The sequence below is a fragment of the Corticium candelabrum genome, chromosome 9, assembly GCF_963422355.1.
Source record: "Corticium candelabrum chromosome 9, ooCorCand1.1, whole genome shotgun sequence".
NCBI classification, from domain to species: Eukaryota; Metazoa; Porifera; class Homoscleromorpha; order Homosclerophorida; family Plakinidae; genus Corticium; species Corticium candelabrum.
In genome coordinates, this window is record NC_085093.1 from 7,793,901 (window position 1) to 7,854,848 (window position 60,948).

The 60,948-nt window shown below is 41.9% G+C and overlaps 1 protein-coding gene across 2 annotated transcripts; it reads left to right on the plus strand.

Annotated features, from left to right (window-relative positions):
- Positions 1 to 10,928: 10,928 nt before the first annotated feature.
- On the plus strand, positions 10,929 to 59,386 carry LOC134185099 (CAD protein-like). 2 transcript variants are annotated; one of them, XM_062652895.1, is made up of 42 exons: positions 10,929 to 11,041; positions 11,122 to 11,391; positions 15,499 to 15,557; positions 15,619 to 15,702; positions 15,765 to 15,906; positions 15,981 to 16,152; positions 16,215 to 16,511; positions 16,569 to 16,716; positions 16,776 to 16,907; positions 16,963 to 17,196; positions 17,259 to 17,480; positions 22,303 to 22,491; positions 22,551 to 22,784; positions 23,392 to 23,529; positions 23,594 to 23,764; positions 28,118 to 28,200; positions 28,281 to 28,527; positions 28,595 to 28,693; positions 28,743 to 28,844; positions 30,095 to 30,217; positions 30,281 to 30,463; positions 30,518 to 30,736; positions 31,884 to 32,051; positions 32,119 to 32,301; positions 40,015 to 40,119; positions 40,185 to 40,442; positions 40,496 to 40,747; positions 40,809 to 40,973; positions 41,036 to 41,167; positions 41,289 to 41,490; positions 41,564 to 41,679; positions 48,525 to 48,740; positions 48,799 to 48,997; positions 57,852 to 57,940; positions 58,000 to 58,074; positions 58,123 to 58,264; positions 58,327 to 58,397; positions 58,453 to 58,578; positions 58,639 to 58,797; positions 58,855 to 58,971; positions 59,046 to 59,112; positions 59,171 to 59,386. In XM_062652895.1, exons 2-41 carry the CDS (start codon positions 11,136 to 11,138, stop codon positions 59,073 to 59,075), a joined length of 6,339 nt encoding a protein of 2,112 aa, XP_062508879.1. In that variant the 5' UTR covers positions 10,929 to 11,041; positions 11,122 to 11,135; the 3' UTR covers positions 59,076 to 59,112; positions 59,171 to 59,386. The 2 variants fall into 2 exon arrangements, with proteins under 2 accessions (XP_062508879.1, XP_062508878.1); XM_062652894.1 differs by having other exon boundaries at positions 58,855 to 58,956; positions 59,018 to 59,112.
- Positions 59,387 to 60,948: the final 1,562 nt, after the last annotated feature.

Here is a 60,948-nt window from a genome sequence, read left to right on the forward strand (position 1 = left end):
CGATGGTGCTTTTCTACAAAAATGATACTGCCAACACGAGGCTATAAATGCGGAACAGGCGAGGTCTTTTCCAAGGTAATTTGCTATCCCTTCTCTTCTGTACATATGACTATATTTTCAGTGTGGAGTTACGTAGAACTGGTCATGGCTGTGGGGCGTGTTGAGACTGCCAAATGTCAACTTGTCAGTTTTCTCCTTTACATGGATGACCTGAAGCTGTATGGCAGAAATCCTGATCAGCTGAAAGCTAGGGTTGTTGCACCCGGTTGTACATTCTCTGATGACATTCAGATGAAGTTTAATTGGTCTAGACAAGTGTACTGTTGCACACTTTATCAACACTGCTAGCTCTCTGGACACAATTCTGGGTTAATGGTCGGAAAAACGGACATTATCAACTGTCTGGAACCAGGTCAAATGTACAAGTATTTGGATGTAGACGAGATCTAGAGTAATGGTATCCAGCACAGCACTATATATGGGTGGCGCTCCGTCGTGATCGAGTACTTTCGTAGAGTGAAGATGGTTCTCCGGACGAAGTTGTATGGTCAGAACAAGATTCTGGCCATCAATGGGTAATTTGCACTGCTGGTTTTTACTTATACTTTGATATCATTCATTGGAGGTCCACGGACATTGCAGCAGCTTGATCGGCAGACCAGGAAACTTCTCTCTATGCACAGTGTCCACCATCCTGCGGCAGATGTTGACCGGCTGTACACTCCATGCACCGAGGTTAGGATGTACGTCCTATCTCAAAGTGTGGTGCTAGGAGGTCTTCTCATTCGATATCCGACGCATGGCCCGTCAGTTTATTGCACAGTTGCAAGGGAGTCTGGCTAGGGACAACAAGTCGACGAGCCTGCATGAATAGAAGTGGGACCATCTTGTGTGACGGTGTATTCGAGCAAGCGCATCCGACAGATGCAAAACATTGCTGCATGTGCAGCAGTTCTCTTTGTGTACAGTCCTGGGGCAGAAAGCCTATGCACAGTCACGTATCGCTGTATCACTGAGAAACGACCTGTGGACATGTAAAGGACTTACATATACTGATGGCTGAAGTCATCGAATCTTCCTGCAGCAACCGAGGGACTAGATGCATGGTTGCTGCTCAAGACCAAGCTTTTTAAACTTGGTATTATGAGTGCAACATTCTGCATCAAGATGTCAGTCCTACTTGCCACTTGTGCAGTGCAGACCGGGAGATAGTCAAACACATTGTGGCAGGCTGTAGTGTCTTGGCACCGATTGACTACACTGATCGACATAATCACGTGGCCTCCATTATCCACTGGGACATATGTCGTCATTTTGGGGTTCCAGTGGAGAGCAGATGGTACTGGCACCGTGACAGGCTTGTGGAGACGGACGACATTACTATGATGTGGGATTCAGCCATCCCTACTGCTAAGAAGATCGGTGCCAATCGTTCTAGCATCTGCTTCAGAAGTAAGAACACAAATCAGCTGTCCTGCCAATGGCAACATTGCCTGGAAATAGGCTGAAGTTGGCGATCAAGTACAGCGACTTGCGGGTGAAGGTAATTAAGCCACATATGGCAGTGTCATATGTGTCACGCAGGTATTGCACGGTCAATGGTTGCATGGATGTTATTCCAGGTCATCAAAACCTGCATCAATTACAGAAAACAGTGCTTCTTGGATCCAGTTGGAATATTGAGTAAAGTCAATCCTTCTGTTGTAGTAGTTTGCGGGGCTGATCTGGGGACTTTGGTGTGAAGTAAGGCGGACTACACGGTGTACTATACATGTACTTAGTAGTTAGCAGAGTACTAGTGGTAAATATATTACATTTCCGGCAACAAGGACGGGACTATGGCTGAACATGAAACAAACCTAGCAGAGGAAAGGCAGCAGCAAGCGACTCTGCAAGAGGGATGGGATTTCTTGCGACTAGTATTGCAGGTCAGTTGCTTCGAAGAGTACGAGGCGTCGTCCGAAGAATGGGGAGTCTGCCAAGAGAGACTGGAACAGTTTTTCGTCGCAAACGGGATCGTACATGAAGATGTACACAGAATGTGCACCATATTGCTAAAATCATGTGGGAAGGCATACCATCTGATTCATAGCCTTGCAGCTCAAAACTAGCCGACATGTTGTACACGACACTTTGCGAGCAGCTGCAGAAGCACTATAGCCCAAAACCCACAGTGACGGTACAACCTATCCAACACCCGTTCCAGGTGAGGAAGTGGTTATGTTAGTGGCTATATATAAGTTACAACAGATAGCATAAAACTGTAAGTTTGGGGACAGGCTGGACAAACATCTGCCCGTCCAACTTGTTTGTGGAATAGCAGATGAACGTGTGAAGCAGAGGCTATTCACGGAGACGGCGCTCAAGTCTCAGAAAGCAATGGATATCGCAAGTGGCATGGAAACCGCAGGAGAGAACATGGAAGCAGCTCATGGCACTACCTCAAAACTAGGAGAGGCGGCAATACAGGTGGCCAAAAAATTAAGGGTGCATTTCTTTTGCCTCTTCTGCTCTTCTGGAATAGAGGTGTCAGAATAGAACAGAAGAGGTCGATCATGCGCAGTCTGATCAGAAGAGCCAAGCCAAAGAAATGACCAGAAGAGGACGTAGAAGAGCTGAGCATGCGCATTAATGGTTTACACGTCCAGACGTACTCTAGTTGTGAAATTAATTAGCAAAATAAGGTTTTCACTAAAGAAATTGGATCTCTACTCGAAGAGACGACTTCTACAACCGTTGTCTCCGTTTCTGTTGTCTTAAAGGGATCCTTGGAGAACACTCACTAGCAGCAGCTGTACTTGTGGGACTTGATATTGCTGGAAGACCACTTGGTTTCCAAAGCAATGGAAGCGAAGGACGCTCGTAGGGCTCCATCAATACGCGCGTTTTTAATGCGCATGTCTCACAAGTCACGAGACCTCTTCTCTTCTGCCTCTTCCGCCTTTCAGCCAGAAGAGCCAGAAGAGGTCTCGTGCCTCTTCAAACACTTTAGAAGAAGGGGGGAGAAGCAAAAGAAACAACCAGAAGAGGTCGCGTGACTCTACTGGCCTCTTCCAGAAGAGGCAAAAGAAATGCACCCTAAGTCACAGTGAGGAAGGGGGAGTCTGGAAAGTTGGGAAGGACACTCTATTACAGATGTAGCGGCACCAACCATTCGACAGGAAATTGTTGTATGAAGGACAGTGAATGCCACTCATGCCCGGGGCAGAGGATACATTGCAAGAATATGTCACTCTAAGAAGAAAGCAGACAGGCAGGCAGGATCGCCACAAGACAGAGAAGATAGAGGAAGATGGCAACCACAAAGAGGAAGCGTATTATGTGAATCACGACAAAGGGATCAAAGAATAGACCATCACAGTTCAGTTAGTGGTGGAAGGTCGACAACTAGATTGGAGTCGGATACTGGGCCTCAGTGACCCTCACTTCGGTACAGACCTACTAACAACAATGACCAAATGAAAAGAAACCAGCTCTGAAACCGACACGAAAGAGGGTACGTACCTATACAAACGAGGTGATTCCACTGTTGGGAGAGCTAGAAGTCAAAGTGAAATCAGGTAGAGAGAATGAAAAGGTTACATACCCTACCGCTCTTGGTGGTAAAAAGGGGAAGGTGTCAGTCTATTAGGACAAGACTGGCTAAAAAATCAACCTGGAATGAAAAGAGATTTCAAAATATCATCTACAGGAATAGATTAAGTAGTAAGGAGACACAAGAACCTTCTTGAACCGGGGTTGGCAACTTATGGTATAAGGGACCAGAAGCAAAAACCGTAGTAGATGCAGCAGTTAGCACCAAGTTTGTAAGGCCAGTAGCATAACTCACGCTTTGCAAGAATGGGTCAAAGATCAGCTAAAATTAAACAACAGGAAGCTGACGGCATAATCACCCCCGTTACTCAGTCTGAATGGACGACACCTATAGTGCTGATAGTGAAGCCAGACAAATCAATCAGGATCTGTGGAGATTTCAAATAGACCATCAACAGGGCAGCCTGGTGCGATACCTATCCAATTCCGAATGTGGAAGACTTATTGACCCAAGGTTTCAGAAGGGAAATACTTCTAAAACCTTGATCTAAGCCAGGCATATAATCAATTAAGTACCACTGGATACCGCTTCCAGGAAATATACCACCATCAACACCTTGAGAGGACTCTACGAGTACACCAGATTGCCATTTGGTATCGCATCAGCTCCGAGTATATTCCAGAGAGTACTGGAAGAAGTGCTGAAGGGAATACCACAAACAAACAACTACTTGGATGATATTCTAGAGGCGACACAGTCAGAGCAAGAGTATATGCAATTTCTGGATAACGTGCTGAGCAGAATTAAAAAGGAGTCTTTCCGATTGAAGACGAAAAGTGCACCTTTATGACCAGGTCAGTCATGTACTTGGGCTACACTATTAATGAACAAGGACTGCATCCAGATCCCATCAAGGTCAAATCAGTAAAGGAAGCACCGGAACCAAAAGATGTGACAGAACTCAGAAGCTTTCTGAGCTTAATCAACTACTATAACCGATTTCATGCCTAATCTTGCCAACATCTTAGCATCCTTATAAAACTTAGTTCGCAAGGGGGCGAAATGGGAATGGAATAAGAAGCAGAACAAGGCCTTGAAGAAGCAAAGCAATAGTTGATATCTATGAGAGTATTGGCTCACTATGACCTGATCAAGCACCTGGTGTTGGCTTGTGATGCCTCACCATATGGTTTGGGAAGGGTATTGTCACACAAGATGGAGGATGGGAGCAAGTGTCCAATTGCATTCGCCCCATGCTCACTGAATGACACGGAGAAGAAATATTTGCAGATTGACAAAGAAGGACTAAAGTCCGCTCCAGAATTAAAGTCATTTGCAGCTTTGGGGAATGGTTTAGGATACCTGACACCCTATAATGTACCAGATGCCCTATTGTTGTAGCTGTGTGTCATTACCGCTGTTGGAATACCTTGCCAGTAAACTACGCAGAACAAAGCCAATGGTGCTGTAGAAAGCGATAGAGAGCGTCAGTGGCTGTAACTAGCATGTCGATTACATTCTCAAGCTGTTCTAGTTACTATTTAGAACAGCGTACCAATCTAATTACAGTAGGTATGCATCGCATATCTCTGGAGTAATGCATCCTATCAATGAGAGGCATCCGGAATTGAATACGAAGACAGTGTTCTCCCCAGAATATCTCAAAGGCGTGGCGGTGTAGGCGTGGCTAAATGGAAACGTACTTGTGGGCGTGGTTGTTTCAAAACATGGGCGTGGTCATCTGAGTGGGGTTTCCCAGCTTTGCAGTGAGCAACATAGGGTGCTTGTGTTTGGTCTAAAATGTTAGCTGTACAACAATTCTAAGCGTGGAGAGAGTACAACACAAGCAAGCTGTCATTAACACTCTAGCGCCCTGCTTTTCATCCGGGCTACTTTCTAATCTGAATGTCGAAAACCTGCGCGTCGAGAACCTGCGCCTCCCAATATATTCCAAGCCAATACAAATCACAAAATTGATTTTAATAGCTTTCGTTAGTAACGTAGCACTAGTAGACAAGTTCGCTAAGCAGTCGGTGACAATTTTCCATGCCGATATCGACGCTAGTAGACGTGCGCAGTATAATGGCATGCTCGCCGAGATCTACAAGTCGAAACTGCGAACGTGTCTAAACTAACCTGAGCAATGCTTTCGCTAAGTTTGGCCTTGGGCCGATGCCGTTCAAGTGCGTTTTGGCGTCTTTAATCAGTGCATTGTCTTATATCCTGTGTAGGGTAACGCCTCCCAGATCGGCTTCCGTATGTGCCAAAAATGCCACTAGAAGAACGAGAAATTGAGCTATCACTTCAACAACACAATTTGACGTATTGATGTACTTTTTTTGTGCGACCATGTATTCTCTCAACGCATCAATAATGACTCCACGGCACAAACGGCTGCCGAGGGCGTGACTCACATACGAATTGGAATGTGGGCGAATACGCCACCAAATGATGTTGAATCGGATTCCAAACAACGTCATAAGTATATTTTGGACATAGTGGTCTCTATGACGTTGCTTTTGGACTTTCCACAACAACAACAGGTGTTCTATTCGTCTAGACGATCGAGAACCCGAACTACTGGTCTCATTTCTTGCCTAACACATAGATAGTAAGGCGTGACAGGCATAAGTCAAGGTGTGGCGGCATTAGCCAAGGGATGGCGGGATTGGGCGTGTCCTTGTAAAATTTAGCCAAGGTGTGGCGGGCCGCCACGTCTTGAGATGCCTGGGGAGGACACTGGAAGACATAGAGCTTTCCAATGGTACCTTTATGAGCTCAGTCTGTTCTAGGGTTACGCGTCACCAGCCCACTTTCGCAGAACTGACTTTAATTCTGGAACGGACTTTAGGCCTGATATTTAGTATCCAAAAGTTCCACAAGTATATTCTCGAGAGGAACATCACATTGCTTACAGATCACAAACCACTGCTGAGTTTACTCAAGACAGAGAAAGGTATTCCAGCCACAGCATCATCAAGGATGCAGCGTTTCGCATTGAAATCAGCCGCATACCGGTATGATCTGCAATACCGAGAAGGGTCTAAACGCAGCAATGCAGATACATTGAGCTGCTTACTGGTACTATACCGACTGCCAGACCACTGGCACATATACCTGGGGAAATCAATTTAACCATACAACAATTGGACACTTCGTCAGTTACAGCCAAACACATTGCAAACATGACATCTCAAGATCCCTGTTCTCAGGTACGATACTCGATACTAACAGGTTGGCCACGTACGCCAGTCGCCAAGGAGACACGAGGACTTCCAGTTTGCAGAACTATCGGCTCAGTGACAGAAACAAGGGAAACTAACGTTACAGCAAGGATGTAGATTGTAGGGACATCGCGTGGTGATACCCTCCAATGGCAGAACAAGGCTACTGGAGACACTACATGACGGGCATCCTGGGGTCTCTCAGACCAAAGCCCTGGCGAGGAGTTTCCTGTGATGGCCTGGAGTGGACACAGCTATAGAACCAAGACGTGCCTGACATGACAAAAAGCAAGGAAGTCACCAACATCCCCACTACAACCCTGGAATGGCCACAAAAGCCGTGGACACGGCTCCATATTGCATGATTATGCCAGGCCGTTCAAGGGAAAGGTGTTTTTAGTAATTACCGATGCCATGTCCAAATGGATGGATGTACACATAGCGCAGCCACCAGCCAAGACACTTTCAATACAGTTAGAGCCTTAATAGCCATACATGGAATTCCGGTGTAGAGTGTCTCGGATAAACGGCAGTCTTTTTACGAGTGCAGAGTTTGAATCGTTTGCATGGCTAATAGATCACTCATACCAAAACAGTCCCTCTGCACCCAGCCTCCAACGGACTGGCAGAGCAAGGAGTACAAACATTGAATTAAGGAGGGGATGAAGAAGATAAAGAGAGAAACGTTAGAAGAAAGGCTGCAAAAGTTCCTGATGGCCTACCGAAACACTCCACACACCACAACGGAAGTTCCACCTGCGGAATTGCTGTTAGGACGGAGATCAAAAACGTTGCTGGACCACATCCGCTCTGATATCTCAGCAGAGGTGAGATCAAAATAAGCCAAGCAGAAGTACCAGCATGGCCAAAACAGCAAGGACATGTCCACGAGCATTTTAGCAGGCCAAGCCATTTACATTCAAAATTTTTGACCAGGTCCGAGATGGTTAGCAGCTACAATTGAAAGCCAGCAAGGACTTCTGTCTTTATGCTGCCGACTACCTACAGGGCAACTAGTGAGACGACATCAAGACCATATTCGCAACCGACTACTAGGGAACAGTGATGAACAGACATGAAAGGCACATGTACAGGACCAACTCCAAGGGGAATCGGGAAGAAGAAAGAGAATCAGATTGGGAACACACCGGAAGAGTCCTACAACGAAGCAGAACAGGAAGTGATCAAGGAAGGAGCAGAACTGGACAACAAGGTAGACAAGGAGACAAAGACTGAAAGACAGCAAACTCCTCAATCAGCCTACAACTCCAAGAGCTAGAAATGACAGTGAAGTGGGGGTACGCTGTTCCAAACACTTGAGGAAGCTGCCTAAAAGACTGGACTTATAAGTTTTTGTTGTTGTTTTTGTTTAACTTAATTTAGTTACTATAAGGGGGACGTAGTAAAGTCCGTTTCAGAATTAAGTCACACCCTTGGGGAGTGGCTCAGGATACTTAACGCCATATAATGTACGGATACCCTATTGTTGTACCACTCTTTACTCTCTTTAGTCTCATTACCGCTGTTCCAATAACTTGCCAGTAACTAAGCAGAACAAAGCGGACGGTGCTGTAGAAAGCGATGGAGAGTCTTAGTGGCTGTGCCCAGCACGCAGATTACATTCTCAAGCTGTTTCTAGTTACTATTTAGGACAACATACCAATCTAATTACAGTAGGTATGCAATTAGAATGGTACATGATTGACAAGACTCCGCCGTCTATCTCATTATTTTACCAGAAGCACCACATAACTCAACCTACCTCTGGTGCAAAGCATCCAACAAATGAGAGGAGTGCGTAATTGAATAAAGCAAACCTAGAGCTTTCCAATGATTCCCGTATTAGCTCAGTCCGTTCTAGGGTTACTTGTCAGCAGCCCACTTTCAGTTGTGACTGCAAGGTGAATTTAATTCTGAAATGGGCTTTAGTAATAGCGGGGCTGATCCAAGAGCTTGGGTGTGACCTACGGCGGACTATACTGTGTAAGCAGAATGGTAAATATACACTACATCTGCCTAGACAACCATGATGGTCTTAAGCACCTATGAGGCCATAGCTAAGGTTTACTTCCGGTGCTTACAAGAGACCTAACGAATTAACCAGACTGCATGATCTGGTTGAGGACAACATAATAATACAAGATACAAAAACATTATAAATGTATTTTAGTAGGAATGGCTACACAAACCAGCAAAAGCAAACAAACAAGTGTGAATGGTTCAATACTGTACCAAATTGAGGGTGCCAAGACTAACTCACACTACGCTACAATTTTCTAACTCACACTGTGCTACAATTTTCTGCAATGGTGAGTTAGTCATATGGCACCCTCAATTTGGTACAGTATTGAACCATTCACACTTGCTTGTTCGCTTTTTGCTGGTTTGAGTAGCCATTTCTACTAAAATACATTTATAATGTTTTTGTATCTTGTTCATTCACATTTTTGTCAGCGACTTGTGCTTAAAGGAGCACTTCACCCATCGATGCACGCGCAGTAGACGTTACCGTACGTTAAGGCCTTGGGCTGCGGACCGAATGCTTGCTGTGTGGCGCGGCGCATTGTTTTGGTCTTGCTTTCCGAGGCCAACTACGAGAGCACACCAGAGACGGGTCTAGACGCTTCAGGTGACTCTAACAGTGAAAGAGAACAAGTTATAGTTCATAAGCAACTCAGTCGTTCGTACGCTGTACACATGATCGTCTTGAACGACTTGCAATCGCTCGGTCTTTTGCACTTTCCTCCATGTTTCTTTCTATGAATGGAGGCCATACTACAGTACAAAGGGCTTTCGTGATGCGAAAAACACACGGAAACGTGCAACACCACACATAATCACTTGACACAAAGTGCCTTCATTCTACAGCCAGACCATCGCCGTCGACTGAAGGTGAGTCAGTGATGCGAAAGCACATTTTACTTTCGCATACGCATATATCAAAGTTTACACGAAGCGGTAAAACGAAACCTACACATAATGGACGTTATTTGAAAAACGTCTGGCAGGATGCTATCATAATGCTCAGCTATCAAGTTTGCTCTGAGATAGCGCCAAACTTCCCAACTTGAAAAAAGACCAGAAACGATTAGCTAATGCGCGTGCGTCAATCGGTAAAGTGCTCCTAAAATAACCACCAGAGTCCTAAAGTCTGTTCACGAATTAGATGGACTCGTGCCTGAGGGTTGGACCTTAGCTAAACAGATTATCAAGAAGCCAGATGTTATGTTTGTAAAAGAAGCTGCATTCCTAGCATGTGTTGTCACAAGGACGCAAACCACTAGATATGGTGATTGAAGTAAACCCTAACGAAGAGTCAGATGCTGGTGAGTATGATTCCACAGAGAGCTATGACGAAGATCAAATGCAAGCCACAAGAAATCAATAAATGCTTGCTTGTACCCTATACGAGTTTCTAATTGTTTGTGTCATTAGTATTTTGTTACACCCCTTCTTAGTTTGATAAAGAGTTATCTCACTGGGGGTTGTCTCTAGATTGATCTGATTAAGCTTGTCTCCACCCGCTAACTCATTACAATTCCGGAAGTTGCTTATGCTGGTCTTCTGTTCATAGCAAGAAATATATGATTATTATAATTGAATTAAGCTCTTCAAGAGCTGTCCATCGATATTAATTAGACCTCGGAAACCCATACTATACTCCTGCTACGCGCTGAATTCCTCAGTCCATCTAATGCGTGAACAGACTTTTAGATGTACAATGCATCATGTCGAGGTATCATGAAGAAATAACACAGAGGACGTTGTCCGTGTATCTCACCAGTGCCTCGCTAACTGTGTGGTCACGACGTAAGCTCCCCGTCTGTTGTGGCTTCTGTAAGACTGCAACTTCCTTTGCGAATTCGCAAATGGTCTGGCCCATTCGCGAAAGGTCCGTATTCGCTTTTGGTCCGTATCCATAGCACGTGTCCGATGCAGAGTCAGATGCATGTATCCACTATGTCAGATGATCGGCTTCGCTTGCACGCACTGAGGTCTGTGCTTCCAGAAATAATCATACAGCATCGTGCACCTCATACTGTGTCCCTTTCCAGTCTTCTTCAAGCGTGGGTTCACCTGCTAAGCTGCTAAGCCGAGTCGTCGTCAAGCTCTACCGTGCGCTAGTTCATTGATTTTAATCGATAATTTCCCGCCAGCCTTATGGCAGCGTTGTCGGATACTAGTAGTGCAAAATTAGACGAAGCGCTGCTCGTTCTGGAAGATGGGACGGAATTTCGGGGAAAGAGATTTGGATCATGCAGAAGCACGACAGGAGAAGTGGGTACGACTCTAGGCGATATACGAAGTGGCTTGTGCTGCATGCTAGTTCTGTGTCAACTGTTCACGTACTCCGCATGTTAGTGTTTCAGACAGGAATGGTCGGTTACCCTGAGTCATTGTCAGATCCATCATATCAATCGCAGATTCTTATACTAACTTACCCTCTCGTGGGCAACTATGGTGTTCCTCGTTCTGAACGTGATCAATTTGGGTTGCTCACTCATTTTGAGTCGGAAGGCGTGCACGTAGCGGGTCTAGTCGTCTCTGAACTGTCAGAACATTACAGTAGCTGGAATGCAGATCGGTCGTTGCAAGAATGGCTGCAAGAGAAAGGCATACCTGGCATAAGCGGTCAGTTCAATTTATTTGAAGGTGCATGAACTGTGTATGTTTTCATGGTAAAGTAATGCATAGCGTTTGTGACTGAGCTGACAACGCTTAACATAAAGGGTAACTGCAACGCAAAAATATAAAATATGTTGGAAATTAATGGTTCTAGTTGCATACATGACAGGAAAATAGTTTTAGATTTTTAAGTTAAGTCTTTGCTGAGATATAGCAGGTCAAAGTTGCTTCCAGTTCTTCAACTGTCAGTCACAGAAGGGAGACGCTTGTGTGTCTGTGTAGACAACGGCCTGTAAAGATGACTACATCTTCATATCCAAGGCAACGCTGCTAGGGTAGAGGTGACGGCAGCAACAGTTATTTTTCTGAAGAGCCCTCTGGAGGTTTTTACGTGATGCATGAATTGCAGGATGAAGAAGATCTGCTGGGAGCCATTAGAGTGATTGGACCACACAGGTTCAAGTTCAGCGACAGTGTCTTTGAATCTTTGAGATCACCTGCTGCCTTGGAAGCGGACGAGGAAGAGGACAGGCTACCCGATAGCCTGTCACCATCGCAAGTAAAAGTAGGAGTAGCAAACGTAATCGATGCATATCTAGGTAACTAAACAACCATCACAGGCGCAGCTGCGGTCATTGTGAGATGATGGATATGTACTCGTGTGGAGTGCGTGTGCTGTCAAAACGTATTTGAGGTCGTCTCCAATATAACACGATAATAATGTCGAATACTAGTGACAATATGTGGCACAGTGTACTAGTGAGTTCATGCAAAACTCTAGCTATTGCTGTGAGAAAGAGCACAAAATGAGTTGAAGTTCATATGTTGAATTCTCGTTGACACAAGGTTTGACTTCACTGTACAGTAATACTGTAATGCATACGACTGCATTCGCTCCACATGATGATCAAGCACATAAAGACACAAGTGTAGATTGAATAGTCTGACCTCTCCTAGCCATTTGCAGTACTTTTAGTCTTGCACAAGAGTCTTCCTTACCCTTCCTTTTCTCAATACGGCTGTCCTTTTCTTTGCGAAAGTTCCAGAGTGCTGCAATCTTGAAGTGTGGAGGCAGGTAGATAGAGAATGGTGGCCTCAATTTCGCTCTTCTACAACCCAGACCAAGTTCTTGAATAGCCTGGCTGTACGTATCTTGAAGCAATCAGGCTAATAGTGGCTACAACAGACTCCTATCCACTCAGTAGGACACATCATACTCAGCAGTAGTCGCCCGGATGACACAAACGTCTCTGCAATTATCCTCCTTATTTGCGATTCCCACACTTTCTTAACTTGGGGATATTTGGAAATTGAAACAGGATTGCGTATGACTTGCGTGAATTGGTGCATCTTGCAGCCATGCAACACCGAGCCATTCATTCGCCACAGATTCCTTTGTTTCAATACATGCTAGCATGGAGTCTCCCCTCTGTGACGTCACACTAACCACCCCCATTATAACGCATTACCGGAACTTGAAGATCTGGAAGCAACTTTGACCTATTATATGTCAGCGAAGACTTAACTTGAAAATCTAAAACTATTTTTCCTGTCATGAATGCAACTAGAACTATCAATTTCCAACATAAAAGAATTTTTGATTTTTGCATTGCAGTTACCCTTTGATGAACATAACTTCCCAAATAAATGTGGCGCTATTACTGTTGTGTCTACTGTCTAGAAGTAAGCTGCATGAATGCAAAGTGGACTGTTTGAGCAATGTGAGCCTTCCGCAAATGTCTATTTACATTTTTGTTTACATTTTGGAGTTCTAGTTGAAGCTCAGGGCTTAAAGTAATTTTTGGCATCTGTGGATATGTCTGATTTACATGGAGATGCGACAAATGTCATTCAAAGTTTTGGTCGGTCATCCTGTAACTGGTCAAGATTTCTAACGTCTGTTTACCAAGTAACTACACTATTTTTTATCATAGTTGCTTTTGTTTCAAAGTATCACATTCAATTGTGTTAACTTAGCATGTGCAGTTTTAGCTGATTTTTTTGTGGGAATTGGGTGCTTAGTCAAATCAACTTTGTGGTGCTGCTGACAAGAACTATCTGGCAGGACATGATGCCATAGGTCTCTTGCTCAAGCAGTGCTAGTGTTTTTCAGAACATTAGAACTATGAATACAGCTGCACAACAGTGATTTAGTGCATTGAATGCATTCTATTGCACTGGTTGCAGTGGAATAATTGATGTGGCATTTCTGTCATTGTACCATTGTCTGTAGTGCACTTTGCTGAATATAGACATGACTGTGGACATAGTTTAAAGGGGAATTCCAATTGGAAATACAACTTGCTCTCAAAATGTAGGCTTTTTTTGTGAAACTTCGCGCTGTGCTACTTTCAGGCCAGTCGTCTCTTTGGTAGCAGAGAAAACGCGTGTTATGTATGGAGCATGCGCCAGGCTGACACGTCATTGGCGGTAAGCTCTGCCTACACCAAATGAATTGCTTGTGTAGCTCAGTTATCTTGCCGGTAAACTACATGCAAACTAAACGGGAATGGTAACTATAGAGGGATCTTGTGTTTTAGCGCCATAGAAGTCCTTTTTGTAATGAAAGTAGGATGCTAGAGGCCATTTACTCTCAGCAGACTTGACTCTCTCCTCTCACAGAAGATGAGGCTATAGCAATAAAACTCAACGGTAAAACGAGTGTCAGCCTTTGCTCTATTGATCTATGAGGAGAAACATGCACAAGGTTCAAGTATGTCAAGAAAAGCATAGACGTTCTTTTTGCATAGGTGGCCATGCCCCCTTTTGTTCTCTAGTCGTACGTTCACGTCAAATTTAGGTGGCAGTCCGGTGTGCTCAGCTTTGGTGATCAGTATGGCTTCTAGATGCCTCATGAGCCGCGATAGACGATTGAGTATCTGGGAATAACGAAGGGGTGGTCTATTGCCATGGTCATGAGTCTACACACTGTGCAGGGTGTAAACAACTTACGTACTACAGTACGAGCTACACTGTCTACATCATTGCATTCGGGTAAAAGTGTAAGGCTTAATCAAAGCCATTCTGCACCTGTAACACTTCACCCAGCTGCTGTTTGAAAGGGGTGTGTCCGCTTACTCAGATCTCTCCAAGAGAACCTTGTAGTTGAACCCTCTGAATGTTTCTCTTCGTAGATTAAAGAGACATTTTGGAGATTTGTGTTAACGCAACATTTCAGAGACGCACGCTAACGGACATTTGCAGCAAAAAGCAATGGCTGCATGCACTGATGGAAGTGACAAGAACTGCAACACGAAGTTACAGTTGAGTCCAGTTTTTACGACAGGCCTCCCTTCAGTGTGTGGTAAAAACAGGTGTTCATACGTGGTCTGTCACACATGAACACAACTAAAAGGATAAAGAGGCGAGCGGTATTGGCGTCCAGATCTGTTTCGGCGTCCACCGCGCTTCACCAACTGCTGTTGATGTCACATGATGTTACACGTGATGGCGAGAAAACCCTCTTCAGCGTCGCGTTAGAAAAGAGTTGCCCGCTTGATAAGTATGTGTAAGTTGTACATAAGTGTTGCAGCTACTGAACCAAACAGCACGCTTTCCAAACTGCGATCTACGGTAGATATTCGAGAAGTTGGAGCCCCGATTGAAAAAGTTACAAACGCGTCCAATAGAATTTATCATTTAATCAGTTAAATGCATACATAAGCATATCTCGTTCTGCAAATACGTCAAATGTCTCAATTTGATTGTTGGTAACCAACAACAAAGGTGTATGCTGGGCGTAATTTACTAGCTCATGTGGCCGAAGTGTTCCTTTATAGAACAAAGGCGAATGCTAAATACCGTTGAGTTTTGTTGCGTTAGCCTCATCTTCTGTGAGAGGAGAGGGTTAAGTCTGCTGGGAGAAAACGGTGTCTAGCATCCTACTTTCATTGCAGAGAGCTCTTCTAAGTCCTTAAAAACAAGATCCCTCTATAGTTACCTTTCCCGTTTAGTTTTTGTGTCATCTACTGGCAAGAGAACTGAGCTACGCTGGCAATTGAGGATATTGGTGAACTTGGTGATATAATGCAGACTTGCCACTATACCATACTGTATTACTACACACAATACCACTTCTTGCAATAAGTAGGATTGATGTTAATGTGTTTGTAGGAGTAGATACCAGGCAGTTGACTCAGAAAATCAGAGAGAAAGGCACCGTCTTAGGGAAGGTTGCAATAGCGATTATTAATGTGATTGTTTGCTACTTTATTTATATATGTCTTGGTTTAGCTTATTATGGATGGGGATGATCCACAGTCAATTCAGTTTGAAGATCCAAATGAAAGAAATTTGGTTTCAGAAGTTTCAATTAGGGTTGCCTTCACAAATGGATTTTATGCTTAGTTTTTTTGTGTACACCTGTGGTTGCTGAGTAGAAGCCAGTTGTCTACCATCCATCTGGTGATATATACATTCTTGCTGTTGATTGCGGTATGAAGACCAGCCAGATTCGTTGCATGACTCAGCGTGGAGCACGTGTCAAAGTTGTTCCATGGAATTATCCTATTCTTACTGAAGGTTTTTGGTGGATAGGCTTCGTAATACAGAGTCAGTAGTTTATGACTGTTCTGTGTGTTTCATTCTTGATGTAGAGTTTGATGGGCTTTTTGTCAGCAATGGTCCAGGGAACCCTGAAATGTGTTATGAAACTGTGAAAAATTTGGCTGTTCTGCTTCATCAAGATGCTTTAAAGCCTGTGTTTGGAATTTGTTTGGGCCACCAACTGATTGCACTTGCTGCATCATGCAAAACATACAAGATGAAGTAGGAATGGTGCAGTAATGACAATGGAAAGGCCTGTGTTATAATCTGTTGCCGTTTGATAGGTATGGTCATCGTGGTCACAACCAGCCTTGTGTTCTTTTGGACACTTGCCAATGTTTTGTTACAACACAGAATCATGGTTTTGCAGTTGACAATGACTCTTTGCCCCCTGAGTGGTTACCTCTGTTCACTAATGCTAATGATCAGTCAAACGAGGGTTTAGTCCACCAAACAAAGCCAGTGTTTACTGTACAATTTCATCCAGAAGCTATGGGTGGACCGCATGATATGGAATCACTGTTTGACTTTTTTCTGGAAACTGTGAAAGATTACAAATTTAGCAATGGATGTGCAGTCGGGTAAGAGAACAGGGATGTATTGGTAGGTTGATGTAAATCAAATGTATGTTTTTGCAGTTTCTCTGTGGCTGAAAGGTTAAAAGAGAAGTATGGTGGACTTCGTCTGTTAGATATGAAAGTGAAAAAGCCTGTGAAAGTGTTAATCTTGGGGTCGGGTGGGTTGTCTATAGGGCAAGCTGGAGAGTTTGATTACTCAGGCTCACAGGTGATAGTGGAGGTAGTATGCTTTGTTCCATTGATTAGTACTGCTGTGTTTGGGCACAGGCAATTAAAGCACTCAAAGAAGAAGGAGTGCAAAGTGTGCTAATCAATCCCAATATTGCTACTGTTCAAACATCCAAGGGTTTAGCTGACAAAGTTTACTTCCTACCTATCACAGTTGAATATGTGACAGAAGTGAAAAAATCATACGTGCTAGAAAACAAATTTTAGGCTGAATGAGTATGTATAGGTTATAAAGAATGAACGACCAGATGGTGTTCTTTTGTCATTTGGTGGTCAAACAGCTTTAAATTGTGGAGTAAAATTGCAAATGTTAAAAATATTTGAAAAGTACAATGTTGAAGTGCTGGGAACCCCTGTTGACTCAATTATTGCTACGGAAGATAGACAGGTATTTGCACAGAGGCTGGAAGAGATAGGAGAACAAGTTGCACCTAGCGAAGCTGCGTTTTCGGTTACAGAGGTGTTAATGATTTTGCAAGTGTTCTATACGACTTGTTTTAGGTTTTTGTTTGTTATTGGAAGGCTGTTGTGGCTGCATCAAAGATTGGTTATCCTGTCTTGTTGCGTGTGACTTTTGCTCTTGGTGGACTTGGCTCAGGATTTGCAAGCAATGAATCTGAGCTGAGACAGTTAGCTACTACAGCATTTTCCCACAGCAGCCAAGTGTTTGTTGACAAGTCACTGAAGGGTTGGAAGGAAATTGAATATGAAGTTGTTCGTGACAGCTATGGCAACTGCATTTCTGTAAGTTGGCTACTGTAAGCCTTGTTTGTTATTTTCAACATGTATGAATAATCTAAGAATCTGTTTTCAAAAATTTTTTGACAATGCTTACGTAGTTGTTGGTCATCATTTGCTAAGCTGCATTTACGTTATGCGAACGCTTGTGCGTCTGGTAGCGTTGTACGAATTCGAATTGTAGATAGGTCAATGTGACGCGACACACGGGTCTCGTGCAAAGTGACCCGTCCAAATAGAATCAAGTTCTATTTTTGAGCGTCGAACCAGAAGCTGTACATGTCGCGTCGTAAGTATCACCTAGATTTTGACCAATCACAGCCAGCTAAGAATGTATGCGAGGCTTCCGTGATCGATGGTTATTGATTCTCGCTCTGTACTTGATGTTGAGCGATCTATAGATTGTGTGGGAGCTGTTCTTGCCTGTGGATGATTGGCTGTAAGGTGTTCAACGACCCGCGTGCAAGGGAGAACGTGTAAAATGAATTTTGAGCAAGCTGGGGGTTTCGGCAGAGTCCTGCCAGTAGAAAATCGAAGAGCGAGTGGTCAGTTTAAGAATTCATGCAACGAGTCTACAGCGCACTGAAGTCATATCTGAATGGTACAGCCCTGTATAACGCGTGTGACACGATGCACGAGATGTGACATTCGAGTGTTGGCACACTGTAAATCCAGCTTTATGCTTTACTTAGTTGCTTCATGGAAGGTTGGGTTGGATGTTGGAATTTGTTTGGACATTTGAATTTACAGTTTGTTACCATCTTGGATGTTGATATACAAATCTATCCTTCTAGGCCTTTCTACAGACGCTGATGTGTGGGCTTGTCTTTGGATAATATTTTGTATTGGTTATACCAAAATATATCAATGAGAACTCAATGGGGTCAACCCATAAGGCTTTTATATGCCATTATGAACAGCTACATATGGCAATGAAGTCACTAGGCTGTTTCAAAGCATGGCACAGCCAAACCTCAAGGGAAGTGGCTGTAAGTGGAAGTTAGCTTTCTTCCTTGATCAGAGTGTATGTTATTTCAGCGCACTAATCAAAGCCTTTCGCTGAAGACACATTCCTTTTTCGAACGATTGCTTAATTTCACTATCATTGTCAGCCCCTAATATTCTTGCTATTTTACAAGCAGCTGCCGTCTGGTACATTTCTGACCAAATGTGTCTTTTGATAACACCTTTCTAGGAAGTGTGCACTCTTTGTTGACCAAGTATTAGTACTACTTCGCTGGTTTGTATGATAGAACTGACATAACGTGCACATCAAACTGCAAACTTTTGCAAACAAAACAGCAAGTAACCAAGGATACTCTCTTTTGTGTGTTAACAATCTCACTTGAGTTTGCAGTCAAAGAATCAGCACATTGCAATTCATCAGAACTGCTTCCAAAAGACTTGAGAAGAGCTCTTTGATGTTTCATCACGGACATGTAACTTCGTGGTATAACAAAACGCGCAAGTGCAGGCAGAACTTGCCTGCCCACTTTCAGCATAGCGTGGAAAATTTGGAACTATGAGGAAAAATAAAGAGTGTCGCCCTACTGAAATTTGCTCTTTAGTGACTTCCCTGGTATATGGTATGTACTTGCAAGGTACCCAACTCAGCCAGGAATCTCTGGTAGTAAAAATAAGGAGGTACATGATATGTGTCACGTGCCAGCAAGCAATGTTACTTTTGGGTTATATATTATCATCAGAGGGGCTTAACGTTTGCTGACTGGAGTTAAATGACTGAATGCCGGTATCAGTCATGTCTAGAGCCTATTTAAATGTATTCTAGTTATAGTTCAATTGAGTCATACACAAATTAGGAAGAAGAAGTGAAGTTAGCCCAGGGTTTTCCATACAGTGTCATGTTCCAGTAAAAGTGCACCACGCTCAGAAACGGTAGATATGAGTCCAAAGTTTTGCAGCTAAGGAATTTATGAGAATTCCATACTACAGTATTGAAACCCAATACTATAGTACTTAGTAAAGGTGACATTAGCCACAAATCCAGGCTCTTGCAAAGAAAGCGGTATAATAGCCTTGCTCCAAGTGTACTTGTGTTGATTGCAGTTCCGGATGCCCTTTCCGTGACACGGAAAGCACATCTTTTGTCCCAGATGGGTAGCACCTAGAATCTACTCTAGACTAGTCATGGCTTCTCGCTAATCAGCAACAGTGGTCCACGTCTATAGACAGACTTTCTGTAGTTTTGTTCATGATACTTGCGCATGCGTAACCTATGAACGTTACTAAAGAAGGGCTCAGTGGCGATCGAAGTTGATTTCTTTGCCAGGGCACTTGAATGTATGGTACACACAATAGCTATGATGCAAAATATACCTCACTTGAGATCGGCTGAAGTGCACATGTCTGACGTGGACTGTGCAACTGTAGAGAGCAGACTGCATGCGTCGGGAAGTGTATGGAGGTTTCCGACAACATAGTGACATGATTTCTGACGGGCTAGACTAGTTGACTCGTAGGAGCATTTGTTTCTCCTCGCCCACCCGTTCGAAGATTGTTCTTTTAGTTACTCTCATACATGTATGGTAGCTGTGGTAGTGTAATGTTGAATAATGGTATGGATATTAGGGGCCGTCCATATTTATTGACATTTTACAAAAGACAAAAGCTTTGTGTTTACCCAGACCGCTTTCCCACCCCGAAACGAAGCGGTTGATGCTCGTACTTTCAATCTGTGTGATGTGACCTATATAAAATCTTACAGACGATGTGTATGTACAATGCCTGTCCCTAGTGAGCACAATGCGTGCATTGTCTGGAGGTCTGCCATTTGCCACAACGCTTTCACCATCTTCTCATAGTCATTCGTTGGTCTTGCGTATATGCAGTGTATCCGCTGGACGATCACCAAATAAAATAGCCAAATGCTACAAATAGAAGTCACTGGCGATAAAATGGTAAGGCCTCCTCGCCAATGTGGCTAATTGTATGCCTTCCTCTAGGTCTTGCAGAACAGTCACTAGTGCGCTAAGAATGGCAATTAGCGTAACACATTGGAGCTCCAAAGACTAGAAACCCACTTTATTGTGCATGCTTTATTTATACTCTTCACATAGCAGGCACTGTATTTGCGTACGGCTTCTATAAGCGACCAATTAGAAATGAGAGCAGTGAAGATGACGGCCATGACTTTGATGACGACTGCATGGAAGTAAAGCGGAAGCAGACTAAAGTAAAGACGGAAGCAGACACACACTAGAAACACGGACAATGTACTAATTAGAGCAGCCCAAATGCGCTTGAACGGCTTCAGACCAAAGCCAAACTCATCAAACTATTGTTCAGGTACATGAAGACACATTCGCAGTTTGTATTGCCGAGTATGCTGTTACGCTGTGCATGTCTGTTACCGGCAACCCTGGCACGGAAGATGACCACAGTCTGCTTATCGACCTTGTGTGCACTAATGCTGGATGACTAACTAAAGCTGTTACAATAGATTTTGTAATTTTTCTTGGGTTTGGAAGGTTGCAGTGTTTTCCCGTAGCCTTGTGGCTATTGATATCTGTAGAGAACCCCGATAACTCGGGCGATTAAAAAAAGGTTAGGATTGTTAGTTGTTTGACGTTTGGGCGATATTTGTCTTGGCTATGAAATAAAGTGCTTGGCTACGGAATGAACAAACTCCTTTAGCCAAGCGGCTACTAATCAGAATTTCCAGTGGAAACACTGCGTATTTAGCAGGTTGAGTGACAGTGTCTTCTTTGCTGAGAAGAAACAGTTATCGCTTTACCGGGGCCGCCATCTTATAGATAAGACCCGAACCTGTCAAAGTCCCGTCTGTGATCAATTATCGAGCGTTTCTCCAACCGGTCATTGTACACTTTATTGTTTCTTCAGGAGTAGTGGCAAAGCACCTGTCAAAGGTGTCCATAATTCCATTTTCACTTTAGGTTTAAAGAACGAAACGGCCATTTACCCCACCCCCAAATGAAAACTTTTTTGTAAATATTCTAAGAAAGGGATAGATTTATGATCAGTTTTAATTTGGACAGGTAAGTTTTGTTGTTTTTTTCCCACAAGTCCTGGCAATCGTAAACATGAGTTACGCTGTTCTGGTAAAAACTCTTTCATTTTTTTGTGGATCTGATGGCGGTTCATCCATTATCTCTGTTTGCCATGTATGATCAATTGCAAATACTGCTTTGTGATTGGACTGATCTAAAGGTGTGGCACAGTCCTGAGCGTGACAGACATAGTTCACCGCACATTCATGCCCACATCCACACACGTAGTCACACACTGGACGTCAGTTTTCTATACGTTTGAGTATGCTACTCACCAAGTCTTATGACTTCAACAAAGTCCTGTTCCCTGTGGCTCAGAGCTGAAATTAGTTAGCTTTATGTTAGCTATAGACATTGTTATCTGTGAATGAACTGCTGACATCTCTGGCCGTGTTCACACTGCTAGTTAGAGCATAGTTATCCAACCAAGTCTAGTAACTAAACTACAGTGTGAACACTATCCGTGGATAACTTGTAGTTATAGCGTAGTTATTGAACTAAGCTTGCAACTTTGGTTAGAGCGTAGTTACAGTAGTTACGCATGCGTAGATGATTAGTCTTGCGTAGTGGGGAAGGGTTTGACGATGCAAGACTACTAGAAGATGTCTACTAGTCGTAACTCGCGTAATGAACTTTCGTTTGTGCACATCCCACTTCTGGATACTAGACTAGTAATTATGTTCACACTAGTGTGAACAACCACTTATGTAACTACACTGTAGTTACCAAACTATGAAAATAACTATAATTGCATAACTACGCTATAACTAGCAGTGTGAATTATATGTCCTTTATCATAGGTTTGTAATATGGAGAATGTTGATCCTTTGGGCATCCACACTGGAGAGTCGATTGTAGTTGCTCCAAGTCAGACTCTTTCTAATGGCGAGTACAACATGCTGAGGACTGTGGCAATTAAAGTTGCCAAGCATTTTGGAATTGTTGGGGAGTGCAACATTCAATATGCTCTGAATCCTGACTCTAACCAGGTAACGACTGGTTGTATCAAGTTTACATGGATTTTATGAATGTTTTTGTGTGATTTTAGTACTATGTTATTGAGGTAAATGCTCGACTGTCACGCAGTTCTGCACTGGCTTCTAAAGCAACTGGTTATCCTCTTGCTTATGTGGCAGCAAAGCTAGGCTTGGGCATTCCTCTGCCAGAGTTGAAGAATGCAGTTACAATGGCTACTACTGCTTGCTTTGAACCAAGTCTGGATTATGTTGTTGTAAAAATTCCTCGATGGGATCTGAAGAAATTTGCTCGTGTGAGCAGAAAGGTATCCACATCTAGATTAGCCTGTTTTGTTTTATGTTTTTCATCACATGAACTGATCAAATCAGTTTTAATTATTAATGAGTGTTTGAAACATAAAATGTGAAAATAGACAGTAGGCTGTAGTGTTAACACTAATTTATTGTCAATCCATATTAAAGGCACGTTCAGGATGTTTTATCTCATTAGATACAACAGATATTGCTACTATTTTGCTGTGATCATACATATATTGAAACACATTTCAAAACAACTATTGTGCTTACGAGGCAATATCACTAAGAAGACTAGTTTCTTCTTGAGATGGTGGCAGTCTTAACCTAGCATGGATGGAGTACTTGCCACTACTGTATTGCTGTTTGCTTTTGTGGTTAATTGCAGAGCATGCTACCATAAAGCAAGAATATTTGTCTTTTTATTTCATCGTCCTGAAAGAACCTGCAGGACTGGTACTAGCAAGGAGTGTGAGTAGCTAGCCATCATGTGATTTTGACTTTGGTATTGTGTAAAACTGTGTGATTTCAAACTTTTTAATTAATTAATGAGCAGGTGATGATAACATTGCAAACATAAACTGGTTGCCTGATTGTGGTAAAGTATGTGATCTATAGATTGGCAGTTCTATGAAGAGTATTGGTGAAGTGATGGCTATTGGTCGTACATTTGAAGAAGCATTGCAGAAGGCCATGCGAATGGTGGATCAGAAAGTTTATGGTTTTTACTCCAGCAGTGAGAAAGTGACTGATGAGGTGGGTTAATACTATGAAGAGCAGATGTTCTTGATCGTAGTATTGTTGCATTTATGTTGCCCAGGAATTGACAAATCCATCTGATAGACGAATATATAGTCTTGCTGCCGCACTGAAGAGTGGGCGCTATTCGATTGAGAAGCTGTACGAACTGACAAGGATTGACCGATGGTTTTTGTACAAGATGAAAAACATTATTGATTGTTGTATGCAACTGGAAGTGTATAGTCACAAGGTAAAGTTGTCATTAGATGTAGTAGAAATAGCACAAGACTGCAGTATAGATAATGACATAATGACTTACCAGAGTAATTGGATTACAATTTTTGTGTGTTTGTATTTTTTCAATATCGTAGCCAGAACCTTTGTCATACACTACGTACGTGTTTAGGACTGTGATGAGGTAGTTAGCATGCACTAAGTTGGCAGTTACTTGAATTTCACAAAGTGCATTTATGTGCTGTTTACTATTCAGTATGGCAGTTATCTTTACACAATGACAAAGATATATATATATATATATATATATATATATACAGTAGGACACCACTTATCCGACGGGCATGGGACCAAAAGTACGTCGGATAACTGACGCATTTTAAACAACTGCAGAATACTTAATTAAAGAAGCTCAACATCTAATTGTACATGTAACAACTAATACAGTATAAATTCTTTGACTAGGAAGAATACTAATGGGAACTGTCAAGACTTAAGTAACCACTAACCACTAATCTTAGTCTGGATCAATGCTTTCGCTCTTCTTACTGTAGTTTTCATCAGCAGCTCATTCAGTAGGACCATTGTGCTTACTGAAACTCCAGGTTGCTCTTTCAGGTGCTGAAGAATCGTTTCTAGAGCTTCACATTTAATTTGACGACACGGGATCACAGATACAGTACCGTACGCACAGGAATCATATATCCTAGCGTGCGCTCAGCACCGTCGGATAATCCGTGCTGTCGGATAAGTGGTGTCCTACTGTATATACAGCAGAGCTGTCTATCTGTGCGTGTGTGTCTGTGTCCATGTGTGTGTGTGTGTGTGTGTGTCTGTGTCTGTGTCTGTGTGTGTGTGTGTGTCTGTGTCTGTGTCTGTGTCTGTGTTCATGCTCGTGTTTGTGTTCGTGTTTGTGTTGTTCGTGTTCGTGTTTGTGTTGTTCGTGTTCGTGTTTGTGTTGTTCGTGTTCGTATTGTTTGTGTTGTTCGTGTTCGTGTTCGTGTTCATAGGAGAGGATCTCCAAGACAGCGAGTCTGATCACCTCGAATTGGCTTGCGCACTCCGAATCCATAGAGGTCGAAAATGAAGTTGTCGTTGTATTCCGGACTTCTCCCATGAAGATGCAATTTCCTGCGGATGGAACTCGCCTCCACTCATGCGCGAATATTTCTGGAACGGCGTATCGGATCTCCACTGAATTTAAACTTGCCTGTTCCTAATGACGGCTGGTATGCACGGAGTGTGTCGTTTATTGCGGGCGACATTGAAAGAGAAAACATAATTTTGCATATATTTGGGTCTTGAAAAAATGTCTATTGTGCGTTTGGCCATGTAGGCAAATCGAATTTCTGCCATGTTTGATACACCTGTTTTATGCAATGCCAGCAATGTCTTCAAAGTGACGACGTCCAACAGGATGGTCGAAATTGCAAGAGTCAGATGAGACGTGACTTGGTATATATACGGGGAGCAGATAAGATGATATTTGGGGCAGAGCTTGTAAGGCATGCACAATCTCGAGGGTAACACGCTCCTTTCGTCAATCTTGCTGTACACAAAGTTCATGTTTTTGGGTCTGCTTCTGAACCGTAGAGTATCTTGCTGTTGACTAGGCTTTGTAAGTAAGTTCACTACCTACCATTTCGTGCATCTTGTGAGAGACTTTGCCTGCATAGAGTCGCGTAGGAAGCCATTTCTTGAGTACGGCTTCTTGGAGGTACAACAAGCTGAAGTGGCCTGATTCACACTCTGAACAGATTGACGTGGAGTGGAAAGACAGACTACTCATTGCTTAGCGATGGAAGTTTTGTCAGATGAAGATTTTGCGTTAGGGGAACCCATTCGGGGTATCTGAACGTCACGCACTGTCACTGTCTGTGTGGCTGAAAACTGGGACTACTCCCCCCACCCCCACCCCGTTCTTGAACTGTGGAACTGTGAAATTATGTATCTTGTCGAACTAGAGTCAGCAAGAAATTGTCTAGCTTACCCTACTCTTCATGGAAGGCGGTGAGCTCGTGAGCTTACACCACTAGATGTAACTTGGCCTGATTTTTGGTTTGCTATACAGAATAATTGTCTTGGCTGCTTTCAGTCGAACTCCACACTGTATCAAGCACATTTCTCGACACAAGACCTGTAAAACTTGATTTTATCATTTGGCAGTGCGTGTGTTGAATGAGAATGCCTTTCCTTGCAACTCAGACTCTGAAGATACAACGTCTCGCTCGAGAACTCTTAATCTTGTTTTGAAGTTTCAGTATTTCATTTGCTTGCTGTTCGATTATCCGACGTAAACCATCAGCTTCAGCGCCTTAGTGACATTTGTGATGACAATCAATTTTACCATCTTCACTTTGAGATCATTGCTATACACATGTCTTGATTGACTGTGGATGAGGTAGAACAGCCTCTGCTTTCTGATTTAGACATTACAGCTATAAGATAGTGCTTATGTGTTGTATTACGTTAGACGTAACTGTTGCTGGGACTTGTAGACTGGCAGTGGTATTTTGTAAACAGACCACAGAGTACGTGTACTGTACTCTGATCTGTGTCAGTGTACTTATCGAGTGCAAGTTATCACAGTAAGAACTTTGACTTGGCCAATCACATATATACAGAAGCAAGGTAGACTGCCCAGAAACAATGCGGAACGCCTACATGTCTGGTTACCCGAAATGGGTTCCCAGGTGGCATGACTTCACTCACCAAAACTAATCCATCTCTAGGCAATGAGTAGTCTGTGCTTCCACTCCACGTGTATCTGTTCAGAGTGTGAATCAGGCGACTTCAGCTTGAATAGCAGTCTTTACCCTCGAGAAGCTGTACTCAAGAAATGGCTTCCTACGTGTCTCTACGCAAGCAAAGTCTCTCAGAAGATGCACGAAATGGTAAGTAGTGAACTTACTTACAAAGCCTAATTAGTCAACGGCAAGATGATCTACGGTTCAGAAGCAGACCCAGAAATTTGACTTCGTGTACAGTGAGATCAGCGAAAGGTGCGTGTTACCCTCGAGATTGTGCATGCCTTAGAAGCTCTCCCCCCAAATATCGTCTATCCGGGGAGTACGTAACTGCACATGACTTCAAGTTACTACTGTTCGGATATATACTTCTGAACGAGATTTGTGTTGAATAGATGCCAGGTTCGATACACCTGTTCCCCGTAACGGCAGCAACGGATTGGAAGTAACACAATGTCCAACGGGAGTGTCGAAATGGCTTCAATCTCAGGGCTTGAAAAATTGGTCCAACTAGTTGTCGTCATTTGACAAGTTTCCAAAACTTTTAGGTCGTCAAATTTTTTAGTCAAGGATGTCATTTTGATATCAATCATGGTGTTTAGGTATGCTGCCATTTGTACAGCCTTTTAGAATTCAGTGCAGTGCAAGCATACAGCGCGGTATTCCCAGTGTCATGCAACCGACACACACACATTGTCGCTGAGCCAATGGATACGATGTGCTAGATTTTATAGAGCTAGACATCTTCACGGAGGCAAAGAGACAATAGTGATAGCTAATTGAAGTAGCTATTAAACGCACCACCACTCTTTGTCAAAACAAGACGTAAGTTGTCCATTTCTTGCTACTAAAATCATATCTGCCTATTTCGACCTACAGGATTTACCATTGTCTCCACTGCTCCTGGTTGCAAACTCATTTCTTTACTACTTTTTTCGGAATCCTGAGATGGCTCTTGCACGCCCAGTTTCATTATCCGGGATACGAGCAGTTTGTCAACGTACGGTGCGCTGCTGCCAGTACATACAGTGTACTATGTGTACATGTCATTGGACGACAAATGACAGAATGTGAGCATCAAAGCGACGTATGTTTCAGTGCAGTAGAGTTATCCGCCTGCATACCGAGAAAGCCATTACAAACTAGCGTTGGTTTACTGTAGTTGATATTTGACGACCTAGACTAGAACGTTAGTCGTCAGTTGTAAAATGTAACTCGTCAAATGATGACTTGTCGACCTATTTTTTGAGCCCGGAATCTGATACTAAAGTTAGCTAACAATCAATAATCCAACCAACGGGACAATAACTAACAATCAGTAATATCAGAACGGGATATCATTGAATGGGATGTAACTATGAACAATATTTTTGTGAGCATTCTTCAGAGATACACTTCATAATACATTAGGACTGGGTGAATGAGATATACGTCATGAATGCATACAACGACAGATTAATTAATTTACTAACCACTAGTAATATTAATAGCTAATTTGCCTGTGCTGAGAATGAGATGGTGAGAGTGTAGATATAATAGTAGGGTGTAAAACAGGTTTTGCAACAAAATGTCCATCTAAGACCATTGCTGGCAGTAATCTCATAAAATTATTGCCTTGTTAGGTTCATGAAATGCCACTTCAAGTTCTTTTGAAGACTAAACAATTTGGCTTCTCTGACAAGCAGATAGCTTTGTTTGTGCAAAGGTGAGTATGTCTAATTGGATCCTGAAGTATTTGGCATTGTTAGTTGTTTTGTGGTGATGTTGTTGTCATTTTGCTGACAGCACGGAGTTGGCAGTTCGTAACCTGCGTCAGAAGAATGGGATTGTGCCTTTTATCAAGCAAATTGATACAGTGGCTGCTGAGTATCCAGCTTGTACAAACTACTTGTATCTAACATATAGTGCAGCATGTCATGATATTGATTTCCCGGGCGGAGCAGTTATGGTACTTGGATCTGGAGTATATCGTATTGGTAGCAGTGTGGAGTTCGATTGGTGTGCTGTGGGTTGTATCAAAGAGTTACGACAAGTAATGACAATGGAACATTGTATGATGTTGTATGTAACTGTAGTTGTGTAATGTTGCATTTGTGTAGTTGGGTTATAGTACTGTGATGGTAAACTATAATCCAGAGACTGTTAGTACAGATTTTGATGAGTGTGATCGACTCTACTTTGATGAGTTGTCATTTGAGGTAGCTTATTGTCATTATTGTGTTTTGTTTATCTGGATTGCTTGTGCAGGTTGTAATGGACATTTATGAGCTTGAGAAACCAACGGGTGTCATTCTTTCTATGGGAGGTCAACTACCAAACAATATTGCTATGCCACTGCATAGACAGCAGGTTGGAGTGATGATAGTATGCAGTGTACATTTAGAGCACCACATGTATGTTTCTTCTGGATACCCAAGCAGCATCTTATTCTGAAGACATGTTGTTGTGTAACTACATTTCAACACACCTGAGTTGAACTTTGTTTGACCTATAGTACTTTATATAATACCCCGCTGACACAACTCTTTGCTTGGGCAGCTTGGCTTCAAAGCATTGTGAAAACATGAGCAGAGCTACTCTGCAGTCTCAGCAATTCTTACCAAGCCAGCACATACTGGCTTTGTTCTGTAAATGCTACGCGCTCGGTTGAAGGTTGCACGTGTTCATGTTTTACACAATAGTGTGAAGCAAGCATAACGGTCTTTCAAATGTTTCATGACCATTTCTGTTTTGACTGTTGTAATGCTAAGGAGACTTGCTTGTCTTGGATGCCTCACGTACTTCATGTTAGTGTGAATGGGAAACCATGCCCCTCATAATTCAGATGGCATACCTTCCCAAATTATGCTGTGTAAACAGTGCTGGCTTGTGAATCTGGCATAACTTGGCTTGCTACGCATGCTCATGTAAACAGGGTAGGACATATTCATGTGTGGTTATTGCCATGTTTGAGTCGTCAAGCTAGTGACTCAATGAGCCCATAGAGGTTTTCTTGAGAGAGGGAGAGGGGGGAGGGAGGGAGGGAAGGAGGGAGAGCAGGGAGGGAGGGAGGGAGAGCAGGGAGGGAGGGAGGGAGAGCAGGGAGGGAGGGAGGGAGAGCAGGGAGGGAGGGAGGGAGAGCAGGGAGGGAGGGAGAGCAGAGAGGGAGGGAGGGAGAGCAGGGAGGAAGGGAGGGAGGGAGAGCAGGGTCCTAGTCAGGTTTGTGGCAAGGCGTAGCAGGAGACCAAGTTTGGGCATGTCTTTTGCAGTTTGGGTGTGTCTTTTTGCAGTTTGGACGTGGCTTTTTGCAGTTTGGACGTGTCTGTTTGCAGTTTGGGCCGTGGTAGCTTAGGTACCCTTTTTGCCTTGCGTTTGGCAAACTTGCAATATTACGTTTTGCTGCTATAACTTAGATAACTGATCGACGTGGGCAATGATGTCACACATGCAGGTGGCCAAATTAATGGCAGACTTTTATATTGGTGCTAGCTGAAAAAATCTGCCAAAATAAATTTCCAGCCAATATTTCATTTTACACGGTACAACGTATTGTGTGTAAGTTATTGGATCACAACTGAAGCACAAGCCTTGCTGCAATTCTTGATGTCCTGAATGTGTAGGTGAAGATTCTGGGCACATCACCGGAGATGATTGATAATGCAGAAAACAGGTTCAAGTTTTCTCGATTGTTAGACAATATTGGTATTCAGCAGCCACGGTGGAAAGAGCTAACAGACTTTGAGGTAAATCTTGTTTTCAGACTCTGCGGCTGTGAGAGGAATATAGGTGGTTTGCAACTTTGGTAGACTGCAAAAACTTTTTGTGCAACTGTTGGTTACCCATGTCTTGTAAGACCATCATATGTGTTGAGTGGAGCTGCTATGAGTGTGGCTCACTCAGATCAAGACTTGCAACTATATCTCAGTAATGCAGTTCAAGTTTCACAAGATCATCCAGTAGTCATCTCAAAGTTTATTCTTGAAGCAAAGGTAAGTGTCTTTTGTTATCACCAGACTGCCTGTATTTGCATCTTTGTTATGTAGGAAATTGATGTAGATGCTGTAGCTGACAAGGGAGAAGTTGTTGCTATAGCCATCTCTGAACATGTAGAAAATGCAGGCGTTCATTCAGGAGATGCAACTCTTGTGTTGCCACCACAGGATTTGAATGAAGAGACATTGTCAAAAATTCAAGACATTGCTGTAGCAATAGGTCGAGCTCTTCTGGTATCAGGTCCATTCAACCTCCAGTTGATTGCCAAGGTGTAGAACTTTTGTGTTGTATTGAATTTTGTTGTATGATTGGGCATTAATCAGGCTGCTGATGTCGTATCTTTTTTTTGTCAACCACGGATTGCCTAGCAATGCAATCACAAACTGTTTATTGACCCAGTTTATTTAACCTATCAATAAGCGTTAGGAAACCTTCATGCAAATAGCTATATATGACAGAATTACATAATTACACAATACTGTAAATTCAAAATTGGAAAATTTCTTCAAATTACAATTGCTTTTGTTGCCCACTAGTCATTTGCTTTCAGATTTTTGCATACTAGTATGCACCCTTTTTAATACTGCTCAACATCTTTGCATGTAGCACGTTCCAAAACCTTCCCTCTTTTTGCTGTCGTATTTCTAACGGCTCCTCGAAATCCTTAAAGTCATACTCGTCTGGGTCGTGATCAACTTTTTCGCCATGTAGCAACATCACCACGAGCAATAGAGAAATGACTAACAAACTGGATCTACTGTCGAACACTTGAAAACACAATGAGTGCGTTTGATTTGCAGTTCTAGAACTGAAAATAATGAGGGCGTGTTGGAACTGACAGAGCCAGAACTAAATCGAACGAAAAATCTGCTTTGTGAACTGAAACAGCTAACCGAAACAATGTGGCTTAATGCCTACTATGGCTTTATCAACAGAGTGATACAGCACACGAAACTATCGCTTGCTGTCTGCATCCCTCTTCCAGTACTATTTTGCAGAAAAGAGGAGCGTCAGTTCTAGCCTTGAACTTATAGACCAGAGACCAGTCATCAGTTCTAGCAGTTCCAGCTTCTTGGGTGGAACTGTCGGAATCAGTTCGAACAGTTCCAGAACTAAATCGAATGCACCCAATGTGTTGATAACCATGTGACTTGTTGCTAGCTCATGGCTTTCTTGTCAAGCTGGCAACAATCACTCAAAATCATGAACTGTTGGCAGTTTTTGACACAGACATCAAATCACTTCACATATTTGAGTAAAAGTAATAGTCAGCAGTTTGAGTAATCAACAAATCACTTTAATTATGGCTGGTTCGGCGTTATCATGATAAATTACCAAGAGTGTCAGGGCTTCCCAAGAATAATTAGCCATATATATATATATATATATAATATTTCAATGTCTTGTTCATTCTAGGACAATAATTTAAAAGTTATTGAATGCAATCTGAGAGTGTCACGCTCATTCCCATTTGTTTCAAAGACTTTGAACAGGGATTTTGTTTCTATTTCTACAAATATTATTGTTGGCAATTCAGTCACAGCGGACTTGTTAATGGATGTTGGTTGCAAAGTTGGTGTCAAGGTTATTCTAACACTTTTTGTTTTGTATTAGTGTAAGTGGAATATTGACAGGTATGTCAACTTGGTAGGTGCCTCAGTTTTCTTTCTCACGATTAACAGGAGCAGATGTCACACTTGGCGTAGAAATGGCCAGCACTGGTGAAGTTGCATGTTTTGGCAGTGACCGATATGAAGCTTATATGAAGGCTTTACTGAGCACTGGGCATCGAATACCAGAGAATTCAATTCTATTGTCTATAGGAAGTTTCAAGGTGATTTGTTCTGTGAATCGTTTGTTTTGCTGAAACTCTAGAAGCTATAGTTTGTAGAGTGTTTCTTATTTCATCTTTGCTTTTGTGATGTTTTAGTTAATACCAACTCGTGTTCTTTAACGTATATGCTTACACATGTTCATGGGATGTACATGTCAAGTTCACTGATTAATTAAGAAATCTATTGCTATAATGCACTGGCAACTTTTGGAAGCAAAAGTGGTATACCATAATGCTCTAATTCAGGTGCCAATCTAAGCTAAGCACCCTTTGAGGCTAGAATTATTTTTTGTAAGTTTTGAAAGAGGTGCCATTCAAGCACAATTACTTTTTGAAATCACATAGTAATTGGACATCCTTGGTTTACAATGTCTGCTGAACTAATATGTGGTTTGGACAATTAAAACTAAGTGCTAATAATGGTGGTGCAGTTTTCGGTTTCTTTGACATATTGCACAATGGAGCACTTCATCAGCTGAAAGTGATGGTAGTGAAAATGATGGTGATGGTAGTGACAGTGATGATAGGTAGCGGTGGCTTTGACAATATGTTAGTCAGTACAGTACTGAATACCTTCAGATATCTGATACTTTGTGCATCTCTGCTGTGTCACTTGATACCAAAGTAACTCTATTTACTTAGATGCTTTCTTAAAGGAACACCTCATGGGCGTGGGCTACTCTTGACTCCACCCTCACCTGCTAATTGTTTGTTGTCACACATCAAGTTGGACAGTTTAGACCTATCTCCAAACAAATTTGATGGCTGAGCATTATGATAATGCTAGAAAGCAAAAATTTATGAGACGGTTTTCTAAATAATATATATATATATATATATATATATATATATACACGTGTACATACTCAATTTCCGGAGTTATTCGCATGGTCTCAATGGTTATATCACTGCAAAGGAGAACTTTCCTTTGAGAATGACGTCATTAGCTCATCAGGGGGAGTTCAGCAAGGAGTCCCTCTGGGTCCTCTCATTTTTCGTCAGTTATCCTGGAGCTCCTTGATGATATTGATGACATACCGGATCTGCACCTCCCAGCTTTGGTACTTAGATGATGGCACGTTTGTAGGAAAGCGCAGTTCTGTTGCTGCTTTTCTGGACTTACTGTCATCAAAGGTCCATCGCATGGCCTTTACATTAATTAATAAGAAGAAATGTGAGGTATTCTGGCCATCAGGTGACATGTCAGTTCTAGAGTTCCTTGGATAGGTCATACGAATCAATCAGAGTTTAGAGGGTGCAAGGTTTTTAGGGGCTCCAGTTGTTGGGTCTGATTCATTCTTTAATCAATCATTTGCTAAACGAGTAGACAATGTTCTCTCCTGTCAGGATCATCTCTCTGATCTTGAAAACCCTCAAGTGGAGATGCACCTCTTTATGCAGCTGTCTTCGCCTGTGCAAAATGAATCATCTGATCAGAACTGTCCCCCAGGGAGAGTGACAGAGCAACTTTGCCAGTTTGATCATGGTGTGCGTCGTTGCTTAGAGAAGATGTTCAATTCATCTATGTCTGACGCCTGTTGGAAACAGGCAACCCTACCAGTTTATCTTCGTGGCCTTGGTCTAAGAGAAGCCAACACAACAGCTCCAGCAGCCTCTATTGGAAGCTGTAATTTTGTTGCAACGTCATTTGTGGATAGCAGTGAGCACGCCAACCTCACCTCGTTTGACCAGAATTTGATGGTTTCTGGTGAACGACCAACTCGAGAGATTTTAAGGAGTGTACTGTCACACTATGAGGATATTGATTTCAAGGCTTCTAAACAATGTGAGTTCCAAGTCGTTCTGACTCATCACTGCTACGGAAAATCAAGGCTGAAAGTAACTTACAAGATAAAAGCACGTCTCAGCTCAGTCTCTGCCAGACATTCCGGGGCATGGCTTATGGCAATACCTAACCAGAAATTAGGCCTGTCATGTCTCCTTGGGAAGTTACAGTTGCTCTTCGTATGTGGCTTGGCATTCCTATGTTCCCATCTTCTCCTTCATCCGTTAGGTGTCCTTGTGGTACTGTCATCGATCCACATGGAGATCATGTCTTGGGTTGTGGTCATGGCTCACTAAGCAATAAAGGGCATGACACACTTGTGGCGTCATTTTCAACACAGTTTTTGCTGACAACCACGACTTCAAGAAGTTACAACAGTGCAACAGCCACAACAATGCTAGACCAGGGGATGTGTTTCATTCTGACTTCCTGCAGGGCCAAGCTGCGTATTTTACTGTGACCTTTAGGAATTCCCTGCAGGCATCATATCTCCTAGAATCAGCCACCCAACCAGCAGCAGCAGCTGCTGGAGGAGACTCCAAGAAGATTGCACGGTATGAAGATGAAGTTAACGCAGCTGGATGTGATTTCTATCCTCTAGTTGTAGAGACACTGGGATTTTGGTCTCCGAGTTCTTTAGAGATTTTAAAAATTATAGCAGGAACTGTTTTAACTACAGGGACAACGGTCTCTACAGTTATCCAGCATTTACTGCAACAACTTTTTTTTAGTCTTTGGCGGTATAATGCTAAACTGATTTTGGACAGACTAGCCATCTGTAATGTTGACAATGTTATGTGGGAGTATGTGTGATTTATTCGCCCACTGTTAGTGGGTAAATTATATATATATATATATATATATATATATATATATATATATATATATATATATGGGAAGGTGAATTGCAATATCTTGTGTGCGAATTGGCTTCTCGGTCTCTGCATCGATCCGACCAAGTTTGCCACAGGGTTGCCCTTCATTACTATCTATGGAAATTTGGTACTTTCAGCTCACGTCATGCACTTCTTCGATCTTTTGCTTGCTGGTCGATGGCGCATCAGATCTCCACTGGAGTTAGGTAGTTTGTTTGTGACCTTGGATGGTACACGCAGCACGTTTCGGTTGTTGCCGACGACATCGACTAAAGCGAGATATTTTCAACTGTATGTGGGTCTTTATCAAATAGACTGCATCCGTTTGCCTGTGTATGCGCGTCGAACAGCTGACTCGTTTGCTACAACTGTTTTCTGCAATGGTGGCAATGTCTTTGAAGTGACGACATCCAACGGGATGTCGAAATAGGCTGCAATTTCAAGTTGGTCATGCATGTGGAAGGCGAACATATTATCTGGGAGTTTGTGTTGGCTCCGCCTGATAACTGCGATGGCTCCGCCTGATAACCATGATGGCTTCGCCTGATAATCGTGAGGGCAGTCACATTCGTAAATTCTGTCACGTTCCGTTGTTGAAAGACGATAGATGTTTATAAGCAGTAGCCTACTAATCGTTAGTTATGTAGCGTTACGGAACTTCAACAGGAAACTTATTTCCAATCGAACGTGTAAGAGTGAAGAATGGGTTGCATGGAGGCCTTTCTTAGTGTTACTAAGTAGTTGAGTTTCTGTTAGTTAATTGGCCTCTCTCTTTCCTTTGGCTTTCTTTTACACTTTTGTTCAATTTCGTGTCAAGAATGGGTCATCAGCTAGTGTCCAATAAGTGTAGGTTTCGTTTCACTGCTTCGTTTAGCCTTAATTGAAATGTGCTTTCACATCACTAACTCACCTTCAATCTTTTTGGCGAAATTCACACACAGCAATGGTGCAGCTGTAGAATGAAGGCACTTTGTGTGACGTGATTATGCGCAGTGACTTACATTTCCGTGTTAGCATCTTACAAGCGATTCGTTTGTTTTTACTGTACTAATTCCTTCTTTCGTAGAAAGAAACAGGGAAGAAAGTGTGAAGGACCAAGTGATTGCAAGTCGTTCAAGACGATCTATGTGGAGGCTACTACGTATGAATGACTGAGTCGCTTTTGAAATGTAATAACGTGGTATATTTCAAGGTCAGAGTCGCCTGAAGCATCTAGGGTTGTCTCTTGTGTATGCTATTTCTTGGCCTTGGAAAACAATACCAAAACAATACGCCACTCAACACAGCAAGTACTGTAAATCCAGAAATTTCGTACCAATGAAATTTTAGTTATTTTCGTACAGATAACTGGTTGTACTAAAATAACATGAATACTAAAATTTAGATTTATAGATAGATGCACTTGGCTTCGGCTACAGTACAGTACCGATGTCCTGTACTGAAATAGAATGTTTACAAACTACTTCATGGGCAAAAGTTCTAAAATTTATGAGTACTAATATTTCTGGATTTACAGTATTTGATTTGCGGCTCATGGCCTTAAAGTATATTAACGTCTATTGCGCGTCCCTCAGTTGGTGAAGTGTTCCTTTAACTCAAGCATCTTTCAATGGCAAAATTACTTAGTGGTCCAGACCTTAAAATAAGGATTTCAAATTGATGGACCACTCAGCCGTAGCTGCCATTTTGAAGTGGTCTCTTGCAGCCACCATGGACAAAAGTTGAAGTACACCCACTGAACCAGCAACCCTAACCCTGGCAAATGTTTTTTCCAAGCTTGCCGACCTTTGTAACCAAACGATTTAAGTCTTGTTGTCTTCTCATTGATGGACTTTTGGATCTGCTGTTGTTAAAGCTGACACAATCGTTTTGCCATTGCTCTCCGGTTCTCTTTCACAAACGTTTACCAAATGATGATGGTCTCTCGGCGTTGTCTTGGATGGTCTACTCGTACGCTTTCTTGTCTCTACACTTCCTTGTTCGCGATACTTTTTTCAGGGTTGTTGCAATAGTGCTTTGTGATCATTTTAAGCCTTGTTTACAATATGAGCTGCTCGTGTGAGCAGCTGCCAGTAGCGCGAACAGATCACTGTTCTGCTGTTTCTGCTGCCGTTGCCGGTGATGCGGGACTGTTGACAATACAATGGCGTGGGACACGGATTGTGTAGGGTGTGTGCTAAAAGCAAGTACGCTGGATTTACATGATAGATCCAGGATATATATATATATATATATATATATATATGTATGTATGTATGTATGTATGTATGTATGTATGTATGTATGTATGTATGTATGTATGTATGTATATATGAAGACGCGTGATATAAAGTTAATGAGTGATTGGCTATCATCCAGCGGCAGCCGCTAGTCTTGCTGCTGAAATGGATTGATCCTGTTCTGAGCAGCTCACCCTTGGTCTGAGCAACTTGTTGCTCGGATGAACAGCGGTTCGTTCGTGTTACCGGCAGCCGCTCACACAAGCCACTAATATTGTAAACCAGGCTTTAGAGTCTCTGCTATCTTGGTTGTGGTAGCTCACCTTTTGCCATGCCACCAATCGTAGTACACTCTTTAGAGGTCAACTCCTTGCCTTTGCCCATTCTAATAGGTATTCAAAACACATGAAACGTTAATGAAGTTACTGATAAATATTGATAGATATAGTGCTGATTTGCAGGTACGTGACCGGATCTAGTAGGTGGTGTTTCTCCTATAGGAAACAGAGCTATCGCTAATGAATACAGCCAAACATTGCCTCGAACTTCCAGACCAGAGAGCATGCAAAGGGCGTGAAAATGATTTCAAAATAGCCTAAGCCAATCACAATCAGCATCTTAGAACCGGAATGTCGGTTGTAAATTCTGATTGGTGTAGCAGTAATTGGTTATGCTAAGTGACTAATGCTGATTATACGCGTGTGAAACAGGGTTCTAGCCAGGATTTTGGGAAGGTGTAGTGGTATGTGCATGGCACATGAGTCTGGCATATGGATGTGGCATGTATGTGTCTGTGCAAATTTCTGAAATAAGAATTACTGCTGGTTTGGGGGAGTAGCCTCTACAAATCACACTGAGTGGCAGACTGATAGTAGGGTATGGATTACATTCTTAAATTTATTAACTTAAACTTGTTCTCATTACCAATACAATGCTAGAGATATACAATTACAAACTCATGATTCAGTTTGTCAGCCAAGGCTTGGTTTTACGGGGCGAGGCTAGAATTAATTTTTATATCTGGGAGCTTTCCACTTTTTAGGCGTGGTTGTGTTTGGAAATTTACTGGAAAGAAGGACACTAGGACAAAGATCACTGTGTTGTAGAAGATGTGCACGTAAAGGACAACATATAGGCTAAGTCTTATTCAATATACCTGACTATAGACTGGTGTATTTGCGACTAATCACGTGGTAGTGTCTCGCTAGTTACTGCTGTCTCTTGGCGTTTTTTCACCAACAACCTAGTAAATTGTAAAGAGGGCATGTGGTCGCGTTTTACTGAATTCTAAAATCTGGTGTGCATCTACAAACATGGGAGGTTTCTGACCCCAAACTTGATGCACTGTGCAGTATTGGGAGTAAATTGTGAAGTAGAAACCATGGTTTTGCGCCTCAGCAGTCGTATTAGGTGGGATATCGCTACTCTGTTGAGATTTCTTTGCGTTGAGTGCTGTTTTCAATGAGTTACGATATTCCTCTATTAGTTTGTAATACGAGTTCATAATGTTCGCTTGTTCTGTTCTTCTGTAACTCTATCAAATTGATTTTCGAGTTTGCTGATAGTTGTTAATGTTTTGATAATATAAGGAGTCATTACTAGCCTAGGGGATTGATGTTGAAGAGATATATGTATTTTAATACCTACTCTACATATGCATCTAATATGGAGAAGAGAAAAATTGGAGAAACTGTTCATCCTGGAAGAGATTGCCAGTCTTGTGCTAGATGTGGCATCACTGCAGAGATCCAGAAATTGAAGAAGAGTTGAAACAGTGGGTAGTGGCTGCTCTTAAAATCAATGCAACCCAAAGTCTTGTTTGTGTCATAAATGTGAACAATAATCACTCACGGTATTAAGTATTATCAAAACATCACTATCATACAACCATAAATTCATCAGAGAGAGTCTCTTCCTAGAGGAATAGTGAGTATGTACTACAAGTATATGCAAATGAGATCAATTTTCCAATAATTGTAAAGGCATGTAACTGCAGTTTTTATTATTAATAGATAGTTATTAAATTAATTGATAAGTTGACTAATTGTTACACAGTCATTACTTGAATATACTGTACTAGACACGTTCAGTACTTAATTTGTTGCTGTGCTACAGACATGCATTGTGTATTACATCAGACGATTCTTTTCAAGACAGATCAACATGTAATTAAGCTAAACAGTAGAATATGCTAGCAAGTAGTTTGACAAGTTCTTCAGTGTACAGTAGCCTTACATTTACAGTCACTGCTGATTTTGGCGTTAGCATCAGCGGTAATGCAAGGTGATTACAAGTGGCATTCGTAGATTTGAGCACACCGCTGTCTCAAAGAATCTAGTTTTCTGACAACACCGTACGATGATAGCACGGTAGACAAGCTTCTAGTGAGAAAGGCGTCTAGTGGTGTGTCGAGTCAATGGTGTTGCAGTGCTTAGTTGAGTTGCCACTTCCGGCTTAGCATGGCATTGACCATGCAACTTTCCTCTGCCCAAACAAGGTCTCAAATTGTGCTGTTGACTTCACAGGTGTTCGAACTACAAGCCCGTATGTCATACTATGTAACACATGCTACACACACACACACACACACACACACACACACACACACACACACACACACACACAGATTATTTCACAAGGCTAAGGTATTTATGTAATACTTATTTTTGTTTGGTTATATGTATATAGTATTTAACATTAATGTTTGTTTATTTTACGTAATAATTAATCAGTTAGTGAAGTACAGTTTTAGTAGTCTGATTATGAAACAATGTTGGTTTCCAAACGTTTCCTTTCCGATGAGTGTCTTAATTATAGTTTTCTCTACATTTAGGCAAAGACAGAAATGTTACCATCAGTGCAGACTTTGCAAAGGTTGGGCTACAAGTTGTATGGCAGTGTGGGAACAGCAGACTTTTACTCAGAACATGATGTTAAAGTATGGCAATGGCATCTGTTTATAATTTTTATGATGTCGAAGAGCTTGTTGTGTATGACTGGCAGATAGAGGGTGTAGATTGGCCATTCCAGGAAACTGATGGTAGTGCATCTACTGGAGTTGATGACTCATATCCTGAGTTGGGTATTGCTGACTATTTGTCTCGTCAGAAGTTTGATCTTGTTATTAACTTGCCAATGAGAAATCGGGGTTCTCGTCGTCCAGCAAATTATGTTACATGGGGATATCGAACTCGTCGTATGGCAGTCGATTACTCAGTGCCACTCATTACCGACATAAAATGTGCAAAGTTGTTTGTTAAGGTAGACAATTCTTTAGCGTTTATGTCTTGTTTTGTATCAGAATTTTTCAACAGGCTTTGAGTAAAATGCAAGGGAGACGTTTGCCAGTGCGGACGGATATTGACTGTTTGACAGCACAGCGTTTAGTGCGATTGCCTGGTTTAATAGATGTACATGTACATGTAAGAGAACCGGGGGCTACTCACAAGGAAGACTGGTCAACGGCTACTGCAGCAGCTCTTGCTGGTGGTGTCACTATGATTCTTGCTATGCCAAACACTAATCCTGCTGTTGTCGACGTTGAAAGCTTTGAGGTTGTGAGAAAGGTTTGCTATGTGTATATGTTGTAGAGTTGTTTTAGTTATCTTTAAGGTTGTTTATTGTCAGCTTGCAGCAGCTGGAGCTCATTGTGACTACTGCTTGTATGTTGGTGCTGGACCTAATAATGCAACACTGATACCAGCACTTGAAAATGCTGCTGTTGCCTTGAAGATGTATCTTAATGAAACATTTACTACACTTAGGTTGGATAGCATGTCAGTGTGGATGCAGGTTCTGGAGTTTCTTGCCTATTGGTTTGTTTATAGACATTGAAATTGTTTGTTTGTTTGTAGCATTTGGAACATTGGCCTAAAAACATGCCAATTGCTGTTCATGCAGAACGGCAGACTATGGCTGCAGTTCTTTTGTGTGCAGAGTTTTTCAAAAGACCTATTCATGTGTGTCACGTTGCAAGGAAGGATGAGGTAGACATCAATTTAGTTTGTAAAGCAAGTGAACTTTGAGTATGCAACATCCTGTGACACTTGTAACTGTTAACAACAATGATATCAAATTAAAGTACATGTATGTGTATTTATTTTGCAGATTGAACTGATTCGTATGGCTAAGAAGTGTGGACAAAAAGTCACTTGTGAAGTCTGTCCACATCATTTGTTTCTCTCGGAGGATGATTTACAGTGGTTGGGAGAGGGCATGTCACAAGTTCGACCACAACTCTGCAGTAGGGAAGATCAGCAGGCTCTTTGGGACAATATAGACATTATTGACTGCTTTGCTACTGATCATGGTATGAGTGCTTGATGATGGAATTATTAGTTTGTGGATGTAGCGTCATTTAAGTTGTGGATTTATATGTACAGCACCACACACTGTAAATGAAAAGATGTCAAGTACTCCTCCTCCTGGCTTTCCTGGTCTTGAAACCATGCTGCCTCTCTTGCTGACAGCAGTTCATGATGGCCGCCTTACCATTCAAGTTAGTATATTGTTTGATTGTTTTTTGATTTTATGATGCAATGAAACGAATATCATTGTTGGGGAAGGGCAGTAATTGGTTACTGTACCAAGTTGCTTATTACTTTGCTTAGTCACCCATGATTACTTTTCCACACATACGATATTACCGAGCATAAGGTTCATACGCCAATATGTGAGTGTTATGAACCAATAGGACCTCGGGGTACTAGCACATGCGCTTGTTTATGAGGTGTGGTGGCCAGCTGTCTCCAAGTAGCAGAGTGGGTAGATGAATGATGGAAATCTATAGACAGAGATGTTAGAACAAAGTTCTTTTGAGGGTGCGATATTGTCGATTGCTGTCTGTCAACAATAGGAAATTTTTTGTTACGCCCACTTTCCATTATGTCAGCTTCTAGAGAAGGTTTCCATACCTAAAAAAGAACGCTGTTTCAGCAATGTTGATGATAATGATGACGATGATGACAATTGCAGCAACAACGGGGACTTCGAGACCGACTGACGTTACTGACGAAGATATGATCACGTAGCAATTATGACCAGTATTTTAGACAAAATACTACTTAGAGTAGTAATCAATGCAACACTCGATCAGACGAATTTCAGTTGTTCACTTAGAGGCGCATACTCTTCTATCTCTATCAACTTTTTCTATTCCTGAAAGAGCCTGATTTCACATGTAGGTGCATGTGCTTTTATGTGTGGTAATATGGTATACATCTTGGAGTTAATGCTAGAGCATGTGGTTTGACTTACATATTAAAGGGGAACTCACACAGAAAAACAAATTGCTCTTGAAAAATGGCCTTGTTTTCGAGAAGTTCAACGGTACCCTAGTCGCTAGCCAAGCATCTCTGTAAAGGAGAAATCACAGTTTGAATGCTCCCAGACAAAGAAGGTGCACGAGGCATGACGGCACTGGAGGATGATCTGGATCATTTTGTATTGGTAAAATCTCAATTAGCGCAACGCGACTCTTTACATCAAATCACTTGATTGGAGACAACGCTTGAACATTCACCTTCACTTTGAGGTAGGTGCCGCTTCATAGCGATGAGAGGAAAACGCTGGAGGCATTCTTTATGACTTCTCATGTGCATAGGTCTGGAACCTCGAGGATACATGCATCAACTACCGCTTTGATGTGTAGTGCTGTAAAAAGACTGGAACCGAGGAAACTACAACGCTCTTACATCTGTCATAACCCTAACCCTATTCCTCTCACTAGCTTTGCTTTGAAATCTTTCTCAAAGCAATCCGACTGAAATGATCTACGCTTACTCTGGAATGTGGTCCGACTGCCTTCCTTTTTAGCCTCAAACACAGACTCCACTCTCTTAACCATCCCCAATCGAATTGAAATCTAAACAGACTTCTTTCTTCGTTCCCAGTACCTTCACGACAAACTGTACAAGTGAACGGCATACTAATGAATCTGAGATATCTCAAATTGGAGTTAGGAAACTTTAGATCAACTAGAAGAGTCGTAGACTAGAACACTGCAAAGCGGAAGTTGATGCAGTGTTTCCTCGGATTTCCAGACCTACACGCATGAGAAATCATAACGAATGGCTTCAGCATTTTCCTCTTATCGCTATGAAACTACACGTACCTCACAGTGAAGGTGAATGTTCTGTCACATATTGTTGGGCAGGGGTACAATATTCACTAAAGATGGGAAAGCTGGCTATCACTAAGACTTATTTTTGTTCGCAGGTCTTCAGCTTGCCTTTTAGAAAGGAAATCGTGCGGAATAAAGTTGTGTGATTTCGGGGAACATTACTGTTAATGCGAATTCATTTGTGCGATAATAAGTTCAACCCAGCTAATTTGTGCGGGAGGAAATCTGATTTTATTAATTTAATTGTGCGATGAGCTGCGATCTTACAAAATTGCAAATCTTTTGCTGCACAATTTTTTCTTGCGAGGGATGCTGTAAATGTGTTGGCTGATGTTCTTGCAAGACATCAGAGCTTTATTCAACACGTTTTCTACATTAGTACTGCGTTCTCACTAGCAACTTCAGAACTGAGGCAGACCAGATAAATTTTCTTCAAGATTGCCATTAAGGTCTCATATTAATGCCAATTTTGGCCAGCTAGATCAATTTTTATGATACTAGCACGGTTCTGAAGTCTAAAAATAACAACGTGGTATTAATGTGACATGAGCATATTGAAAGTATTAGGCTCCTCTCTCTATTGGTGTTGACTTAGTTTCTAACCAACTTTGGCTTTGACTTAGCATGTCCAAACACTGCAGCATTTTATATAGGAGCAGTGAAATTGATGGCAGTTTGCACACAATGACCTTATTCAGCTGATTATATTTGTCCTGCTGGACTTTAAATGTTGTTTGCACAAACACAAGTAAATTTTCTGTATTATAAATTGAGCATGCTGTTCGTCAGGTAACTAAACCAGTTCTCAAAATTAATGAAAGGGAGCACCACAGTGCTGAACCCTGGGCGCCGAGATATTGACCTCTTTCCAGTTCTGGGTACTTTGGTTGTACAGTAGAATTAGCGATGTGCTACCAAACGCACTGCTAAGCAGGAAACTTACCTATACGTGTGTTCTTAGAACACCCAACGATTGATTTTAGTCTCAACAACGATGCACAGGTATGTTCTTCAGTTGCAACAATGCCTAAAGTCTGTTCGATTATTGGCGAGGACGTGGGAACTGCGGTTAATAGATAAGGAATTGAGGAGCAGAGATGGGCGTTGTTAATTCCGGCTAGTGAAATAAACAGTTCCAGTTTAGCTATGAACTTAGGTTCAAAGGTTCAACCAATGCCTCAACTACATGAGCTTGCTAGCTACAGCTGTTTTACTTATCAATCCATAGTTCAAAGTACGTCCCCGTCAGCTTTCAAGTAGTGGGCATTATAGCGGTGGCTTTGAAGTTATCAGACACCTGGTGTAAATGCAAGAGGAGGGCAGGGCCAAGCGCATGTCATCCAGGAAGTTACAAATTGTGTCGTAATAAAGAACCAATCACATTATTCATTAACTGATCTGGAACCTCCCCCTTGTGAGCTTTCCAATGATGTTGGAATCAACCTGCTAGGACGTCCACTTCAGGGGATACGGGGTTTTTCCCAAGTCCTCTCTAATATTTGAACAGACTGTAGGTTTAACAACATCAAACAGTTGCTGCACAGGTATTGGTAAGCACCTACTTGCAAGCATGCACAAATTAACATCACGTGGACGCCACTAGACACAAACACCTCAACTCTTGTTTATTAATCAGGTGACTGAGAAAGGTCAGGCAGTCTTATCATCAAAAGGTAAATCACTTCGGTGCAGTGCTTTGTCGCAGGTTTACTTACTCTCTGTTCACCTACTCTCCATTCGCTACGGCCTTGAAGGTACACTCGAAAGTCATGATCAGTAATCAAAATTGTAACATCCTGCGTGACTCCGCCTATACTAGTGGACAAGCTCCAACAACCATATGTCGAGATTACACGAGCGATAACAGTGAACACACTCTGTACATTCTAGAATTGTTCACATGATCGTTTCCATCAAATCGGTATTTCTGTCAAGTATGTTGTTTGCCACTTCCGGAAAACGACTACTATAACCTTTGCTACTCCTAGGGTTAATGACACATGGTTCGAAGTAGCATAATGTGGTGCACTGATAAGGGCAGGAATAGACGTGTTGGGCACTGAAGTGCGAATGTGCTTCTGTTGAAAGGAGAGTCAACATTGGTAGTGGTCTTCAGACCTCAAAGGCTCAGACATAACTTACATCAGCATGCTTAGGCGTGGCTACATGGCGCAATAGCATGGTCACAGACATTTTTTGGCACACCTTCACCTTTGCTTTAGTCATAGAACTGTTCTATGCAATAATAGTCTTTCTTGATTTTTAACAAGTTTATGGTTGTACTGCTATAGCAAACAGAACACTATTTGACAAACTCTAACAATTACTGTTTTTTCCAATGCTAATCGCTGTGCATAGATTTCTAGATTCTTGTCTTCGTGCAAGCAACTCTAGTTCAAGCAGCACTTGTCACATATTTCGTGTGAGTGGAAGGGGAGGAAGGATTGACTTGCAAAGCTAATACTTCTCCACATGCACAGACAGTTTATTCATACCTAGTAGATTACGTTAGCAGGACCGGTCTACTTGTTTCCAGTGAATAAGATGCTCATACACCAATAGGGACAGTTGCTGACACATTAGTTTGTACCGCCTGTGAATTCGCAGGACCATCTGCCATATGGAGGCTGTCACCTGATCTATCTTGTAATGGGTAGCACTCTATCTTGTAATGGGTAGCACTCAGGTAACCGTAAGACAAGTATTCTCAACAACAGGTTTTCATATTGAAGCGACTAAGTGTGCTATAATGTTACCTTGCATTCACTCACAGTGTCGTACTGAGTACAAGGGTCAGTTGCCTGTGATTTCCAGCACTCGATAGAATACAAGAAGCGATCTAAAGCTGTGTGCATTGCACACTCTGCTAGGCATTCAGAGTTCAGAACAGTACACATCCATCTAAGGTCAGGGACAGTTTCAAACAATTTTATGCTTTAAACATTAGTGTTACTAAGAGTATGTGAGGATGGTTGTGTGATTAACAGAACAAGAGTGGCTGTCAAGAAATATGAGAAATAATGTACCAGGAAAATAGTGTGGCTGGCGGCCAAGCTATGTATTGCTGGGGAGTATTGCTGGAGAGAACCCTGCTATGAAAATGACATGTGACTTGCTCATGAGTTTATACAGGAATTTTGTAGTGTTGACTGACGAACTCTTTCTGGCAGTGTCTTTACTGAACTGATTTTCTTAATTAGGAAGGAATCTCAAAAGGACAAGCCAACAACAATGAATTGTGTCTGTGTCACTACTATATTAATACCTTGCTTTTGACATTGGGCCATTATAACATGAGTTTTATCAATGTTTTTGTTATACATGTATGTTGAGGTACAGTACCGGCAATAAGTAACCTAACATTTTTATCGTATCGTATCGTATCGTATCATATCGTATCGTATCGTATTGCGTATCGTATCGTATTGCGTATCATATATCGTACCATCTGGTATCTTATCTTAATTGTATCATATATCATATTGCGTATCGTATATCCTATGGATGGTATCTTATCTTAATTGTATGGTATCATCTTTTATCTTATCCTATCCTACATAGTATCTTTTATGGTATCCTATGATATCGTATCGTATCGTATCGTATCGTATCGTATCGTATCGTATCGTATCGTATCCCATCGTATCGTATCGTATCGTATGGTATCGTATCGTATCGTATCGTATCGTATCGTATCGCTGTCAGCTTACTTATTGCCGGTACTGTATAGCAGCATGTCATTATTAATTAGGTATGTTACTATGCTACCGTAGTCTTGTACCCAGCCGTATTTTCTTGTGGCTTTGTTTTGTTGTGTAATGGGTATTGGCTACACATGGAAATATGCTTCTTTGCACTCTCAGCTGTAATGTGGATATGATTTTGATTGACTTGTATCATCATCATCATGATAGACTACAACAGTGGCAGTTACAGGTCATCTATTGCATCAGCGTGTCAACATAGTTTCTCCATCGTGATTCACTATGATATCAAAAGATCAACCTCAGACTACTGTGACTACTGTAATTTGCTGTATAACAGCACCTCACCTTGTAATGGCATGCTGTTAAAGCTACCAGCTCTAGTTGCAACAGTTTTAGTAAGAACTCACTTATAATGACATGCTATTGAAAGCAAGATATGAAAGTGGCATGTTTTCAGCAATAGATGTACTACTGCATTTGGGTTTAACAGATGCAGTCAGTTAATCTTTGAGATGTGCTAAGATATTGTAATTGCAGCTTATTCAGCCTGGATGTAAATACAAAGGGGATAACTGTTTACCACTCGTAGTACACTGGAAGGATACGTTGGCTTAGCGGTTGGACAACTCATGCTGAAATCCATGCGTTGATTCATGGCTGTTTGCCTTAGACATGTGTCAGGTTGACACCAGTGACCTTTTTTACTCGCACTATATTAGGTACCTTTCTTCTAGTTATTTGTTAGTAAGTAGGTACTTGGCAGTCAACCCTTGATTTGTTTTTGCTGTTTGTTTGGTAAACTACTGTTTATCACTTTCCTTGAGTCACCAAGAAGAATGACATGTTTTTCCTTTAACAAGAGATCTAGTGCTAATGGCTTACCTGTATTTTTGTATCACGCTAGATACATGCCCTGTCCTTTGTATACGCAAAATACTGTAGTGTTCTGATGGAAGACTCAGTCTTAATGTGTGGACACGCCACGCACAATCTTTGTTACAATGTCCCGGATGTGTTGAATGAATTCAAATCTTGCTCTTCGTGTTTTTTGCACTCTCTGTGTAGTGCTTGGTACAGAAAATGCTAGATTGGATTTGGTGCAAATACAATCAGAATTTGGAGAGAAACGAAAACGCAAGAAGTGTAGCTTCAATTGGCAAGAAATCTTCGATTGCTTGAAGCTTTGCGAATGACGACAACACATACAGCACATACAGTGTACATAGGACTGGTGTGGTGTGTGTTCGAATGAACTGGATTCCATGGTGTAGCGTTTACGTCATCGAGAATGTTACAGGGGTCGACCCCTCATGAAGGGACTTCGTGCAATTTTTGAATTTTTTATTCCTCGCGTGCCAAGTGTGTATGCCAATTTTGGTTGCGAACGGACAAAACACGTGGCTACGTATCGCAAACACACACACACACACACACACACACACACACACACACACACACACACGACAATTTGAGCTTTATATATATATATATATATATATCAATTGTGTTTTTCAGGACATCATCGAAAAGTTGTATACAAACCCAATGAAGATTTTTGGTTTACCTGAACAGCCAGACACGTTTGTTGAGGTAGATCTAGACACTGAGTGGCAGATTCCTGATGCTATGCCACAGTCTAAATGTGGTTGGACTCCCTTCAGAGGAAAGAGAGTGTATGGGTCTGTTCGGAAAGTAGTTATTCGAGGAGAAATGGCATACATTGATGGGAAGGTTATTTTGTATTTAGTTAAAATTATGGTACTGTTATGTAAAGCACTGGTTGTGTTAGGTTCTTGTTAAACCAGGTTTTGGTCAAGATCCTCTGTTATTTGCTGGAAGCCGAATGTTGAGGTCTTCAAATTTGAATTCAACAGTAAAATGGAAACGAGAAGTGAAGCCCTTCACAGGGACACGTATCAGAAGAGATTCAGAAGGGCCTGGAACAGGGACACGAATCAGAAGAGATTCAGAAGGGCCTGGAACTTCAGGTGAGGCTACTTATAGGAAGAATGTCATGCTCCCATCCTTATAAGTATTCTTGTCAGATGTGTTCTTTCCAGTGTTCTGTGCTTACTCACAATTTTTTAGAATTTATTGGACATTAGTTTAGCATTAACATAGTGAGTTCTCTTTGGCTGCTTATGGCTAGAGGCGACATTGCTTGGTTTCTGCCTCTAAAATCACAAGAACAACAAAAGCAAGTGCTCAATTTGCAGAAGTTTTAAAATATATGTGAACCACAGGAAAATATACTGGCTGTCTTGAAAGCCTCTATCGCTTGTTCTTAGCTAATTATCACTTGGAATTAGAATTTCTCTGCATTCCAGCAATACATTATTATCACTGATTATGAACAGCATAGTTTGCTATTTTATGGGTTATCTGGCAATGAGATCTTTACAAGACGCTTGACTACTCAAATAGCGTTTGACTCTTGCTGTGAAGTATAGCTAGCACAGAGCCAACACCACACTGCATGGAATGCACATGTCAGTCACATATGGATGACTTTAGCGGTTACAGTGAGCTCTTCAGCCAGCTCAGTGAAAACTAGCTTGTTCGACAAAGGTTGTTCAAGTATGGCGGAAGAAATCTGTTACAAATGTTATTCCAAACTGTCATGTCCATTTTTCCCAGATTAGAGTCTCAGGAGAGATAGAACTGACTTGTGTAGTCTACATACATATTGGAGCACTTTCTGCTATGGGTCATTCATAAATGTCTGAACAGAATGCAGTGTTCGAAATTCCCAAAATTCGCTAGCCGCCAGTGTAAGAAATGGGCGTGGTTACAGCCGCCTTGGACACCAGACCGTCTATTTTCATGCTCCCTATCAGAAGGTTTATGCACAGGACAAATTATTTTACAAACAATTATAATTTTCACACTCAAGCATTAATTAAAGCAAGTCTGTTGACTTGTTAAAACTAAAATTATCTTCAGCAGCTGGTCTAGCTAACAATCCGGGGCTGCAATCCACACCGGGGCTGCAATTCACACCGTGTCTGGGGCGAGGCTACTCGAGTCTAGTACCACTGCGATAGTGATGAAGACGGCTTCCTCTGTCATCTTGCATGCACGAGATTTGTACTGTTGACGCCCTGTTTCTTGCAGCACCTAGCACAGTAAGACGATGATTTCCTTGTTAGCCCTAGACTGCTACACTTATCACTATGCGCTAGTTACTACGCGGTAAACAGCTAGAATGTTTCGATAGCTCCAAACCAGACTCAAGTAACCGCAAACCAACTACTGCAAACCAGCGTTCCTTGGAGTAGGTGCAACATGTAACACTAGGGTTGAAATCCGAAACCATAGTCTGAAGACACCTACAAGTGTGCTGCTACCAGCTGTGGTGTGTTGTTGATTCCTAGCAACATGTACACTTGTACAGTACACACGCGTCTCTCTCTATTCCCCAAACATAAAGTCACGGAAGTTAGTAATGAGATGCGGTCACACCAATCCAACCTGCATGACACAAATGTTTTGAATACATTCTGCCTGCTACAGAGTGTCACATTACAACACTGTAAAAAGTTGCCACTCAACAGTAACAAGATTAGCTAATTAGCTGCACACGCACAATTTGACTCCAGAGACTGCAAGCCGCTTAGCACCGCAGATTTAGCAGATTTATCAAAGCTGGCGACTAGCTTTGAAACATGCAGTCGCCAACGGAAAGTTTTAGTCGCCATTGGCGAATTGGCGATCGCAATTTCGAACACTGGAATGTATAGTGGCCTCTAGACCATCTTTCACTCCAACTCCCACTTGTCCGTAGTGTAAAAGTATATCTGGAGGATGTGGTCAGTCAGTATCACAACAAACATGATTAGCTAACCTCCTTAGTACTCTCCAACAGCAATAGGGTGGACACCACCACACTTCTACCGAAGAGCTATGAACAGTGTGCCAACCAACCACGGGGGGAATGGCTTCATCTAGCTTCCCGCTAAGAGCTTAGTTGGTACATATATATATATATATATATATATATATATATATATATATATATATATATATATATATATATATATATGTACACACACACGTATATACTGGATGTGATTTCTATCCTCTAGTTGTAGAGACACTGGGAGTTTGGTCTCCTAGTTCTTTAGAGATTTTAAAAATTATAGCAAGAAGAATTGTTTTACTACAGGGACAACGGTCTCTAAAGCTATCCAGCATTTACTGCAACAACTTTCTTTTAGTCTTTGGCGGTATAATGCTAAACTGATCCTGGACATCCTGGACAGACTAGCCATATGTATGTTGACAGTGTTATGTGGGAGTATGTGTGATTTGTTTGCCCACTGTTAGTTGGTAAAATATATATATATAATATATATATATATATATATATATATATATATATATATATTTCTTTGGCTTTTTAATTAATGCTAGACTAATTTTAGAACGTTTAGCACTAAATAGTAAAGACACGGTTGTTGGAAATAGTTAAATTTAAATGTATGTATGTATGTATGTATGTATACATATCAAGAGACACAGAGGACACTAAAGAGATTCATCACTGTTATCAGTGGACATGCCATCATCATACATACATATATATATATATATATATATATATATATATATATATATATATATATATATTCCCGGATGTGTCAAGTCGTTGTGAAACATTTGAATCTTCTGCATCTTCTGGGCTATTCTCATTACTGCGTTTGGCATTGTGTTTCGTTTCATCTCGCCATGACCAGTGAGACGGCATCGTCTTCAGGAAACGCTGAAATTGCCATCAGTGACGATGACGACGATGTTAACGGGGATGTTGCTGACACACGTACCTTTCTATGCCCTATTTGTGAGAAAGGTTTGGATCATATAAAGAATGCGCACCACCGCTCTAAAACGCGCCAAATAGGTGGTGCAAAGCGTGCTCAGCCACGTGTTGATTCTATTAATATAAAATACCCGTATACTCTCTTTATCAGTCACGATTTAGGTTCTGTCCCACCATTAACGTTGCAGGTGGCGCAATAAATGCAGGTCGCTTACATAAACCAACAGAACAGGAGTGGCTACGGCTAATTTGCAGAGAGTAGACTTCCCTTCTTGCGTACGCTAGTTACCTGCCTTGTTCGCGGGAAAATTATGGCGGTCGCTGATATTTACGCAAGAGTGCATGGAGTTTGCTTTGGTCCTGATCCACAGCGTGATGTCATCGATTTCATGCAGCGTCGAGGACTTATTTCAAGGCAAGAAGAATGCAACAACTGTCATGGTGTGGCCATGGCAATAAAATCGTTTAAAAGATGCAAGGACGGTTACATTTGGCGATGTTCTGAAAAAAACTGCAGAATGCAACGGTAATTTTTAAGTATGCAAAATGTGGTAGCCTAAAAACATTATATTACTCTAAACAGAAATTCTTCATTATATATATATATATATATATATATATATATATATTATAGTTCAGTTCGACGTGATTCATTTTTTCAACAATCAAATGTTCCTTTGACAACTTGGTTACTTGTAATCTACCACTGGTGTTTTGAGACACCTGTGTCTCAAATGAAGGATGTTTGTAAAGTATCTCTAGTCACTGGAATCCAGATGTACCAGTACCTAAGAGATGTGTGCTCGTGGAAACTCCAACAAAATGTTATTAGACTTGGCGGCATTGGTCCAGTTCAGTCCAACATTGTTGAAATAGACGAATCCTGTTTTTCCCACAAACCGAAGGTAATTGCATTGAACATTACACTGTTGACTGTTAAGAGTTATCCTGTGAAATTATACAGCATCACAGAGGAAGAGCACCACGTGACCCAGTGTGGGTTTTTGGAATTGTTGATGTAACACAGCAGCCAGCACTGGGTTACATGGAAATAGTTCCAAGAAGAGATGCTGCGACACTTCTACCGATCGTAGCACAACACGTCCTGCCTGGCACAATAGTACATTCTGACGAATGGAGAGCGTACAATCGGATTAACACACTCCCCCTGGTGGCAGCTCACAGGACAGTTAACCACTCTTTACATTTTGTGGACCCTGGCACTGGAGTACACACACAACATATTGAATCATATTGTAATCGAGTGAAAACAAAACTGAAAAAAATGAAAGGGTGCCATCGCCATATGCTGCCGTCATATTTGCATCAATTCATGTGGCGGGAGCGTCATGGCGTGACTCACGCGGCAGCCTTTGCCGCCATCACGTTGGATATCAGCCAGTGGTATCCAGTACCCTAGCTAGCTGTCTCTCAACTTCTTCTAGCGTTGCAGTTTAACCTAAACAGTTGTGTTGTAATAGTAAGTTCAACTTGTCTTATAACAGTAGTAGGTAATTACGTAAAAAGCTGACAAACCTTGTTCTTTTTTTTGCAAATGTGTAGTTACCCGGATGGAATTAATATTAATTGATAGAGGGTTGGGTTGCAGCTTCGTTGTTGTTGAAAGAAAGCCTAGACGCTGCATGAAAAAATCCATGACATCACAGTGTGGATCGGGACCAAAGCAGACTTCAGGCACTCTTACGTAAATATCAGCGACCGCCATAATTTTCCCGCGAACAAGGCAGGTAACTAGCGTACGCAAGAAGGGAAGTCTACTCTCTGCAAATTAGCCGTAGCCACTCCTGTTCTGTTGGTTTATGTAAGCGACCTGCATTTATTGCGCCACCTGCAACGTTAATGGTGGGACAGAACCTAAATCGTGACTGATAAAGAGAGTATACGGGTATTTTATATTAATAGAATCAACACGTGGCTGAGCACGCTTTGCACCACCTATTTGGCGCGTTTTAGAGCGGTGGTGCGCATTCTTTATATGATCCAAAGGTTTAGCTTCTGACAACGCTAGATGGCAGCATGTCAACGTAGAACACATTTCGAGACGTGTATTTCCGTCGGCCGCCTTTTTGAAGAAACACGGGCGTAATCTCTGCTCATCTTGTGGGTTTACCTATTCGAGTCGCTGGACGACATGCCGTCGCTCGCAAGGTTCCAATAGTTCTCGTTGTCGAGGTCTGATGACAGGTCCAGAACACTCTACGTGGTTATCGAAGTCTACTGTCTCAGTTGCGGTTCCTTCGAATTCGGTTGAGTCCGAATGTTCATCATTGTCTCCTTCCAGTACGGAAAGTTCACCAGATTCTACCGACCTCGTTTTGGAAGCAATTAAATGGGCTGAGAAGCTTTCCTGCCGCTCTGATTGTGAATCAACTTTGTTTTCTTCTCTCATGAATGAGATCATTTCACTGACTGTCACTACTGTTATGCATATCCCTCGCTGTGTTTGTCCTGAGTTGGCAGAGGTTTTTGCTGCAGAATTAAAACATGCATCTGTGGATGGTCTCTGGGGATTCGCTCGATTCTTTCTCTTTTCAAAAGCAGTTCTCAGATGTCCTCCTAGGGGAGGCAAGAAGAAGCGAGTTATTGTCAAGACTATTCTGTTGTCACGTATTCGAAGGTGGAAGGAAGGCGATTTGGTATCTCTTTGGGAAGAGGCGAGATTAGATTCTTGTTGTAGTGGCAAGAATTTCAATGCGAACCATACATCTCTTGAGTCAGCGAATGCCAAACATGCTCTTTCATTGGCCAGAGAGGGCCGATATGGTGATGCCATGCGCTCGCTGTTCTCCTGGTTGTGCTTGTCACGATGACCTTTCTGCAGTTTCTGAACTACAAGAGAGACATCCATATCATCCTCTCCCAGTCTGGAATACTGAGATTCCTGCTTCACTTGTTGTTACCTCAAGTTCTGTTTTGGAGGCTTTACGTGGATTTCCAAAAGTATCTAGCCCAGGCGGATCTAAGCTAAGATGCCAGCACCTACTTGATGTCATTGAGGGTTCTACTACACCTTCAGCCCAAGATTGTTTAGCAAATTTGACTGATTTGGTCTGTTTTCTTCTTTCTGGTCAAGCTCACCCTTATATAGCTCCATGGCTCACAAGCGCTCCTCTCACTGCCTTATACAAGAAGCAGGGAGGTATTCGTCCAATTGCAGTAGGGGAGGTCGTGAGACGCCTAACAAGTCGTTTGTGTTGCTCAGCAGTACGACAGAATTGTCCAGATGTCTTCTTGCGTACTGGTCAGATTGGTGTAGGCATCCATGGTGGCTTGGAAGCTGCAGTCCACTCCCTGTCTACAGTTCTTGACAGTCAAGGAAGCAATCCTGACTTATGCTGTTTGAAAATCGATTTCTCAAACGCGTTTAATGAATGTAACCGTTCTTCTTTTCTTGACCAAGTTCACAAAGATTTTCCTGAGATTTTTGCATGGACTCAATGGTGCTACCACTGTGAAGGAGAATTACGATTTGGCGACGTTTCTATAAAATCAGCAAGTGGAGTCCAGCAAGGAGACCCATTGGGTCTGGATGATGGCACCTTTGTTGGCTCACGTTCATCTGTGGCACGTCTTCTGAATCAGTTGTCTTCAATTGGCCCTTCCCATGGGTTACATCTCAATATGAGTAAATGTGAAGTCTTTTAGCCTTCAGGCGACAGGTCTTTTCCAAATTTTCCAATCGAAGTCCAAAGGGATGAAGATTCACTTGGAGGAGCTGAGCTGTTGGGATCACCTATGTTTGGATCCGACTCTTTCTTTATGTCAAGTACTGCCAAACGTATTGACAAGGTCTTGCTATGTCAAAATCATCTTCAAGATTTACAGGACCCCCAAGTGGAGCTTCATCTGCTACGCACATGTCTCAGCATATGCAAGATCAACCATCTACTGAGGACTGTTTCTTATGACAAAATCTCTCTTCAGTTGAGTAGATTTGATAATGGAATGCGCAAATGTTTAGAGAGGATTTCACGATCCTCTTTACCTGACTCAGCTTGGTCTCAAGCCACACTACCTATTCGTTTTGGAGGACTGGGAAGCATGCAATTCATACTCAGCAGCCTTTATCGGCAGTTGTAACTCCACGAAGGATTTATCCTGCCAGTTGCTAAAAACTTTTGTCTCTTCATTTGTTGCAGAGGAAGCAACTGTATCAAGTAACCATCCAGACTTGATTGTTCCTGGTGAACTTCAATCTTGTGAACATCTGAACTCGATTCTTCCTGCAAACAGCACTATTTGTCTAACAACGTCTAAACAACATGACATTCAAGTCATCCTCGACTCTTCTTTGCAATCACAAATCAAGGCTTCTGCCAGTCTTCGAGACAAAGCACGGCTAAATACAATTTCAGGTCCTTTTGCAGGTTCATGGATTAGGGCAATACCCAACCCTGTCTTCGGCCTTACCATGTCTGCATAGGAGTATATTGTTTGTCTGCATCTTTGGCTGGGCATTTGCTTATTTCCTCTTCCACCTTCTTCCAGCAGGTGCTACTGCGGTTCCATTTTGGACAGTCACGGAGATCATGTTCTAGGCTGCCACAGTGGCTTCCTGAGAAACAAATGTCACAATGCTTTGTGTGACATTATATTTCATTGTCTCCGGACGAACAACTCAGGAACTCGACGTGAACAACGCTGTACTAGTGAGAATCAATCAAGACTAGGAGACGTCTTTCACCCTGATTTTTTGCAAGGTCATCCCGCATATTTTGATCTCTCTATCAGGAATTCTCTTCAACCATCTTGTATTATCTTTTCTGCCAACACAGCTGGTACTGCTGCAGCAGCAGGGGAGATGGAAAAAGATCATCGTCATCTTTTGAACATTGAGTGTACTGGTTCTCTCTTCTATCCTCTAGTGGTAGAGACATTTGGTCTATGGTCTTCATCCAGCCTCAAAGTACTCAAAGACATCGCTAGGAAGACTACCATCACCAGTGGACTTACTATTAGCAAGGCTTCAACCTACTTACATGAACGTTTATCTGTCTGTTTGTGGAAATATAATTCAAAAATGATTTTAGCGTTATTAGCTGTTAGCTCTGTTTCTGATAAATGGGACTCATACATGTATGGTTAGAGTTGTATTTTGCGCTCACCTTTAGGTGGTGGGACTATATCTTTATTCAATTATGAACCATTGTATTAAATATATATATATATATATATATATATATATATATATATATATATATATATATATTTGTAGTGTGTTGTCAAGCATATTGTGCTACGATATTTTACTGCCCATATAGACCGCTGCTGTAGGCAACAGGTAAACAGTGGCACAGTGTACTGTAGTGATACACTGTTGCTACCCGTATTACCACAGCTGCACTGTTATCTACTTACAATGACTGTCATTCTAACCTAACACAACATACTACAAACCACTTATTACATGGGAAAGCCGATCATGGGATGTTATTGACTTCCGTGGCCTCGGGCTTTCCCTCCCTAATTAGCTGAGGCTAATTAGTTTTAGTTGCGAGGGGGAGCCCTCGAGCACGCATGTCAATAATATGCCATAACGCCTTCCTCCCGTGTAATAACTTATATATATTAATAGTAACTATCTAGTTATTACAACTCCTTGCTTTATACATGGGTTCATTTTATTACGACCTACATACGACTTTAGAGTGTTTTATGATGTAAAAATTGGCAAAAACTATCGTAAGACATCCACTTGCAATATAGTACAGGACAGCGTATAACTGTTAGGTATAGCCAGGTTTATTTATATTGTGACATAGCATTACAGACAGACAGACAGGCATGCAGACAGACAAACATCTTATGAGTTTGTACAGAGCCTGTTTGAAAAGTTACCCTACATTTATATACGGGTTGGGCACTTTACATGTGTTGTATAAAAGTGTGGTTTGGTTTAAGCAATCAGACTGTTGAGCAGGAGAATTGATAGTCAATGACACTCAAACAAGAATCAATTGCACTTAATGCATGTTTATGATGTTATTTGGTTTGATTTGTAGAGGAGATCTCGGGACTAATGTTGAAAGTCAAAGATCATCACTTAACTGGCAGGCATGTGCTGAAAGTGTCACAGTTTACCAGAGAACAAGTATTTGCAAACTATTGCTGCTATTGTCACATTCAACACAACATTTTACTTGATTGCAGTTGAAGCAGTTGTTTCTTTTGGCTCATGAAATGAGATTCCAGATTCAAAAGCAGGGTGGAACGGATTTGCTGAAGGTTTGTCTGTTCCCATGTGTTGATGTTTGTGTTATCATTTTTGTTTAGGGTTGTGTTTTGGGCTGCATGTTCTATGAAGTGAGTACAAGGACGATGAATTCCTTTGCTTCTGCTATGCAGAGGCTAGGAGGCTCTGTGGTGTATATGAGATCTAGCGACTCTTCAGTGCAGAAAGGAGAGACTCTGGAAGGTGCTTGCTTCAAACGGCATGCTCACAGCTATCCTGTTGTTTATAGAAATGATTTCTTAAAGATTCAGTTCAGATGATGTGCAGTTACTGTGATGTCATTGTGTTGCGACATCCCCATGCTGGCTCTTCAGAAGTTAGTTGTGTAACTTCAGGTTTGACTTCATTGTTCTAGTGCATTGTTTGTATAGAGAGCCGCCAAACTTGCTCGGAAGCCTCTTATCAATGCTGGTGATGGAGTAGGAGAGCATCCCACACAAGCTTTGCTTGACTTGTTTACCATGCGTGAAGAGATTGGCACGATCAATGGTTTGATTGTAAGTAAGACTTTCACAACAGTGTAACACAGCGGTGTTTAATTTGTTTTGGTACTTTAGGTAACTATGGTTGGTGATCTCAAGCATGGCAGAACAGTACACTCGTTGGCTCAGCTTTTGTGTTTATACAAAATTAAACAGTTACGTTTTGTCAATCCTCCTAGTCTGACAATGCCTAGTGAAATAGCAGAGTATATATCTGCTCGGGGTATTCCTCAGGTGAGTCTGTAGCAAGATTTGATAACCTTGGGTGTCGTAAGCATTGGATATGTGCAGGCTGAATTTGGCAAGTTGGAAGAAGCTCTTCCAGACACAGATGTCTTGTATATGACTAGAATACAAAGAGAACGTTTCAGTTCAAATGAAGAGTATGAGAAAGTAATTGTCAAAATTGTATGGACACATGTTGAGTAGCTGTTCAGCAAGCTTTGTTGTGTAGGTTCACGGATGTTTTGTCTTATCTCCAGAGATTCTTACTTATGCTAAAGAGAAGATGATTATTCTTCATCCTCTTCCTCGTGTGGATGAGATTAGGTACGTAGCAGTTGCAATCGTGATAGCAGACGTACGGCCTTAGTTCGTTATTCTATAGTGTGGAGGTGGACTCAGATCCCAGGGCTGCTTACTTTAGGCAAGCTGAGTATGGTATGTATGTTCGGATGGCATTACTGGCAATGGTTCTTGGGAAGATGTGAACAAATTAATTGTGTTGTGTAGTTTAAATTATCCTCTAATTGATGGTTTAGTTCGTACCTTGTCCACAGTTGTATCTTCTGATTTGATCTTAATTTTGAATTGTATTTGGTCATGTGAGACTCAGCGGAGTATGTAGCACTAGTAGGCACCGCTACAAAGCAAGTGCGTTAGCCACAATGCAACAGGAACACTCAGCTGCAGCATATGCAAGTATGGGGCAGTATTCACTTGTCCAAGTACCGTAAACAGTCACAGTGAGTGTGTTTTAGCACTAACAGAATGAAAATGAGCAAACATAGGATGCTCCAGCTTCTCTACACTTACACATACCTCCTCTGTATCTCTTCCGTCTAAACGGACACGCTAATCCCTACATAGTGCATGATGATGATGATGATGGCATGTTCACCGCTGCTGTGAAGACTATACATACATGCATACATACATACATTTTGTTTTGTTTACAAGGGCCCCTAAGGCCCAGGTTAGATACTGCAATCACTATTAACACTGCAATCTAACACTATCAGAAGTCACTATGATGTACTTCACACTTGCTGTACTTGCTGTAGACAGAACCTGACAGTCCGGAGAGAGGCAATTGTATGTTAGTTCCTTGCTCAAGGGCACTTATGTATGTGGCCCTCCCGCACTTGAACTCTGACCCAAAGGTCCCGGATGTTGCCAATCTCCAACTGCACACTCTAACCAATTGAGCCACATACATACATACATTTTTTGTACATATGTACATACAAGAGCCCCCAAGGCCCAGGTTCGATACTGTAATCACTATTCTGCAATGTAACACCGCAATCTAACACTACTGTATCAGAAGTCACTATGATGTACTTCACACTTGCTGTACTTGCTGTAGATACTTGCTGTAGACAGGACCTGACACTCCGGAAAGAGAGACAATTGTATGTTAGTTCCTTGCCCAAGGTAATTTATGTATGTTATGTGGCCCTCCCGCACTCAAACTCTGGTCCGAAGGTCCCGGATGTTGCCAATCTCCAACTGCACACTCTAACCAATTGAGACACATACATTTTTTCGTACATACGTACATACAAGAGCCCCTAAGGCCCAGGTTCGATACTGCAATGACTAGACTTGCTATACTCTAAACTTTCAACAGTCACTCTATCATGTCCCTACATAGGCACGTCATACTTGCTGTACTTCATACTTCATACTTCATACTTACTGGACAGAACTGACACTCCGGAGAGAGAGGCAATTGTATGTTAGTTCCTTGCCCAAGGGAATTTATGTATGTGGCCCTCCCGCACGCAAACTCTGACCCGAAGGTCCCGGAAGTTGCCAATCTCCAACTGCACACTCTAACCAATTGAGCCACATACATACATATTTACATACATACATACATACATACATACACACATAACATTCATTGCTGTAAAAGGACATTACCATACTTACATACAGACATCCATACATACATTTTGGGTACATGAGCGTCTAGGGCCCAGGTAAACAGTCACGATACACTTGCTACGAAGTACCTCTAGCTATAACCATCAGTCACTATACACTTGCTGTACTTGTTTTGACAGAAACGATGCTCCATAGAGAGAGGCAGTTGCATCCGTCTAATTGGTGTATGTGAGACAGTCAGGAGAATTATGGTGGGAAGGCCCTCTTGTCAGT

Bases quoted from the DNA above. Each gene is read 5' to 3' on its own strand.
- LOC134185099 (XM_062652894.1), top strand. From the start codon at position 11,136: ATGGTCGGTTACCCTGAGTCATTGTCAGATCCATCATATCAATCGCAG. The intron at 28,528-28,594 runs GTAATGACAATG...GCATTTGTGTAG, and splicing joins GTATCAAAGAGTTACGACAA to TTGGGTTATAGTACTGTGAT. The intron at 41,680-48,524 runs GTTAGTATATTG...TGTGTTTTTCAG, and splicing joins ATGGCCGCCTTACCATTCAA to GACATCATCGAAAAGTTGTA.